The 56,788-nt window shown below is 42.8% G+C and overlaps 2 protein-coding genes across 7 annotated transcripts; both read left to right on the top strand.

Moving 5' to 3' along the window:
- Positions 1-21,191: 21,191 nt before the first annotated feature.
- ptbp1b (polypyrimidine tract binding protein 1b) lies at positions 21,192-45,623 on the top strand. 6 transcript variants are annotated; one of them, XM_039002165.1, is made up of 16 exons: positions 21,192-21,274; positions 22,008-22,061; positions 23,967-23,997; positions 28,563-28,626; positions 28,801-28,973; positions 29,210-29,356; positions 31,250-31,462; positions 31,546-31,656; positions 33,060-33,249; positions 33,446-33,526; positions 33,796-33,926; positions 35,529-35,562; positions 36,871-36,963; positions 37,171-37,387; positions 37,548-37,625; positions 43,095-45,623. In XM_039002165.1, the coding sequence occupies exons 1-16, from the start codon at positions 21,267-21,269 to the stop codon at positions 43,225-43,227; spliced, it is 1,758 nt and encodes a 585-aa protein (XP_038858093.1). In that variant the 5' UTR covers positions 21,192-21,266; the 3' UTR covers positions 43,228-45,623. The 6 variants fall into 6 exon arrangements, with proteins under 6 accessions (XP_038858093.1, XP_038858096.1, XP_038858094.1 ...); XM_039002168.1 differs by having other exon boundaries at positions 23,970-23,997; positions 33,060-33,237; positions 43,095-43,227; XM_039002166.1 differs by having other exon boundaries at positions 23,970-23,997; positions 43,095-43,227.
- Positions 45,624-47,838: 2,215 nt separating this feature from the next.
- fam174c (family with sequence similarity 174 member C) lies at positions 47,839-51,149 on the top strand. The gene is made up of 3 exons (XM_039002164.1): positions 47,839-48,245; positions 48,381-48,509; positions 49,058-51,149. Exons 1-3 carry the CDS (start codon positions 47,968-47,970, stop codon positions 49,059-49,061), a joined length of 411 nt encoding a protein of 136 aa, XP_038858092.1. The 5' UTR covers positions 47,839-47,967; the 3' UTR covers positions 49,062-51,149.
- The last annotated feature ends 5,639 nt before the right edge of the window (positions 51,150-56,788 follow it).

Genomic DNA, 56,788 nt, shown 5'->3' with positions numbered 1-56,788 from the left:
AATTATGTAAAAAGACAATCAATAATATCAATTGTTTAAGCACATGGAAATATTTTTGGGGTGAATTATTGCGTTATTTATTTCATGACTTAAAAGTGGTGGGTTATGAGTGACGGACTGTGAAACTCAATCTCCCATGATTCCGTAGTACCGGAACTGACCTTTTCATCATTTGTACCGGAACTGATAGTGTTGTGTTCGTTCTTATTACACCTCAGTGGTTGTGTTGAATACTTCACCCAACTTAAAATAAGAAATTACTCTGCATATAATACATACCATATAATAAACAGAATTAACTATTTTAATTAGATCTTTGATGGTGTACTGTAGCTAGTTTATTTATGGCCTGTATGTGTCCCATATAACTGATTCCATAGTTACACTGGTGTCTGCACATTTAAAACTGTAAACTAAGTCTCTTTTTGCTGCCTGTATATCAATTGTTCAAATGTGAATATACAAATATAGTTCATAAATAATAATACCAGGATTGCTCACACCTAAAATTTGAGTGAATTAAAGCAGATCAATAACAAAAACATTTTAGTGTTAACTGTGGAGGCTTTGCCTTTTGCTTTTGCACAATATAATGCAATCCCACAATAAGAAAATGCACCTATCCCCACAATAATGAAACCTTTCCCTTGTTGACTTATTGAACCAATAAGGGTTAAAACAAACATGTAAAATGTGGTTGGGAAACCCTGCCCTAAAGAAACTCCAAGGGAGATGCCAAGAGCGAGATCTCCCTTGGGGTATTTCTTAACAGACTTATCAAGGCTAGGATCGTTACACTAGTCCCTCGGTTCAGAAAACACAACCTGTGCTTCTCTATAACAAATTCTTCAAGCTTTAACAGGACATGCTTTTGACCCTCATGCACTATCCTACTCTGCGCATCAGATTAGCAAATGGTAGGAGGGGCTATTGACATGAGGTAGGCGTAAAGCCAGGTTGCTTGACCTTGAGGAAATCACACTACACACAACAACCCCTAAAGAGTAAGGGCCTCATCAAGGCCAGCGTCGTTCATCTTGTCAGGCAGCAGTTAGGACATTTCTAACTACTACTAAATGCTGTTGCAAAATACAATATTTTTTTGCTGGCTCACTGGCTTTTATTTTAATGTGGTATTAAATACAAAGTAGTGATATAAAACGTTCAAATGCTCAGACCGATTGACTGTAACCTAAGCCTCTGTCTTGCAGGCATGAACTCTTAGGTATGTATTAAAAATAGATTAAAAATATTATATTACTCCCAAAATAAGAGGAACCACAGCTAATGTACATTAAAACCACATTGTGATGCACTTGTAATTGAATGACATATGTATCTAATATAATGACCTACAGTTCATATCATAATTTGATGACATATATCTGTCATAGTGGATTCCTATCTCTTCACCCATAAAACACCGTTATACTAATGCCTTTAAGTTACATTATATAAATAACACAAATTTTATTTAATAGTTTTCAGTATCAGTACCCATCCTCCTGCAGTACCCATGCTCTTGCACCTATCCCCACAAGATACAGGTACAGTATGCTAGAATGCCAAACATATGCCATGCCAAACTTTTAAAAAGTTCATACAGCCAAGCTATTCTTTTCATCAATTCTGTCATTACATTTTGGGCAGAGAGGCAGACCCTGTGTGCACAAACGTGAGGGGAAAAGAGAGAGACAATGGTCGACAGCATGCTCTCTGCTGAAGGTACTTTATTGGGCCAGTGTCAGTTTGAAGGGTTTTATTGCCCCTTGTCCCCAACCAACATTAATTCATCAGGATGATGAGGGGTCCCTTACCTTCCAGGAGCAAGGTGTGTGTTTATTTTTTAAGTGTTTCAAATTAAATCTGATAGCACCTTCGATACCCACTTTTTAGTCATGCTGCACAATTTTCAAATCATCAGTATCTACAGTCCAAATATAATTAACAATTTATTTGTGATTCTTTTGTGTTACATTTTGGTTTCTAGTTTGTCTTTTGCCCATAGCTATGCCACAGCAGTGTCTTTTCCCCCGCTTCCTAGCGCCCTGACAGTGACGAGTTGCAAGCAGTCATCCTGATTGGAATAAATGGTAGTATGTGGTTTTTAAGGACTTTACTTCTATTCACATGTTTTTAAAGAATGTAATTAATTACTTCCTAATAATTACTCCTGACCCAGGGCGCTACAAACTGTCCCTTCCTGATATGAACTGCTCCGGGTGTCTGAGACATTGGAGAGTGGGGCTGGACGAACTTGTAAAGAGTGGCTACTTGCCAGCCACCGTGACTCACCAGACCATCTTCACAGTGGACCTCTTCAAGTCCTTTGAAGGTGTTGGTCCCACATGCCTTTGTGGGAATGCTTGACGGAAGAACAAAGCACTTTGGCAGGGTAAGTGTGTGTATATACTAATCAAATTATACTTTTAATTAATTTGTGGTTAATATTTGTTCCTAATATAAAAATTGGCCCTTATACCTCTGTATGTTGTGCATGCGATTAGAGTGGAAAGATATGTGGCGGCACATTCCAGAAGGCATTCCTCGAGTGGACGTAGGGCGTTTGGAAATAACCAAGCTTTGTGGAAGCGACCTCCTCCATTGTCCTGCCTGCTCACAGGAGATGCATGCTATATCAGTGGATGGGAATTGTAAGCAATACCGCTTCCAGAACACCTCAGGGTTTGTACTACCTACTTATGTGTTGATGTTTTGTTCAGGGTATAATTATGCCTTCTTAAAGTGCATGCTGGTCGTCTTTTTGGTATGAAGTATATGTTTGGGATGTTATATTGCAGTTGGTCTTCTTTTTAGAAGAAGATTAATTGTCAAGTAGAAGGTAATTTTCCATGAAGAAAAATTGTGGAACGGTGACGTTTTGTTCTTTATCCCAACTCCTCACACACGCACGCACACACACACACACACACACACACACACACAGAGAGGTTGGAGCAACACTGTCAGATGTCTGGGATTTGAACCAGCAACCCCTCTCTAACTTCTAGGCTACCTGCCACCCCTTGGTGGTTTGGTTTGATGTATAATTTTGTGATGTAATCGTGCAGCCTGACTCTATTTGGTGCTGAGAAGGACTTCTGGCGAAAGACATGTCCATAAAAAGACCACGCATGTCATTTTTCTATTACACAGTTTCTATAATATAGCTTTCATGTCACCCAGTTTAGAACTTGTTTATTTTAAGTTCATCTCTGCACTACACTGTGATTTCTTATGTTGTAGATGCCAGTCAAAGGAGTGTGTGGCACATCAGAGTGGACAGCGGCCAAAGAGACGTCAGGAAAATCATCTGCCAAAGTAGATGAGGAGGGCCTTGAGATAGTAGTTTGCCGACACGGCGTTTTCCTCAAGGCCCCCAACATGTACAGAGGCGAGGTATATGCCTACTTAGTGTACTTGCAGATAGTGTACTTGCAGGTGGTGATTGACTCCGCTGACCTGGCGTCGTGAGGGAGTTTGTTCCACCATTGGGGTGCCAGAGCAGCGAACAGTTTTGACTGGGCTGAGCGGGAACTGTACTTCCTCAGAGGTAGGGAGGCGAGCAGGCCAGAGGTGGATGAACGCAGTGCCCTTGTTTAGGTGTAGGGCCTGATCAGAGCCTGAAGGTACGGAGGTGCCGTTCCCCTCACAGCTCCGTAGGCAAGCACCATGGTCTTGTAGCGGATGCGAGCTTCAACTGGAAGCCAGTGGAGAGAGCGGAGGAGCGGGGTGACGTGAGAGAACTTGGGAAGGTTGAACACCAGACGGGCTGCGGCGTTCTGGATGAGTTGTAGGGGTTTAATGGCACAGGCAGGGAGCCCAGCCAACAGCGAGTTGCAGTAATCCAGACGGGAGATGACAAGTGCCTGGATTAGGACCTGCGCCGCTTCCTGTGTGAGGCAGGGTCGTACTCTGCGAATGTTGTAGAGCATGAACCTACAGGAACGGGTCACCGCCTTGATGTTAGTTGAGAACGACAGGGTGTTGTCCAGGATCACGCCAAGGTTCTTAGCGCTCTGGGAGGAGGACACAGTGGAGTTGTCAACCGTGATGACGAGATCATGGAACGGGCAGTCCTTCCCCGGGAGGAAGAGCAGCTCCGTCTTGCCGAGGTTCAGCTTGAGGTGGTGATCCGTCATCCACACTGATATGTCTGCCAGACATGCAGAGATGCGATTCGCCACCTGGTTATCAGAAGGAGGAAAGGAGAAGATTAATTGTGTGTCGTCTGCATAGCAATGATAGGAGAGACCATGTGAGGATATGACAGAGCCAAGTGACTTGGTGTATAGCGAGAATAGGAGAGGGCCTAGAACAGAGCCCTGGGGGACACCAGTGGTGAGAGCACGTGGTGCGGAGACAGATTCTCGCCACGCCACCTGGTAGGAGCGACCTGTCAGGTAGGACGCAATCCAAGCGTGGGCCGCGCCGGAGATGCCCAACTCGGAGAGGGTGGAGAGGAGGATCTGATGGTTCACAGTATCAAAGGCAGCCGATAGGTCTAGAAGGATGAGAGCAGATGAGCGAGAGTTAGCTTTAGCAGTGCGGAGCGCCTCCGTGACACAGAGAAGAGCAGTCTCAGTTGAATGACTAGTCTTGAAACCTGACTGATTTGGATCAAGAAGGTCATTCTGAGAGAGATAGCAGGAGAGCTGGCCAAGGACGGCACGTTCAAGAGTTTTGGAGAGAAAAGAAAGAAGGGATACTGGTCTGTAGTTGTTGACATCGGAGGGATCGAGTGTAGGTTTTTTCAGAAGGGGTGCAACTCTCGCTCTCTTGAAGACGGAAGGGACGTAGCCAGCGGTCAAGGATGAGTTGATGAGTGAGGTGAGGTAAGGGAGAAGGTCTCCGGAAATGGTCTGGAGAAGAGAGGAGGGGATAGGGTCAAGCGGGCAGGTTGTTGGGCGGCCGGCCGTCACAAGACGCAAGATTTCATCTGGAGAGAGAGGGGAGAAAGAGGTCAAAGCACAGGGTAGGGCAGTGTGAGCAGAACCAGCGGTGTCGTTTGACTTAGCAAACGAGGATCGGATGTCGTCGACCTTCTTTTCAAAATGGTTGACGAAGTCATCCGCAGAGAGGGAGGAGGGGGGGGGGGAGGGGGGGGAGGATTCAGGAGGGAGGAGAAGGTGGCAAAGAGCTTCCTAGGGTTAGAGGCAGATGCTTGGAATTTAGAGTGGTAGAAAGTGGCTTTAGCAGCAGAGACAGAAGAGGAAAATGTAGAGAGGAGGGAGTGAAAGGATGCCAGGTCCGCAGGGAGGCGAGTTTTCTTCCATTTCCGCTCGGCTGCCCGGAGCCCTGTTCTGTGAGCTCGCAATGAGTCGTCGAGCCACGGAGCAGGAGGGGAGGACCGAGCCGGCCTGGAGGATAGGGGACATAGAGAGTCAAAGGATGCAGAAAGGGAGGAGAGGAGGGTTGAGGAGGCAGAATCAGGAGATAGGTTGGAGAAGGTTTGAGCAGAGGGAAGAGATGATAGGATGTGTGGGGTTTTATAAGGTTTTTTGACATGCTTAACTAACTATAAGCTAGTAGGACTTCTTATGCATTAAAGTTTGAATTGCTGACTCATGTGAACCTGTATTTTCCATTAGTCTCTACTCTTACCAGTGCTCAGGGCCTAACCATGAGGCCACAGCCTGAAATGTGTGTGTGTTAAAAAGAGAGCTGTACTGTGTGAAATATGTGTGTATGCAACAAATGTATCAGTAGTGTGAAGCTGTACTGTGTGACCGAGACTGTGCTAATCTTAGAGAGACACAGGAGGGGGTGAATCATGAGACTGCTGACTGTGGTGTACAATAGACTATAACCCAATACTATAACACACGTGATTGAATATTAGCAACTGTATTATATGTGATTGAATACTATAACAAACGTGATTGAATATTAGCTAACTGTTGGTCTGGGCGCCTGGATGTCTGTGTGTGTGCTGGAAGTAACAGTTAGCGCCAGATAAGAGTGCTGGGAAGCTGTAGTTAGCCTTGAGCGAGAACAGTGGACATTGTATACAGGTGCGAATATCTCAGACAATGTTATAAAACTGTCTGACCCCAGTCTCTGGGGTGAGGGAGCTTAATCTACACAGCAACGGCGAAAGGACACCAGAGAGCGCAAAGGGGCTGGGACCAGCTTATGTGCCAACACCAACGATAGGCTGGGTGAGTCTAAACCACGCCCAGTCTCTACTCTGACAGGCCGGCTCGGAAGTGGGAACTAACCTCTGTCACGAGTATAATATACTATCTTTGTCAGGAACAAGTGTCGTCTCTGTTCCACCCTGCGGGGTGGTGCAGTGAACCCGTATATACGAAAAATGTATTTGCCATTTATTAACTTTTGAATTAAACAATTATTTTAACCAAGTTCAGGTGTGCTACTGTTCCTATCTCAGTTGAACTTTCGCAATCCTAACAGATGGAAGAGGAGAGAGTAGCGGGGGAGAGAGAGCGAAGGTTGGGACGGCGCGATACCATCCGAGTAGGGGCAGTGTGGGAAGTGTTGGATGAGAGCGAGAGGGAACAGGATACAAGGTAGTGGTCGGAGACTTGGAGGGGAGTTGCAATGAGATTAGTGGAAGAACAGCATCTAGTAAAGATGAGGTCAAGCGTATTGTCTGCCTTGTGAGTAGGGGGGGAAGGTGAGAGGGTGAGGTCAAAAGAGGAGAGGAGTGGAAAGAAGAAGGCAGAGAGGAATGAGTCAAAGGTAGACGTGGGGAGGTTAAAGTCACCCAGAACTGTGAGAGGTGAGCCATCCTCAGGAAAGGAACTTATCAAGGCGTCAAGCTCATTGATGAACTCTCCAAGGGAACCTGGAGGGCGATAAATGATAAGGATGTTAAGCTTGAAAGGGCTGGTAACTGTGACAGCATGGAATTCAAAGGAGGCGATAGACAGATGGGTCAGGGGAGAAAGAGAGAATGTCCACTTGGGAGAGATGAGGATCCCAGTGCCACCACCCCGCTGACCAGAAGCTCTCGGGGTGTGCGAGAACACGTGGGCAGACGAGGAGAGAGCAGTAGGAGTAGCAGTGTTATCTGTGGTAATCCATGTTTCCGTCAGTGCCAAGAAGTCGAGGGACTGGAGGGAAGCATAGGCTGAGATGAACTCTGCCTTGTTGGCCGCAGATCGGCAGTTCCAGAGGCTGCCGGAGACCTGGAACTCCACGTGGGTCGTGCGCGCTGGGACCACCAGGTTAGAGTGGCGGCGGCCACGCGGTGTGAAGCGTTTGAATGGTCTGTGCAGAGAGGAGAGAACAGGGATAGACAGACACATAGTTGACAGGCTACAGAAGAGGCTGCGCTAATGCAAAGGAGATTGGAATGACAAGTGGACTACACGTCTCGAATGTTCAGAAAGTTAAGCTTACGTTGCAAAGATCTTATTGACTAAAATGATTAAAATGATACAGTACTGCTGGCTGGTGAAGTAGGCTAGCTAGCAGTGGCTGCGTTGTTGACTTTGTTTGAAAGTGTAGCTGGCTAGGTAACCTCGATAACTGGCTAGGTAACCTCGATAATTACTCTAAACTACACAATTATCTTAGATACAAAGACAGCAAAGACAACTATGTAGCTAGCTAACACTACACTAATCAAATCGTTCCGTTGTAATGTATTAGTTTCTACAGTGCTGCTAGTCGGTAGAAGTTGACTAGCTAGCTAGCAGTTGTTGACTTAGGAGAACGGTGGCGCGGCGCGGCGGACGAAAATAGCTGGCTAGCTAACCTCGATAATTACTCTAAACTACACAATTATCTTAGATACAAAGACAGCAAAGACAACTATGTAGCTAGCTAACACTACACTAATCAAGTCGTTCCGTTGTAATGTAATAGTTTCTACAGTGCTGCTATTCGGTAGAAGTTGGCTAGCTGGCTAGCTAGCAGTGTTGACTACGTTAGAAGGACGAAAATAGCTGGCTAGCTAACCTCGATAATTACTCTAAACTACACAATTATCTTTGATACAAAGACGGCTGTGTAGCTAGCTAAGAAAAAATTGCTAAGATCAAACAAATCAAACCGTTGTACTGTAATGAAATGAAATGAAATGTAATACTACCTGTGGAGCGAAGCGAAATGAGACTTGGCAACATTAAGTGTATGATTGCAGAAGGTTTCTATCTACCTTCAGCGTAGACTGCAATCATTGCTGTTGTACTGTTATATACCTCTGTGAGTTTACATCTCAAAGGCAACAGAAATCTTGCCATCAAATGTTGGTGAACAGACTGCAGGAGGAAGAGAGGATCCTGGTGCAGGAGATGAAGAGCCACTGGGGAAGCCTACAAAGAGCCACAGGAACTCTGGAGGCACTGTCCCTACAGCTGCAAGGTCAGAGTAAGTTGAGGTTTATACTATTTTTGGCCCAATTTTTTTTTTCTTGCTATACAAATATCCTCCGCACTATTTTGTGTATTGGAATTGTAAATAATTTACGGCTTTACATGTGACTGTTAGGCAATGCAGTGGAGTTGTCAGAGGGATGGCCGTATCTGCCTCCTGAAGAGAAGATTGAGTAAACTGCCACAAGACCAAGTCAACACCAGGAACACTTACCACAAGCTAATTCTGGGAGAAGGGACTATTATTGATGACTCTGATGAAGATGAAAGCTCAGATGAAGATAGTTCTATTGTTGAGAGCTCAGATGATGACTTTTCTTTCTGAAATCCTAAACCACCCCTGCATCTTTCTCTCTGTTGTTCTCTCTCCCACAGGAGAGGGAGAAGGCCGCCACCACCTCCCTCAGGATCAGCCTGGTCTCCCGACGTTGACCCCTGACATAGTACGAATAAATTATTTCCATGTAATAAAAAATTTGAACCAAATCAAATTGTATTTGTCACATGCACCGAATACAACATGTGTAGTAGACCTTACAGTGAAATGCTTACTTACAAGTCCTTAACCAACAATGCTTTTAAGAAGTTGAGAAAAAAAGAGTGTTAAGTAATAATAGATAAGTAGAAAATAGAAAATAAAAGTAACAAATAATTAAGCAGCAGCAGTAAAATAACAAGCGAGGCTATATACAGTGGGGCAAAAAAGTATTTAGTCAGCCACCAATTGTGCAAGTTCTCCCACTTAAAAAGATGAGAGAGGCCTGTAATTTTCATCATAGGTACACTTCAACTATGACAGACAAAATGAGAAAAAAAAATCCAGAAAATCACATTGTAGGATTTTTAATGAATTTATTTGCAAATTATGGTGGAAAATAAGTATTTGGTCACATACAAACAAGCAAGATTTCTGGCTCTCACAGACCTGTAACTTCTTCTTTAAGAGGCTCCTCTGTCATCCACTCGTTACCTGTATTAATGGCACCTGTTTGAACTTGTTATCAGTATAAAATACACCTGTCCACCTGTTTTTCTGTTTGACTTTAAATCAGTTAACGGTGTGTCAATTAAAATCTTATATTGAGTAAAATGTAATGTAGGCCAATGTAGCAGAATTAGATCGGGCTCCTGTTACTTTCCCCAGATGAAATTGCATGCTTATGTCAGACAGTCAAGATACGGTATATAGCCTAAAAGCAAGGTGAAAAAATGGGTTGGGTTCTGTGGGCTACTTAACAGAGGGATGTATTTTCTGAAAGCCAAATCATGGCAAAAGTGCTCTGTTTGAATAGGCGGTGAGAATTCAGTGCATAATTGTCTTGCTTATCAGAAATATGCCGTGAAGAAGACCATGGGAATATAAAGGGTGTAGAATGTTTAAATAGTATATTTTCAAGGTTCTCAAGGCTCCAATATTGATATAACACCGTTTTCTATAAGCATTTACATACACACTTGTTTTCTGCCATGAAGCTCTATACACCACTAGGAAACGTTATATTTTAACAAGCCATGTCTGGTCATGGAATCCCCTCAAATGTTGTTTTGTTTTTTGTAGCTCAGACTTGTGGCTTGGCACAAAATATATTTGGGATGAATCAAACATATTTGTGCAATCTCATACCCCTGCTGGCTATGGGGTGCTTTGTAGCGCCCCCCAAAGGTGCAATTTATCCAAACTTTAATGATTTGTAAGTCAAGAACAGATGAACATATCCGAACATTATTTGACATGAAGGTTTACTAAGGGACCCTAATTAAATTATGAGGTTCCAACATTTCAAGCTTAAATATTAATGACTGAAAAACACATTTTAAAAAGTGCCCCACTTCAAACATTGAGTTGGTATGTGCTGAAACAGCATTATGTAGGTTTTAATAGAGGTACATATGAATTTGCACGCATATTAGAATGATATTGACAAAGATATTAATAAGCATCCGGTTAGGGTTAGAAAAAAAACCTACAAAATGGCGGCATATTTCTAGTTCAGAAGTTATCTGGTTTAGGGAAGAAAATGTGTCATTATTTTCCCATAAATTATTTAATAAAAAACAGATATCGCATAAGAAAAAGTCAACGTGATTCAAATTAAAGACAGACGCAGCTACAATAATTTATGAGTACTATCAAAAAGTAATAATACAAATGTGACAGGATCACGATACCCTTCGTACAAAGGAAGTATCAACGTCACCGAGCCGGAAGAACAAAGCAGTGACCCAAACCATAAATACAACCCAGGCTGCGGTCCAAACACTTAAAAGACACACCCTATCCCCTCAGCCCTCAAATTAAGTGGACACTTCTGATGATGTATCATAACGTCTGACGAGTATACACTTGTAGGGCTGGGGGCGAAGGAGGAAGGAATGATTTTTAAATGGACCACCCTTGGCCGGAAATTCATCACTCGTTCATCCCGTGATGATTGTGGCTGCGGTCTAAACACTTAAAAGACACACCCTCGTCCACTTACCCTCACCTTATGCCCTTGGGGGAATCCCTGCCTCCATCTTGGAGGGTGGTCCAAATGATTTGCCAAGCAAGGGAAGTTTGCAACATAAGCCCCTCAGCCCTCGTTTTCAGTCGGCTTTGCTATGCACAATTATGTTCACTGAAACTCCCCATAATTCAATTTGCGACGATTGTACATCTGCTAAGAAAAGTCTGCAAAAAATTAAAAACAACATCAATGGAGAAGTCAACATACAGGTGTAAGTAAAAATGAATGGGGGACACACCCCCAAAAATATTTTGAAGTGTCTGTCCAATATCTAGGAGATATAAGAAAGCTCAAGAAATAATTATTTTTTGGACACATTTAATCCCTTATTTTTGTTGGCACAAAATTGCCTCCATACTTCCATTTTATATATATTTTTGTTGTAATTTTTTTTTTACCCCTTTTTCTCCTCAATTGGTAGTTACTGTCCTGTCCCATCACTGCAACTCCCATATGGACTCAGGAGAGACGAAGGTCGAGAGCTGTGCATCCTCTGAAACACAACCGAGCCAAGCCGCACTGTTTCTTGACACAACGGCCACTTAAAATCAAATCAAATCAAATTTATTTATATAGCCCTTCTTACATCAGCTGATATCTCAAAGTGCTGTACAGATACCCAGCCTAAAACCCCAAACAGCAAGCAATGCAGGTGTAGAAGCACGGTGGCTAGGAAAAACTCCCTAGAAAGGCCAGAACCTAGGAAGAAACCTAGAGAGGAACCAGGCTATGAGGGGTGGCCAGTCCTCTTCTGGCTGTGCCGGGTGGAGATTATAACAGAACATGGCCAAGATGTTCAAATGTTCATAAATTACCAGCATGGTCAAATAATAATAATCATAGTAGTTGTCGAGGGTGCAGCAAGTCAGCACCTCAGGAGTAAATGTCAGTTGGCTTTTCATAGCCCATCATTAAGAGTATCTCTACCGCTCCTGCAGTCTCTAGAGAGTTGAAAACAGCAGGTCTGGGACAGGTAGCACGTCCGGTGAACAGGTCGGGGTTCCATAGCCGCAGGCAGAACAGTTGAAACTGGAGCAGCAGCACGGCCAGGTGGACTGGGGACAGCAAGGAGTCATCATGCCAGGTAGTCCTGAGGCATGGTTCTAGGGCTCAGGTCCTCCGAGAGAAAGAAAGAAAGAGAAAAAGGGAGAATTAGAGAGAGCATACTTAAATTCACACAGGACACCGGATAAGACAGGAGAAGTACTCCAGATATAACAAACTGACCCTAGCCCCCCGACACATAAACTACTGTAGCATAAATACTGGAGGCTGAGACAGGAGGGGTCAGGAGACACTGTGGCCCCATCCGATGATACCCCCAGACAGGGCCAAACAGGAAGGATATAACCCCACCCACTTTGCCAAAGCACAGCCCCCACACCACTAGAGGGATATCTTCAACCACCAACTTACCATCCTGAGACAAGGCCGAGTATAGCCCACAAAGATCTCCGCCACGGCACAACCCAAGGGGGGGCGCCAACCCAGACAGGAAGATCACGTCAGTGACTCAACCCACTCAAGTGACGCACCCCTCCTAGGGACGGCATGAAAGAGCACCAGTAAGCCAGTGACTCAGCTCCTGTAATAGGGTTAGAGGCAGAGAATCCCAGTGGAGAGAGGGGAACCGGCCAGGCAGAGACAGCAAAGGCGGTTCGTTGCTCCAGAGCCTTTCCGTTCACCTTCACACTCCTGGGCCAGACTACACTCAATCACATGACCCACTGAAGAGGTGAGTCTTCAGTAAAGACTTAAAGGTTGAGACCGAGTCTGCGTCTCTCACATGGGTAGGCAGACCATTCCATAAAAATGGAGCTCTATAGGAGAAAGCCCTGCCTCCAGCTGTTTGCTTAGAAATTCTAGGGACAATTAGGAGGCCTAGCTTACGTGTAGGTATGTACGGCAGGACCAAATCGGAAAGATAGGTAGGAGCAAGCCCGTGTAATGCTTTGTAGGTTAGCAGTAAAACCTTGAAATCAGCCCTTGCCTTAACAGGAAGCCAGTGTAGGGAGGCTAGCACTGGAGTAATATGATCAAATTTTGGGGTTCTAGTCAGGATTCTAGCAGCCGTATTTAGCACTAACTGAAGTTTATTTAGTGCTTTATCCGGGTAGCCGGAAAGTAGAGCATTGCAGTAGTCTAACCTAGAAGTAACAAAAGCAGGGATACATTTTTCTGCAACATTTTTGGACAGAAATTTTCTGATTTTTGCAATGTTACGTAGATGGAAAAAAGCTGTCCTTGAAACAGTCTTGATATGTTCGTCAAAAGAGAGATCAGGGTCCAGAGTAACGCCGAGGTCCTTCACAGTTTTATTTGAGACGACTTAATTGTCAGATTCAACAGAAGAGCTCTTTGTTTCTTGGGACCTAGAACAAGCATCTCTGTTTTGTCCGAGTTTAAAAGTAGAAAGTTTGCAGCCATCCACTTCCTTATGTCAGAAACACAGGCTTCTAGCGAGGTCAATTTTGGGGCTTCACCATGTTTCATTGAAATGTACAGCTCTGTGTCATCTGCATAGCAGTGAAAGTTAATATTGTGTTTTCGAATGACATCCCCAAGAGGTAAAATATATAGTGAAAAAAATAGTGGTCCCAAAACGGAACCTTGAGGAACACCGAAATGTACAGTTGATTTGTCAGAGGACAAACCATTCACAGAAACAAACTGATATCTTTCCGACAGATAAGCTCTAAACCAGGCCAGAACTTGTCCGTGTACACCAATTAGGGTTTCCAATCTCTCCAAAAGAATGTGGTGATCGATGGTATCAAAGGCAGCACTAAGGTCTAGGAGCACGAGGACAGATGCAGAGCCTCGGTCTGACGCCATTAAAAGGTCATTTACCACCTTCACAAGTGCAGTCTCAGTGCTATGATGGGGTCTAAAACCAGACTGAAGCATTTCGTATACATTGTTTGTCTTCAGGAAGGCAGTGAGTTGCTGTGCAACAGCTTTTTCAAAAGAAATTGAGAGGAATGGAAGATTCGATATAGGCCGATAGTTTTTTAAATATTTTCTGGGTCAAGGTTTGGCTTTTTCAAGAGAGGCTTTATTACTGCCACTTTTAGTGAGTTTGGTACACATCCGGTGGATAGAGAGCCGTTTATTATGTTCAACATAGGAGGGCCAAGCACAGGAAGCAGCTCTCTCAGTAGTTTAGTTGGAATAGGGTCCAGTATGCAGCTTGAAGGTGTAGAGGCCATGGTTATTTTCATCATTGTGTCAAGAGATATAGTACTAAAACACTTAAGTGTCTCTCTTAATCCTAGGTCCTGGCAGAGTTGTGCAGACTCAGGACAGCTGAGCTTTGGAGGAATACGCAGATTAAAGAGGAGACCGTAATTTGCTTTCTAATGATCATGATATTTTCCTCATAGAAGTTCATGAATTTATTACTGCTGAAGTGAAAGCCATCCTCACTTGGGGAATGCTGCTTTTTAGTTAGCTTTGCGACAGTATCAAAAATCAATTTCGGATTGTTCTTATTTTCCTCAATTAAGTTGGAAAAATAGGATGATCGAGCAGCAGTGAGGGCTCTTCGATACTGCACGGTACTGTCTTTCCAAGCTAGTCGGAAGACTTCCAATTTGGTGTGGCGCCATTTCCGTTCCAATTTTCTGGAAGCTTGCTTCAGAGCTCGGGTATTTTCTGTATACCAGGGAGCTAGTTTCTTATGACAAATGTTTTTAGTTTTTAGGGGTGCAACTGCATCTAGGGTATTGTGCAAGGTTAAATTGAGTTCCTCAGTTAACTGATTTTTGTCCTCTGACGTCCTTGGGTAGGCAGAGGGAGTCTGGAAGGGCATAGACATAGACAAATAACAATCACACATTACATACCTTGCCCACATACCATTTATATTGAAAGTAATATTCATTGTGAGTAACTATAACATACACAATTATAAACTCGGCAAAAAAAGGAATGTCCCTTTTTCAGGACCCTGTCTTGCAAAGATAATTCGTAAAAATCCAAATAACTTCACAGATCTTCATTGTAAAGGGTTTAAGCACTGTTTCCCATGCTTGTTCAATGAACCATAAACAATTGATGAACATGCACCTGTGGAACGGTCAGCTTACAGACGGTAGGCAATTAAGGTCACAGTTATGAAAACTTAGCACACTAAAGAGGCCTTTCTTCTGACTCTGAAAAACACCAAAAGAAAGATGCCCAGGGTCCCTGCTCATCTGCGTGAACGTGCCTTAGGCATGCTGCAAGGAGGCATGAGGACTGCAGATGTGGCCATGGCAATAAATTGCAATGTCCGTACTGTGAGACGCCTAAGACAGCGCTACAGGGAGACAAGATGGACAGCTGATCGTCCTTGCAGTGGCAGACCACGTGTAACAACACCTGCACAGGATCGGTACTTCCGAACATCACACCTGCGGGACAGGTACAGGATGGCAACAACAACTGCCCGAGTTACACCAGGAACACACAACCCCTCTAACAGTGCTCAGACTGTCCGCAATAGGCTGAGAGAGGCTGGACTGAGGGCTTGTAGGCCTGTTGTAGTAAGGCAGGTCCTCACCAGACATCACCGGCAACAACGTCGCCTATGGGCACAAACACACCGTCGCTGGATCAGACAGGACTGGCAAAAAGTGCTCTTCACTGACGAGTCGCGGTTTTGTCTCACCAGGGGTGATGGTCAGATTCGCGTTTATCGTCGAAGGAATGAGCGTTACACCGAGGCCTGTACTCTGGAGCGGGATCGATTTGGAGGTGGAGGGTCCATCATGGTCTGGGGTGGTGTGTCACAACATCATCGGACTGAGCTTGTTATCATTGCAGGCAATCTCAACGCCGTGCGTTACAGGGAAGACATTCTCCTCCCTCATGTGGTACCCTTCCCGCAGGCTCATTCTGACATGACCCTCTAGCATGACAATGCCACCAGCCATACTACTCGTTCTGTGTGTGATTTCCTGCAAGACAGGAATGTCAGTGTTCTGCCATGGTCAGTGAAGAGCCCGGATCTCAATCCCACTGAGCACGTCTGGGACCTTTTGGATGGAAGGGTGAGGGCTAGGGCCATTCCTCCCAGAAATATCCGGGAACTTGCAGGTGCCTTGGTGGAAGAGTGGGGTAACATCTCACAGCAAGAACTGGCAAATCTGGTGCAGTTCATGAGGAGGAGATGCACTGCAGTACTTAATGCAGCTGGTGGCCACACCAGATACTGACTGTTACTTTTGATTTTGACCCCCCCTTTGTTCAGGGACACATTATTCCATTTCTGTTAGTCACATGTCTGTGGAACTTGTTCAGTTTATGTCTCAGTTGTTGAATCTTGTTATGTTCATACAAATATTTACACATGTTAAGTTTGCTGAAAATAAACGCAGTTGACAGTGAGAGGATGTTTCTTTTTTTGCGGAGTTTACTATTACCATGTTATTTATAACCAATTTATTCTGTGCTGCACTGTGAAGTGCTACACACATACAAATATAATTGCTGTAACCTCTGGACAAAACAGGTGCAAAAGTAATTCTGGCCAATAATAATGTAGAAATAATTTCTGCAGCAGATATAGTATGCTCACTTTTCTCTGCTAGTTTCTTGGTTATTGCCTTCACTTTGCATTTATCAGAAGCAGAGTGCACTGCGGCCGTACCAGACCTCTGGTATGTAGGAGGGAAGAGGACAGCACTACAGGAGCCCTGCCTGTAGGGTTCACCCTGGCCCCGGAAAAGGGGCTTGGGTTTAGAAGGGGACGGGGCACCCTATCCACCTTTAGAGGTCGACCACTTCTTATCTTCTGGGGCGCGCTCAATGTCTGAAAGGCAGTTCAGGAGATGGGTGATGTAAAGAATAGTCCGTTAGGACTGCCCTCTTCTCAATGGTTTGACTCCTTGTTCTTATGCTCCTGCTCCACCCACCTTCCATGTGGATATTGCCTTTGGGGTCCTCTTGAACAATCCTCCTAGAAAACAAAGGTTGTTTCACTGCCCTCTGCTGCTTGGGCTTCCTGCCTTTGTTTCCAGTCAGGGCCTCTTCTGGCTTTCTCACTGGGGCATCTCCTCCTTCTCTTGACACATGGGTCACAAGGCTGCAGTGGCTAACGTCAGATTCATCCCCAGTTTCATTCATGATATTCCCCATGAATGGTGCATAATCAATCTCCCCTTCCTCCTCCTCATCTGAGGATAGGCGTTGTATAATTTTCCTCTGGCTCCTATGAACCACATCCTCCTCTCTTCCTCCTCAACTTTCACCTCTGTGGCAAGTGTGAATTCCCAATCGTAGCCATGGCCATCCTCATATCTCCAATTAATTTTGCACTGATGCCCAACTCCTGGGTTAGGTTTCCCCTTGTGCCAGAGCTTGTGGGGACAGTGGGAGCCATGGCAGTGAGCCCGAGTGATTAATTTGCTCAGACGCTCAAGCATTGCACTTGCTTAGACATGGCAGATGGGCCCTTTTAAAAATATAGTTTAAAAAAAAATACAAATGTAAGCTTTGAGTGTCTGGAAACCAGTGACAGTTTTATAAACTATTTGTATTGGCCAAATAGTCCTCTCAGGATCTGTTGTTTTTCAAAGTGTCCTGAGATAACTGGGGAAAATACACAGATTATACAAAACATTAAGAACACCTGTTCTTTCCATGACATAGACTGACCAGGTGAATCCAGGTGAAAGCTATGATCCCTTATTGATGTCACTAATTAAATACACTTCAATCAGTGTAGATGAAGGGGAAACAACTGTGGGAAGCATTGGAGCCAACAAGGGTCAGCATCCCTGTAGAACCCTTTCGACACCTTATAGAGTCCATGCCCCGACCTTTTGAGCCTGTTCTGAAGGCAAAGGGCACAACTCAATATTAGGAAGGTGTTCCTAATGTTTGGTATACTCAGTGTACATTTATAGCCGACCAAAATTAACCTTAGTCTGAAAACTGAAACTAGTCTATAGTGTAGCTGTAAAATAGATCAGTGGAAAACAAACATTCCTTAACTCTTCCATTTCTCCTAATGCCCTTTACAATAGAGTGGTAATTAAAATCAATGACCAAATGTATTCTCGCATTAAAACACAATTCTAGCCTATGCAATGTTGAGCATGAGTCAGTGCACTTGCTTTTGAAACATCAACAAGCAATCATAGAACATTGTGACACACAATCATACACACAATCTGTCATTGGAATGAGAATGTTAGAACACTCAAATAAACAGAGAAAAGTATGGAACGTTTTCACTACGCAACAATGCATCAGTTAACCACATGGTGTCGCTCAAGCTTAGTGTATATAAAAAGAGCAGTCCACATGAACCTGACCGATGAACCTGTCTCAAAATTAAGTCAATCGACATGACAAAAATGCGTGCCACTGCCATAATAATACACTATATTACCAAAAGTATGTGGACACCTGCTCATCCAACATATAATTTCAAAATCATGAGCATTATAAGGGAGTTGGTCCCCCTTTGCTGCTATAACAGCCTCAACTCTTCTGAGAAGGCTTTCCACTAGATGTTGGAGCATTGCTGTGTGGACTTGCTTCCATTCAGCCACAAGAGCATTAGTGAGGTCGGGCACTGATGTTGGGCAATTAGGCCTGGCTCGCAGTCGACGTTCCAATTCATCCCAAAGGTGTTTGATAGGGTTGAGGTCAGGGCTCTGTGCAGGCCAGTCAAGTTCTGCAACACGATCTCAACAAAATATTTCTGTATTGACCTTGCTTTGGGCATGGGGGCATTGTCATGCTGAAACAGGAAAGGGCCTTCCCTAAACTGTTGCCACAAAGTTGGAGGCAAAGAATCGTCAAGAATGTAATTTTATGCTGTAGTGTTAAGATTTCCCTTCACTGGAACTAAGGGACCTAGCCCGAACCATGAAAAACAGCCCCAGACCATTATTCCTCAACCAAACCTTACAGTTGGCACTATCCATTGGGGCAGGTAGCATTCTTCTGGCATCCGCCAAACCCAGATTCATCAGTCGGATATGGTGAAATGTGATTCATCACTCCAGAGAACGGGTTTCCAGTGCTCCAGAGTCTAATGGCGGCGAGCTTTACACCACTCCAGCCGACACTTGGCATTGCGCATGGTGATCTTAGGCTTGCTCGGTCATGGAAACCCATTTCATGAAGCTCCTGGGCGAACTGTTCTTGTGCTGATGTTGTTTCCAGAGGCAGTTTAGAACTCGGTAATGAGTGTTGCAACTGAGGACAGAGGATTTTTATGCGCTACGCGCTTCAGCACTCGGCAGTCCCATTCTGTGAGCTTGTGTGGCCTACGTCTTCGTAGCTGAGCAGTTGTTGCTCCTAGATGTTTCCACTTCACAATAACAGCACTTACAGTTAACCGGGGCAGCTCTAGCAGGGCAGAAATTTGACAAACTGACTTGTTGGAAAGGTGGCATCCTATGACGGTGCCACGTTGAAAGTCACTGAGTTCTTCAGTAAGGCCATTCTACTGACAATGTTTGTGTATGGAGATTGCATGGCTTTGTGCTCGATATTATACACCTGTCAGCAACGGGTGTGGCTGAAATAGCCGAATCGACTAATTTGAAGGGGTGTCCACATACATTTGTATATATGGTGTATAATAACCTGCACATGTTAAACATTTCGGATGGAATCAGCCATGATTTGGATGCAATGTAATTTCTCAAATTTACTGCAGCATATTTCCATAAAAAAAGATAGAAGCCTAGGCTAGGCATACTGTATGTTATTTGAATGTGGACAGATTAAAATGTTATCAAGAGTAATTTAATATCACTAAACTAATATAAATGTGTTATTGAAATGTCATAAATATCCTTTATTTGTAGTACTCATCAGGTAGCCTAATAACAGCTGTCATGTAAGTCTATAGGCCTATGTTGAACTATGTTTGTATTGGTTGGCTATAAATGGAAGCTACTATGATGTCTTAGTGTATTCTTACTCGTATGTATTATTTCAAACTATTAGGTAAGGGTACATTACCTATATACAAAATATTATTTAGAGCTTTTAAGAATGAATACAGCCTAATTGTTCATATATTCCCCTTCAGAGCATGACGCCCTAGCCCAGAGAGACATACCTGTGGCCTAATGTATTTTGGCTGTGTAATGATGAGTGCTGTAGGCTAAGCCTAGAGAGACAATGGGCTTCAGTCTGGTCGATGTGGGCCCCATCAATTATTCATCTATGGGCAGGTGTGTCACCTGCACCCAAACAGAAAAGTAATTTCCTGAAAGGGAGCATGTGAGGTAATTATTTATGGTGTGTTACCTGATACAGAAAGATCCTTGTGATATACTGAGTCCAGGAGCTTCAACTGCATATTTGCTCCATTCAGATTACGTTTATTTCATTCTCGCAGTTTTTGTTCAATGTGAATATACATAGAGGCAAACCTGCTGTAGTGTAGCCTAGCCATTTTGCATCAAATTGCAGTCAACCCATCTCCATATGTTGTCTTATTGTTTTTTTATGAAGGGTAGAGGAATTTTGCTATTTTTTCAGGATGTTGCCATAGCAGTGAGGAGTCTTGGGACCAGGTGGTACAGGGGGCTCGATCTCCCTCTGTCGCACTCCAGAAGCTTTCCCACATCAAAGGAGTCCCATAACCTTTGATGCCAGACAAGGTTGAAATTCGAACGACAGCAATCCGACTAGATAAGGGTCTGATTAGGCAGCTGTTACGGAACAGAGGGTATGCCACTGACACGGCAAAGAGAAGTAAGGTTTTAAATGTATACAATCTATTCCATACTGTTTTTGTCTTCCCAGTACATCTCCTACATTTGTCAAGGCCATGCTCACGGATTTAGGCCATCTTGTGAAACAAGAATTTGTCTTACTGTGCCCATAGGCCCAAAGCTGAATCTGTTTCTTGGGAATCGTAGCAACGCATTTGAATAAATTGTCAAAAATGATCTGCATATTTGATAGCGTCTTTGCCCTTAATTTGTTCTTTAGGCATATGAAGAATAATGTATTGTCTATTTTCCTTACAGTCGTCCACGAACTTACACCAAAAGGTGTTGGAAGCACAGGTTCAGCCATGCAATACCAGGATATGCCATTTTTCAACACATATGTAGACAGTTGTATCACAAATTAATTCTGCATAAAAATTATGAAAATAACAATCTTTTTATCGTCATGCGGATTTAATTTGTGACTGACAATTGACCATTTACAATCAAAGTCCATGGACAACTTTTTTAAGACCGCCCTTCTCTAGCAACTATCGTCTTGTCCTATCAGCACCCACTTCTCGTCTCAGACGCCCACATTTTTTCTGTTCTCCCCAATCGTTGGGCTTTACTAGGCTAATCACATTTCGCTTCTCTGTTCTCCGCCATTTTGTAAGGGTATAAGAAAAGTCAGCCAGGCAACAGACTTGTTGGTCTAACTTGTGTAGCTAGTTCCGTGTTGTGCAATGGACGGGTAAGTTCAAGGAAGAAGTTATGCTCTCGAGAAAAGAGCAACAAACTAACATGCTATATTAAATATGTCCTGTAACGAAAATGAGCTAGTTAACCTAGTATTGTGTTATTGTCTTTTGGTTGCGATGGAAACATGGTAAAGCTTATTTTCTGTGCATCCGTGATAGATACTCCGAGATGCTTAACGTCGTTAGTTACCAACCAACATTGTTGTTTTGGCGTTGTAGTTAACACTAGCAGGCTATTTTCTTGCTGTTGTCTAGACTAAATTGCTCTTTAGTTAATAAAAAACAAGACAGTGACGCATATTGAGTGGACTAGCTAGCTTTTCTGTGGTATGGATGCTAGTTTGGCTAAGGCACTAGTTCTAGCCACTGAAAACTGGAACCACCTGTGGCAGTGGGGCGTTGGATTAGTGTGTGTTGCAAGAATGTTTGCCAAGATATTGTAATGTAGATGGGCCTATCTACCTACCGTATTGTCTAACTTTGCTGACGGTTAAACTATAGCTATTTACTTAGTTTTAGAAGTCTTGCCATGACGTTGCTAACGTGGTTATCCAACCATGCTTGTTGTACACAAGTAATATTTCTGCTGCAGACGTTGAGAGAAACAATACTTGAGAATTTTTAAATGTTGTTAATATTGCTATAGTGATCATTATGCTTGAAATTCAGAGCAAACAGTGAAAATATAATATTATAGGCTTGTTATTAACCCCACATTTCTTCCAGCCGTCTAGAGACTGATTTGTATCCTATGGGATCTACTTACGTCACTGAACTAGAGTAAGTTCTTATTTTCATATACATTTTTAAATGCAAGGTACCAGTTCATTAGTTGTGAATATCGGATAATAAACATGATTTTTAGGCTGATTTTCATATCACTTAGATTTTTTGTTGTATGTTGGAATCAATTTTTACGTCTAATTCATGTAGCACTGTGAGATCCCCGTTGTTGATGCTAAGAAACCTCCATAATGGTGGTGATCAGGTTTCTCAGCATGCAATGACTTGGTGTGAGAATTGAGGGAGTGATTTGAGCTGTTGCATTGTCTTGCTTATCCTCCCCCTTGCAGTCAATGTAGCCTTTATTTGTCTACTTTGAAAGCATATAATCCTAAAAGATGGAACAGTTTTCTTTTTCAGTAGATTCCAACGTGTAAAGAAAGCATTTAGCATTTTTTTTGTAAAATTGTCATGTGTGGGCTTTGAAACCACAAGGAATTTGTCATGGCTGCAGATATTTGGCTTATGGGAGTTTGAGGGGCATATTTGCCACAAGACGATTTTGCATATGTGTATTCCTTTTGTCCTAAAGAATGGCACATAATTATGTTACTGTGGTTTTCAGCCACTGGTCAAGTTATTTATATTGATCAGTGGTTGATCAATCTAATTATGATTGAGAAAGGGTGGTAGATGGGAGGAAGGCTTGAGAGAGCTTTTGGGCTGAGTTTCCTGGCTGTCTCGCATGAGAAACAGGATGTGGAGGTTAATCTTCAACTGAGTGTCCGCCAAATACCACTCATTTTTCATGGGCAAAGCTGTGGGAAAGGGAACGGTTTGCTTTTTGCTCTTTCCACCTTTAACATTAGAGGGTATCAAGGGAATGCTTTGCCTTAAATGAAATTTAGACAATTGGCTAACATTGTTTTTCTACTTGATCTTGGTAGAATTATAAAGTCAAACTTTTTACTTTCTAGCAATTCCTATTATGGACATTCAACATACATTTAGAAGTGGAGAGGCATTTGGCAACCTCCCTAGTCTTATTTGTGTCAAAAGAATAAACTATCATCTGTAACATCTAATCTAGCACCCGACCTTACTGGTGGCAGCACTGCTCCAGATGTCCAATGCTATTGCGAATTCGGTTTATGAAACTTGACAATTGTATGTTCTGCATGGTTCCTTTATGAGGGGCAGCAGGGTAGCCTAGTGGTTAGAGCGTTAGGTCACTAACCGAAAGGTTGCTAGATCGAATCCCCGAGCTGACACGGTAAACGTCTGTCGTTCTGCCCCTGAACAAGGCAGTTAACCCACTGTTCCTAGGCTGTCATTGTAAATAAGAATTTGTTCTTAGCTGATTTGCCTAGTTAAATAAAGCTTAAATAAAAATGAAGTCATTAGCTACTTTTCCATTAACTTGTCATGGGATTTTTTTTGTCAACATTTAGAAAGATCGCATAGAAAATAGACATTGCGACGTTGCTTTTGTCGTATAAAACTGGGTCCATGGAAACCTGCCTATTAACTTGAGTTCAGGCCTAAGTGCAGAGCACATTTATTTTGGTAGTGTTTTTGGAAGTGTTTGGTCTTAACGTAGCTTTTTCTGAGGTGACATCCTGCTCTTATTTTGACATAACTATTTTTTTTATTGTTGGCTAGGCAGCCTATATGGCAGTTTTGCTTCATATTAAGGTTAGACACGTGGACAATAAAATGCACTTTAAAAAAGTTGAGTAGCCTATTGGTACCAATGTTGACTGACTGTCCGCTTTTCAACTTTTCTGCATCTGATAAATAAATCTAGTTCGCTGTTTTTTTTTTAAGCTTTTCTCTACCTTTTGGGGTTTCTGGCTCTTAACTATACAATAGTGAACCTCTTAGTCTTTTAACCTTAATTTGGGCATTTTAATCTTTCATCCTTACTGCTTCTAACATTCCTGTCTTCTCTTTTCTTCACAGCAGTGTCCACGATATTACAGTTGGTACAAAGGTAGGCACCCTCTTTTCTCCTTTCGCTTTTCCCCTGCTTCAACATGTCAGAACAAGAGGTGTTTGACAAGGGCTTCAGATTAGAATGACCTATGGATGTAGCCGTGTGTGGATTTGACCAATTGTTGCTCGTGCTGCATTTTATCCCTAATTATATTCTTGTTATTACGGCAGCCATGCCAACTATTTGCTCCATGAGAAATGAAAGCTTTCAAAGAAGCTAGCATGTGAAAGCACACCTACAACCAGTTTGGATCTGGCAGTGGGAATATCCAGTTTGCTTAGGTCGCAAGTTTTTAATTGGCTTCAAGTCACCCAACAGGTTCCTTTTGTTAGCATTTTTTCATGGTAGTTGACTGATTAAACCGTGTTGTGGAACTGTAGAGGAGGCATGCACAAAGTAAAGGATACAATTAAGGGGAAATGCCTCCCTAATGTTGCTTGTTTTCTTTCATGACACTTTGCTACACTTTATGGGGGCAAGGAAAAGTAAAACTCTGCCTTGTCACTGGTAACCAGTTACCAAGTTTACATTTCTCAAACTGTTTTCATTCTGTGTGGCGAGAACGTTGCTGTGGAAAAAGTCGAGCCTAATTATTGGTTGGCTTTGGCATTGTGCCGGGAATGCTCTTGGTACATTCCAGTGTTCTGGCTCCTCCAAGCGCTTGTCTCTCTTAAGGACGTCTTAAGGACGCTTGTCTCTTCACTGATACACCAGCACATGTCCCAGTAAGTGTTAGCCAATCGTAATGCTGAACCACTCATAGGCTGGTCATTTCTCAAGAAAACGCCTACTTTTACCATCAAATGCCCCCTGCAGTCTATTGGCCAGGGCTAGCTAACTTGAGCAAAAGCAGATGTTTCTAGATGGTGGAAATTTATGAGGATTTTTATGCTCTACACAGCAGATATGCAGTTGAAAGTGCTGTCTCATTCCCCTGATGGATGTTGATGTTGAGTGACTCCAGGATATGTGGTTTTGGGATGGCGAGCAAACACACGGAGCCGGTGTTCCTGACTCGGTGCATGTTGCACGTCTATGCTCTACAGACTGTTACTGTCGCTTCCCAGCTTGGTCTTCAAAGGCCACCCCACAGCAACTGCATTCCTCGCATCTCTTTTTCGCAGAGATAATCGTCTGTGGTATGTACCTAGCCAAGGGGGGACTCTTAGCACACAGCACAAAGACTGATTCTTACAGGTACCACGTGCATATGAGAAGGCCATTTTGTTACACACAAGCCAGCGCACATCGGTAACCTTAAGGTGGTGGTAATACGTAGCCAGGTTATCTTCACAGGAAAAGGGAGCAGTTTGCTGGAATGCGGGTGTGTTTTTTTCACTCCATTTTGGTAATTGCTTCTTGTGTTTCCTGTTCTCCCCCTGGGGTGTGTCATTACAAACTGCTGACATCAAAGAATGGCCTGTTGACTGTTTCAAAATGGTTGAGAGGATCTTGGGTGGAACTGTGTAATTTGGATCAGTACAAATTGTTGCCCCTTAACATTTAGTTATGAAAATTGTAACCAGGCGAGTGCAATATTTTATTACTTTGATGTTATTGTGATATTATAGGCCTATATTTTCGTAAGTGATAGTTATCCTGGAGAAGACTGCAGCTATTTTAGGCCAACGTAATAGTTGATGTCAATGTTCTTGAAATGCCACTGGAGGTGTAGTGAACAGGTTCAATCATCAAATGTAATTTTGGGGTTTTTCATAGTTTTCTAATCCTATGTTATGCTCTACCTTTAAACATTTTTTTTATATAAAGATGAGGAATAGGTCATTAAATGTAAAGACTAGGCCTATTTACCTTGGCTGTGGAGATGGCCTCTCAATCTCATTCCTCAAAGATGGGAGAGGGTGGTGGGGTGAATGGAACCAATTCAGCACATGCAAATATGTTTCCCCCCATTTTCAACATGCATGTTGTTCCTCTGGCCTCTGTTTACCCCACACAAGCTGATTAGGGAAAGGATGGTATGGGAAAGGGCTGGGTGGCCTGTGTTTGATCATGTCAGTTGCCATTGGCAAAAGTTTCTAGGTAGCCAGCATATAGGCTACGAACTAGATTAAAACTCACGGCAGCCGCGATTTAGTGGCTTTAAGGGGTTCAGACACACCATTTGTGTTTGCTGGCCGAGAGTACATAACTCGCCGAGTGCGCACCGATTTTTACATGGCATGAAACATTTCGTCAGTCAGATGTATACAGCAGGTGGTCCCTAAAACACAGCGCTGTGAACGATAGGCAGACGAATGCTAGATCCACCTTCGGTGCATTGAGCTTTAAGAGGCAGAGGATTGAATTGCCGTTCAATAATTTACATGTTGATAAGTAACAAGATCTCACTTGGCCACCTCCAAGGATCCCCTATTTTAATCGGAACTGGCCTTTTAAACTAGTTTTGAACATTTGTGTGCGGCAGGGTAATTGCCAGGAGAATTTTAGACCTGGCTGTGGGTCTGAAGAGAATCAGCCTTGTGTATTTAGGCTAAGAGTCACGGGTGTGGCTTAGCAGCGCACCTCACCTGGAGCCACAGTCTATGGTTTCTATGGGGACGGAGTGACATTCAGTGCTGCCCTGGTAACGACCCCATTCTTGCGGTGCTTTGTCTCCTGCTTGCCTGCGCAGTCTTTTTCACCCCCCCTGCTTTTCCCTCTCCACACCTTTCTAATCTTGTAATTTAGCCCCTCAAAAGCTCCCTCTGAAAACTCCATTAGAAAACCACTCACTTCATTAACATTGCTAACCAACTGAAAGCCTTAGCACAGCTTTTTAAAGCATTGCAGCTTAACTGAGTTTTATAACAAGTCTTGTTCTATCGCATAGTTATTTTATAGGACATAATACTTAACGGGCTTAACTTTTGACAACTGAATACATATCAAGTGTTATGTCTTTAATCAATAAGTTCTATTTTTTTTACCGAACAGTCTGGCCAATTGAGTAGTAAGTTCTCCTTGCCCTTGTAAAAGCCATTTGAGTGTTTGTGGCAGACAAAGCCTGCTCTGTGACTTGGCCTGCCAGTCCTGCTAAGTGTTAATTTATTTTATTTTTAGTCTGTAGCAGGACCAGGAACATGCTTTTTGCTACCAAACCTCTTTTGCAGACCTTTACACACAATTTACACTCGACCCCTTACATATGGTTTTCATTGAGTCCCGCACCCGTGGAATTTGGAGGGGTTGGTGGTGAGAGGAGAGCACATTCTGTTGCCATCTCAGCACTGCGGAAGGCTGTTTAGTTGTGTACTCCTTGTGTTAACCAGAGCAAGCTTCCCGTCCACATTGTCGATTACATGAAAAGCGCTGGCTAGCTGGTGGTGAATCATTTCCTTGAGCGTTGTCTGTTTCCACCTATTGTTGGTGTTATAGACTAGAGGACAGATGGTGTGCAGCCTTGTTTTACACACGCTGTAAAACTACCTCTGTTTTATAGGGCATTGTATGTTTATGGCTCTGTATTTGTTTAAATCCGGTTTTACTGTGGTTTAGGCTTTTCTTTATCAGCATAGGCTTATAGTTCAAGGGAAATATAGTTGGGCTATGTAGGTGATGTAAGAACAACTTATACGTTTGTTTCAAGCAAAATTATGTTGAGGCTTTTAGCTAATTAGTTTTTTGGGGGATTGGTCCATCGACTATGGGGAGTGTGTGAGCAGATCACCATCTGAGACATCACCCCCTATCAGTACCCACCTGGGTTGTGCCAGACTGCGGAGTGATGTACCACCAGGCCCATGACTCGGGTTTCTGCTCCCCCGTCCCTCCCCGCCCTCTCATTCCTGCTGCTTGGCGACCCAGAAACCGAGTTGTTTTTTTTCCTCCCTTCCCACTGAATTCTCTGGTTCCCTCCCTTAAACCTATGCCAATACGGATGACCCCAACATGCATACAAGCACATGCATGCACATGAAATGCAAGGGCAGTGGGGGTTGGGATGGAGAGATTGGGTTGTGTCCATTTACACCCCCCCTTCCCCTACCGTAGGCCATAGAGGACTTAATGAGGTTAGCAAGTCCGGTCATTGGATCCCTGTCAGTCTGCGTATGGTCTTATCTATGCGCATTCCTCGTCTTTCTTTGTCTGCTTCTTCTACTTGTAGCTCAGGGGCTGTAGACTCAGGTTCACAACTTTTCATGTTAGCTAAGCAGCTGACCTTTTCCTGTTCCCTTTGTCACAAGGGAATGTGTCACCCGGTACCTTCATACAGGTCCACGGGAAAGGCTAGTAGAGGGACAGCCTAGTAGTCCATCTGTTTGTTTTGGCTGTGATGGGGAGAACCTGTGCCAAGATTTGTGATTGTCAATATTGGTCTTCCCATTATTTTGATAGGTCAAAGTGGGTGGGTTTACCTGTGGCTGTTACGAGTTTCTTTTTTGGTCCCAATGCATACGAGACAAGACGTTTCTCCCTTTTCCATTGTAAACCATAGGTCTTAACTAAAAATAAAATGGGAGAAATGTGCTATTCAGTCATTAGGCTGGTCATGTCTTTAAAATGACGCTGGTGGTGCAGTTCTGCATTGGTCTCAATTGCATATCCTTCTCCATTTGCAGAGAGGATCAGACGAGCTTTTCTCCTGCGTGGCAAACGGACCCTATATAATGACCAGCGCAGCAGGTCAGTGTTTAAACCTCCGTTTGTATTAATATCAACCAAGTAAACTTTTGAATCCACGATGAGCGAAGTTTGAGCACCACCTCTTCCAATTCTGATCTACTTCGGCTGAATTATCAAAAGGGTGTACATCCCAACAGTAGGCTCTCTCTCTTTCTTGCTCCCTCTCCTCCACAGCCAATGGCAATGACAGCAAGAAGTTCAAAGGTGACATAAGGGGCCCGGGCATCCCGTCGCGCGTCATCCACGTGCGCAAGCTCCCCAACGACATCAATGAGGCCGAGGTCATCTCCCTGGGCCTGCCCTTTGGCAAAGTCACCAACCTGCTCATGCTCAAAGGAAAAAACCAGGTAAGTGGTCTCCCATGCCAACCCTAGCTCATTTGCTTTACCAGGGTTCTCTTGCCCTCCGCTCAGAGGGGAGGGGCGTATTAGTTACCATTTCATAAGCTGGTAGTAACCAACTGTTAACCAGAGAGGAGCATACAACTGTTGTAGTAGTAGAGTGAATGATATGGCCCGCCTGCTATCTGTAGCTTTTTTTCTCTCCCAGAAATGGTGTTCTTATGACATTCTCCTGTGTCCAGGCCTTCATAGAGATGAACACCGAGGATGCGGCTCAGACCATGGTCAGCTACTACTCCTCGGTGACGCCGGTCATCCGCAACCACCCCATCTTCATGCAGTACTCCAACCACAAGGAGCTCAAGACGGACAACTCCCCCAACCAAGTGGTGAGTCACTCTGCTGCAGCTACTTCCTTCTCAACAGTTGCATAACCCTTTATCTGTGCAGGCTTACTACTTCTGGAAGGCCATAAGAGAAGGCTGAACTCGAGTACGCTTCATGTTTTCAACGTTGCTTGGACAAAGGAGCTTGTCTACAAAACACATCAGCAAGGGATTTCAGCTGCCACCCTGAACCTTCTTTCATAATTACTCTTCATTCATTTTGACTTTCATTTTCTAGGTTTCTCTGAGCAATTAGTGTTTGATGCTTAGAGCCAACATGAAGTGGGTTTCCTCCACAGCGGACTAGTTTGCTGTGTAGTGTTCCACATTTTTGGTTTTCTTTATTTTGAATTGGCCTCCTGCGCTCTCCGTTTCCTGTATTGCTGGGTCAAAATGACTCATTTGGAAACAATCTGTTCTTGCCAGGGCTTGTGTGGTTGCACAAACAAACCACCAGTCTACTTGTCAGCTGACTTTAGCCAATCAGAATGAACCTATATTCTGCCGTGTTGCTGAAAATGGAGCTGTCGGCATACGACTGCTAATTTGTTCAACTTCTACTTTATTCCGCAGAGTGTGTCTCAAGTTTACCTTTCCCTGAATATCTTGCAGGGTTGTACCCAGTTCAGGGAACACAACTGAAAACCAGAAAATATATATTTTTTCAAGGAACTGAAATGTATCCTGGAACAAAAGTGACCCATAATGTTCCAGAAAAGAAGCGTTATTTTAAAAGCACGGGAACTGATTAATACTTTGCGTTCCAGGCACACCAAAAACAATTGGCCCCCAACAAAGCGCATGTATGAGAAGTCCTCACTCAGACTTATTCCAGTGTCTACCTGCATGCTGAAAATCTTTGCCAGTGTGTGTTTAGGCTACCTGCCCCTCCCCTGTCTGACACATAGGCTAATGTACTGACCTTACAAGCTTGATTCAGAAGATGGGGATATAAACCAGTACTTTTTGGGGGGTTCGAACCGGTTCAGAACTTTTTTGCTGGTCGGAACAGTGGAATGGAAGGGGGGGAACATGATGGTTGTGTTCAGACCTGACGTGATTGGAAAATAATTGATATCTTATGGTCTAGTGTGTACCATGCACCCTCCCAACATGTTCCAACTGATATCTTATGGTCTAGTGTGTACCATGCACCCTCCCAACATGTTCCAACTGATATCTTATGGTCTAGTGTGTACCATGCACCCTCCCAACATGTTCCAACTGATATCTTATGGTCTAGTGTGTACCATGCACCCTCCCAACATGTTCCAACTGATATCTTATGGTCTAGTGTGTACCATGCACCCTCCCAACATGTTCCAACTGATATCTTATGGTCTAGTGTGTACCATGCACCCTCCCAACAAGGCCCTCCCTTTTTCTAAACACTGTTTCCTGGTAGACCGCATGCCAATGGCGACCAATGGAAGCCATTGCTGTCCACTCTACTCCCCCTTCAAATTACTCTACTCTTATCTGCTAATAGGTCAATGAAGGTAACATAAACACTGCTGCAGTGTAGATGAACATTCCCAGATGTTTGGGTTTTGCTGGTAGAAAATAAGTTTCCCTCCATGGTGTTCCTCAGTGTTTTTCTTCCCACCAGGTGTTTTACTCTCAAACAGGCCCCAGAGTTTCCACTGTGTATACAAACATGTCACGGACTGAGTGGTCAGCAGCACCCTGGAATGTAATCTTTTACTTCCCAAAATAGTTATTTTTACAGGAAATGTCTTGTAAATGTCCAGCAACTAACCTGAGGCTGTTCAATGAGAACATTCGGAACATTGAAACGTATTGACTGTCTGTGGGAGTCAGGTCAGCTCTACCTGAGCGTTTGTAGATTTTCTTGCTTCTTGCCACTTCCATTGAACCATCTTCCTCTCTTCACAGAGAGCCCAGGCGGCACTGCAGGCAGTGAACGCAGTCCAGGCAGGGGGCATGCCCATGGCAGGGGGCATGCCCATGGCAGGGGGCATGCCCATGGCAGGGGGCATGCCCATGGCAGGGGTGGATGCCTCGGGGGGCATGGGTGGGCACAGCCCTGTGCTGCGCGTTATAGTGGAGAACCTGTTCTACCCAGTCACCCTGGATGTGCTGCATCAGGTAAAACACACTTTTCAGTACATTTATGACTGTATATAGGTCTGAGCTTGTATTCCCCCTGACCATGCCCTCCTTGCATGCAGATCTTCTCTAAGCTCGGCACAGTGCTGAAGATCATCACCTTTACCAAAAACAACCAGTTCCAGGCCCTGCTGCAGTACTCGGACGGTCTGACCGCTCAGCACGCTAAACTGGTAAGTAGTGCCATCTACCTGTCACAATAATATACAGCAGTTCTTATTCCCCTCCCATTTTTCTTCATTGTGTTTTCAGAGCCTAACTTTAATGTGTTCTAAGTGTGGAGTGTGGGGAAAAGAATAGTCTGAAAGATGAATGATCAAATCCTTGGATGCAGTCTAATGCGAAGGTAACCTGCCAAAATGACTAATGCCCCATAGCACTCACATCAGTAGCCATTTTGTGCTTTGAAAGGCCGTTCATGACTCAAATCAACACCACCATCCCAGAAACCCTAGACCTACTCCAATTTGCATGACGCAATCTCAATCGCAATCCACACTGCCCTTTCCCACCTGGACAAAAGGAACACCTATGTGCGAATGCTGTTCATTGACTACAGCTCAGCATTCAACACCATAGTGCCCACGAAGCTCATCAATAAGCTAAGGACTCTGGGACTAAACACCTCCCTCTGCAACTGCATCCTGGACTTCCTGACACGCCGCCCCCAGGTGGTAAGAGTAGGCAACAACACGTCTTCCACGCTGATCCTTAACACTGGGGCCCCTCAGGGGTGTGTACTTAGTCCCCTCCTGTATTCCCTGTTCACCCACAACTGCGTGGCCAAACACGACTCCAACGCTATCATTAAGTTTGCTGATGACACGACAGTGGTAGGCCTGATCACTGACAACGATGAGACGGCCTATAGGGAGAGGTCAGAGAACTTGCAGTGTGGTGCCAGGACAACAACACCTCAATGGGAGCAAGACAAAGGAGCTGATCGTGGACTACAGGTAAAGGTGGGCCAAACAGGCCCCCATTGACGGGACTGTAGTGGAGTGGGTCGATAGTTTCAAGATCCTTGGTGTCCACATCACCAACGAACTATCATGGTCCAAACATACCAAGACTGTCGTGAAGAGGGCACAACAGAACCTTTTCCCCCTCAGGAGACTGAAAAGATTTGGCCCCAGATCCTCAAAGTTCAACAGCTGTACCATTACCCAGTACATCACTGGGGTCAAGCTTCCTGCCTTCCAGGACCTATATACTAGGCGGTGCCCCCCCCCCCCTTGGTTTTACACAGCTGCTACTCGCTGATTATTAATGCATAGTCACTTTACCCCTACCTACATGTACAAATTACCTCCACCAACCTGTACCTCTGCACATTGACTTGGTACCAGTACCCACTCTATATAGCCTCATTAATGGAGGGTTATGGAGTTTTATTGTTTATTTTTTTTTAAATTACGTTAGTTTATTTGGTAAATATTTTCTTAACTTCTTGAACTGCATCGTTGGATAAGGGTTTGTAAGTAAGCATTTCACGGTAAGGTTTACACCTGTTGTAGTCGGCGCATGTGATAAATCAAATTTGATTTAATGCTGAAACTGTTGCCCTGTGGTGAAGTCTTTAGATGGGCAGAACATCTACAATGCCTGCTGCACCCTCCGCATCAACTTCTCCAAGCTGACCAGCCTGAACGTGAAGTACAACAACGACAAAAGCCGCGACTACACGCGGCCTGACCTGCCCACGGGAGACAGCCAGCCCTCCATCGACCACCAGGCCATGGCTGCAGCCTTCGGTGAGTACTATGGTGAATACGTTTTAAATTTATCTCCCTCCTTCTTCCCTTCTCATTTAGACATGATTGGACAGGTGGAAGCTATGCGGCTGAACCCGTACCCTTCACCTGTCCAATCATTTTCAACATGTAATATTTGTATAATTTACAATAAACTGAAGGCAACTAATCAATTAACACTCCTCTGTATCCATGCGTGTTTCTCCAGGTGCTCCCGGGATCATCTCAGCCAACCCGTACGCAGGAGCTCATGCCTTCCCCCCGGCCTTTGCCATTCAGCAAGCTACAGGTGAGTCTGATCGTCCTTTCTGACACCTTCCTCGCTCCTAACCAACATTGATGGATTGTAGTTACACGGACCTTTTCACTAACACTTTACATTTCAAGGGGGAAGCTGGCCTCATTACCATTGAGTGGAAACACTACAACTTTGAAACTTTTGCGGACCTATGAGCAGATTAGCAGTCGTGCTCAGCGGCTTCCAGTCCAGCCTTTTCTCTATCAACCCATTCAGGAGTTTAAAAAAAAAGTATCCCTCCCTTTTGCTTCCCTCCGCAGGCCTGACGATGCATGGTGTCCCCGGAGGCCTGGCCCAACTGACCATGCCCGTGGCGGCTGCAGGCAGAATGGGCTTCCACCAACTCTCCGGTGGCCACTGTGTCATGCTGGTCAGCAACCTCAACCCAGAGGTTAGTCCTTCCTTGACTCCCTCTCAACCCATAGTGGCCCAGATGGACTGAGTCCAGCTGTGAAGCCTCTGTGGACGTGGGTTTTTATTCCTGTTCCCTACTCTGCGCCCCAAAGTGTGCACTTGCTCACTCACCCCTCGTGCATTTAGAAGTTGATTGTCATAAGCATGGGCTACTTTGTGAGTTTTCACCAAATTTCTCGCACCAGTACATTTCTTGTAAATTCATGCAGGGGAGTGAATGAGAGCACACTTTGGGGAGAGAATTGGACTGCAGCCCATATTCGGAGGTGGCTGTTTCAGTGGGCCCACATGACACACGCCAAGTAAATTGGGCTGTGTATTATATGCTGGCTCTCCGTGTAACATTGATGTTAATGTATCCACTTCTATTAAATGTTTTTCAGGCCTCTCCCTTTACCCACACACAAACAAACCATGCATTAAGTTATGCCTAGGTGATATAGAGCCCCCATTACTGTCAACTTCCTGCAAGAATGCAATGCGTACAGTGTAGCAGAGCTCTTGGCTTTTCCCTAGTGTTTTTCCTCACTCCTGTTCTCCTCTGAAAGTGTTGTACCATCCCCGTTACCGAAGTTTCGCTAGCAGTAGATGCAAACACTTAGGATACACAAACTTCATGAATATTTATTTGTTGACTCATTCAATCACTATTATAATTCCAAATATTTGCAAGTTTTCATTCAAATTGAAGATTAGCTTTAGGTTATTTGCGCCCTCATACATAGCTATATTTACCATACAGCCAGTTGGACCTATATATTGTACGTTAACTGTGTGGAATTTCTGAACATTATATTCATCAACATAATGGTACCAGTCCCTCTTAATCTACTGAGCATGATAAACTTTAAATTATTGGACAGCTCATTCCATAAATTCCATACAGGCAGTGCAATATTGCTTTTATACATTTAACATGGCCTTTAGCTTAAGCCCAACAAATATTTCTAGAATCATTCATTTAAAGAATGTATCTCTTCAAAAGTAATGGTGCACGTCAACACAGACAGAATTATAGAAGTATTGTCTCAGCCTCATGTGTATCATTCCTCCTAGTTTCATTGTTGGTTTGTAATCTTCACTCTGATTTAAAGCACATTCTATACTGGATGGAACACTTCATATTTCTTTGTATACTGACCTTGTTTTTACCTCCTTTTCTTGTTTCTCTCCCTCCCATTCCCCCTCCCCCTCTTTTTTGGTTTTAATACCTTCACCTGGAAACTTTTTTTTTGCCAAACTGACTGCACGCCCCATGAATTCCCTCTCCCACTTTCTTCTCTCAACCATTATACCACATCATCCATTGTGTACACATCACATTCATATAAACACATGTTAATATATCCACTTATCTTTCTCATATCATATTGTTACATATACCACCCCTCCACATCTCCTCCCACTTTGCTCCTGTCCAATTTATTAACCCTCATGATCCAACCACTGTTTTTTTTTGTTGCCATTCCCCGTGGAACTGCCTCCGCTGTGGATGATATGTTGAACCTCCACTCTCCTGCCTCCGATCTTTTTCCTGTCCCTTCCTCCCTCCGCTGCCTTCCTCTGCTGTCTTATAAAGAGAGTTACGCCCCAATGCCTCTTTATTCTTTTCGGTATGTTATCATTAGCACCTTTTTTATTATTACTACTTGTTTGTTCTGTTCTTTTTCTTAACTAATTTGTTTCAGTTTTTTGTTATTTTAGTTTTCAAATATTTTGCGTGTTGATTTGAGACACTTGGCAAAAAGTTGCAGCATTTTCATGGTTTCTGTCCACAGCTGTCTTTAAAGGGATACTGATTTGACAATTTATCAAACTATTTTCTTTCTCTGAAAATGGTCTATAGTTATGGTTTTGAGTCTGATCATCAACTTAAGCCAAATTGGTCAAGAATACGTGGACCTTAAATGCAATTTTGGGCCGATGTCTCAATGCTGCAATTTTCGGTCCCACGCTATATGGATATTGCAGACTAGTCTTTTTAATACTATGGACCAATTTCATGTCAAGAAAACCTATGAATAATTTCCAGATCAGAGTTGAATATTCCTTTAAACATAGTGCAAATGACAAAACTGCACGTTGTGCATTTTAATTTATAAGAATATCTTGTGGAAAGTTCGGTGAGATGCTGTAACTTTGCCACTGTACATTTAGATTTTATCATCTGTCTATTGTCATAGTTTGCATGCTTGATTTTTGTCATCTTGCATGCCCTTTATGAACGCTGTATCAATTGCTTTTGGTTAATGGTCAAGACTCCCATTTGTGCAGAGTACATATGGCCAATTTTGCATTCCTTCTGATCCTTATTCTAAATTTCTGACTTGCAGTCTGTTTTTTTTAACCATTAAGTGCCTTCATTTTCCTAAATGTTTTTTTACCAATTTAGCAGGGAGGCGTCCTTTTGTAGACGCAAATGTAATATCCTCCTTGATAAACTACATAAATCCCTTATTTTACCTTTTCTGTCCAAGTATAGTGACATTAAGTTCCACAGCCTGTCTCAGACTATTTCAAATCTTTGAATGTATTAAAACCAATGTACAAACAGTAGCCTACACTTTATTTTAAATGGGCTTTTATGGTGTAAAGTCACAAGTACCTCCTGAGATGGTAAATGACCAATTCCCACTAGTGGCCATGATGCAATATTGCAATGATCAGTCGCTTCAGTCACTCTTGCTAGAATGTATTTTGCCCCCCTTATCATTTAGATAAATGGAGGAGCATCTTGATTATGAACTGAAGCTATTCATATACCCAGCTTCCCTGTGGTGCTTAGATGGGTGTTAACCAAATCTTAAGTGCCCAAAGACATGGTTTTGATTGGATGGCTTGGTCTGGTTTAGAGTGAAATTGATTTTCAAATGGTTGTCCCCCCCCCCCCCCCCCCCCCTTTTAAATCTGTATGTATGAAGGTGTATATGGCGACGTGATGAGAGTGAAGATCCTGTTCAACAAGAAGGAGAACGCTCTGATCCAGATGTCTGATGGGACTCAGGCGCAGCTAGGTAAGGGCCAGCTAAACTTTCCTGGGAAGGAATACCTCCAACAAATCCAAGAACTAGTTCCAACTGAACAGCAATGTGTAGGGAGTGATGTGCATCTGACAATGATGCTAAAGGGATAAAAATAAATAACCTGAGGTTATTTAGCGATGGAAATATACCCAAACCTTGAATATAAGACTCACACTGTTTAACCTCTGCTTTTAACAGCAATGAGCCACCTGAATGGCCAGAGGCTCCATGGGAAAGCGCTGCGCGTCACCCTGTCCAAACACACCAATGTTCAGCTGCCCCGCGAGGGCCATGAGGACCAGGGCCTGACAAAGGACTACAGCAACTCACCCCTGCACCGCTTTAAGAAGCCCGGCTCCAAGAACTACTCTAACATATTCCCTCCCTCAGCCACCCTGCACCTCTCAAACATCCCGTAAGTAGACTGGAGGAGTTTCTCCTGCAATGAGTCCCCTGACCCTTTCGATAGCTGCTAATCCTGAGGTACTGCTTTCGTGGTTTGAAAAAAACCTCTACAAATGTATTGGTAAACTTTGCTAAAAGCGTATCAAGTTTTACAATGTCTTTCTTTTTAGTCCCTCTGTGGTTGAGGATGACCTCAAGATGCTGTTTGCGAGCTCCGGTGCAATGGTCAAGGCCTTCAAGTTCTTCCAGTAAGTTTTCTTTTTTCACTCTCAAACAGCCATAAATTTTAACTTTATGTTTTATCTGCTCACGTGTATGATGTCTTTAGGAAAGTCTGTATTTGGAAAGTATTTAGACCCCTCGACGTTTTCCACATTTTGTTACGTTACATCCACATTCTAAAATAGCGTCATTAATCTGCACACAATACCCCATAATGACACAGCATAAACATGTTTTTGAATTTTTTTGCAAGTTTGTGTATAACTTAAAAAAATTACGTAGGTATTCAGACCCTTTACTCAGTACTTTGAAGCACATTTGGCAGTGATTACAGCCTCGAGTCATCTTGGGTATGACGCTAAAAGTTTGGCACACCTGTATTTGGGGAGTTTCTCCCATTCTTCTCTGCAGATCAACTCAAGCTCTGTCAGGTTGGATGGGTAGCGACGCTGCACAGCTATTTTTAGGTATTTCCAGATATGTTCGATCGGGTTCAAGTCCGGGCTCTGGCTGGGCCACGCAAGGACATTCAGGGACTTGTCCAGAAGCCAGTCTTGCGTTATCTTAGGCTCGTTGTCCTGTTGGAAGGTGAACCTTTCCCCAGTCTGATGTCCTGAGTGCTCTGGAGCAGGTTTGCATCAAGGATCTCTGTACTTTGCTCTTCATCTTTCCCTTGATCCTGACTAGTCTCCCAGTCCCTGCCGCTGTAAAACATCCCCACAGCATGATGCTGCCGCCACCACGCTTCACTGTAGGGATGGTGCCAGGTTTCCTCCAGACATGACGCTTGGCATTCAGGCCAAAGTTTGGTTTCATCAGACCAGAGAATCTTGTTTCTCATGGTCAGAGTCCTTTAGGTGCCTTGTGACAAACTCCAAGAGGGCTGTCATGTGGTTTTTACTGAGGAGTGGCTTCCGTCCAGCCACTCTACCATAAAGACCTGATTGGTGCGGTGCTACAGAGATGGTTGTCCTTGTGGAAGGTTCTCTCATCTCCACAGAGGAGCTCTGTCAGTGACCATCAGGTTCTTGGTCACCTCCCTGACCAAGGCCCTTCTCCCCTGACTGCTCAGTTTGGCCAAGCAGCCAGCTCTAGGTAGAGTTTTGGTGGTTCCAAACTTCTTTCATTTAAGAATGATGGAGGCCACTGCGTTCTTGGACCTTCAATGCTGCAGAAATATTTTAGTACCCTTCCCCAGATCTGTGCATCAACACAATTTTGTCTCTGAGCTCTACGGACAATTCCTTCGACCTCCTGGCTTAGTTTCTGCTCTGACATGCACTGTCAACTGTACGACCTTATATAGACAGGTGTGCCTTTCCAAATCATGTCCAATCAATACAAATGACCACAGGTGGACTCCAAGTTGTAGGATCTCAAGGATCAATGGAAACAGGATGCACCTGAGCTCAATTTTGAGTCTCATAGCAAAGGGTGTGAATACTTATGTAAATAAGGCAATTGTTTCTATTTTGTTATAATTGTGGAAAAATGTCTAAACACTGTCATTATGGGGTGTGGAGATTGAGGACATAAAAAAAACATAATAATAAAAAAATAAGACTAACTTAACAATGTGGGAAAGGGTCTGATTCCTTGCTGAATGCACTGTATCTGACCGTGTGAGAAAGGAGTAGTTCACCCAAATAACAAAATGACATTGGTTTCCTTACCCTGTAAGCAGTCTATAAACAAGGTATGCTAGCAATCCATGCTTTGGTCTAGGTTCCCTGGCACTGTTTCCAATTTCAGAAATGTTAGAATATGTGTCATGAATCCCATTCAAATCATTCGGGCATCATGTCTAAATTATCTGAAAGTATCTAAAATTGATTGTGAAGCTCAAAAGTCAATTAGAGGGTTGGTAATCCAGCCAACTTCTGGAAAGTGGTCAAATCTTTGAAACAAAACTCCACCCCTTCGTTGCCCCAGCAGGTTATGACAGCCTCTGGTCCCATGCTAGACAAAATTGACACTTTGTGGTGCTTTTAATAACCATTTTGCTTCAGCTGGCCACCTATTTGAAAGGATAGCCTTTGAAAATTCCTCATTCCGGAGTCCTTTAGTTGACTCAGTGCATCATTCTGTACAATCTTTTCTAACAATCGCATACTTTATTTTCCTTTCTACCATTTGTCTGTTGTACTAAGTGCTTTTCTAAAGATTGATATTTTAAAATCCATAGGGTCTGATTCACTTAATCCTGTTTAATGCAGCTTTCTGCCCCACTTATTGCAGAACCTTTGCCCTATTTTTAATTTGACAATTGTTTCTTGTGTTATCCTGAAGATCTGGAAAGCGTCACGTCGTCCCCCAACATAAGATGAGATCCTTCTGACTTAGATAACTGCTGTCCAATTTCCTAATAAATAATCCCTAAACTCACAGCTTCTCACTCTATTCTTAATGTGCACCAGTCTGGTTTTAGACCTGAACATGGCATCGTGTTAGTGTTAATTGCTTAGATCATTTTTTTTCTGCCTTATTGATAGACCTTTTCCAAGGTCTTCAACATGGTTGACCATCACATTATCATTTTAAAAGTTGACTGATATAGGCCTGGATCAGGCTTCTTTCAAGTGGTTTGAAAATTCTGTCAGACGGAACACTTCGATTTCTGATGGTGTTAAGTCTAGTTTTCTGGCTATTACTTAATGTGTACCGCAGGGGTCGGTATTGGGACCTGTTCTCTTTACTATTTATATAAATATTTGTCTATCGGTTAAAGTGTTATATTCATCTGTATACATGACAGCATCGTCTGCATGCAATCGCCCCAACTGTAGACCAGTCGTTGTTAGTTGCAATCTGACTTTTTTGCCTTTATAAAACTTGTACTTAATGTGGGCAAGACTAAATGTTCTTGAATTCTGGCAAAAATGTTTGATGTGCTACATATTTATTGAATGGTTCTCCCATCGATTGGGTTCTTGACTATATATTTTTGATTCTAAGATTTAAAGTGGGATTATTTAGAAATATATTTTGCCTCTCCCTAAAAAGCAGATTGTACAGTCAATTTTCCTGCCAGTTCTTGACTAGGGTGACACCATTTACCAGAATGCAGCAGCTGCTACTCTGAAACCTTTTGAATGCTGTCTACCATAGCGCCCTTCACTTTATCGCAGGTGACTGTTTTAATACTCGGCACTGCATCCTGTATCAAAAGGTTTGCTGGTACTCATTAAAGTCCCGTTGGTCACCACAATTTTTTATTTAAAAAGCTCTACTACGCTTGCCTGGCTACCCAAACTCCTTGCTCCGGCCAAACGCAATGTGTCTGGGCCGTAGTACCTCCCTGATGATTTCTTGAATAGAAATCCATTCTAGATCGTCTGACTGTTTCCAAAAACCGATGGGTTGGCCAGAGCCAGAACACACATGGGTAATGCAGCGTTTGAAAATGTGGCTTTGGCACTCTGATTGGTTCGAGGTAATTCAAACGTTTTGTTTTGTACAACACCCCCAATTTTGACATCACCACAAACATCTTCAATGATGGCAGTCTGACAGTGTCTTCAGAAAGTATTCCTACCCTTTAACTTGTTCCACATTTTGTTACAACTTGAATTCAAAATGGACAGTGAAAACATGTTTAAAGAAATACAGAAATATCTTGTTTACATAAGTATGCACATGCCTGAGTCGATGCTTTCTAGAAGCACCTTTGGCAGCGATTACAGCTGTGAGTCTTTCTGGATATGTCGCAGAGCTTTCCACACTTGGATTGTGCAGCAACATCCCATTATTCTTGAAAAAATTCTTCAAGCTCTGTCAAATTAGTTGTTGACCATTGCTAGACAACCATTTTCAGGTCTTGCTGTAGATTTCAGTCAACTGTAACTTGACCACTCTTGGTAAGCAACTCCAGTGTAGATTTGGCATTGTTTTAGGTGATTGTCCTGCTGAAAGGTGAAATCTCGGTCTGGTGGAAAGCAAACCGAAGCAGGTTTTCCTCTAGGATTTTGCCTGTGGTTAGTTCTGCCTGTGGTTAGTTCTGTTTAATTTTTTTTATCCTGAAACACTCCCCAGTCCTTAACGATTACACATAACATGATGCAGCCACCACTATGCTTGAAAATATGGAGAGTGGTACTCGGTAATGTGTTGTATTGGATTTGCCCTGAACATAATTGGTATCCAGGACAAAAAGTTAATTGCTTTGCCACATTTTTTGCAATATTACTTTAGTGCCTTGTAAGCAGGATGCATGTTTTGGAATATTTTTTTATTCTGTACAGGAGTAACTACAATGTTGAGCCATCCCTCAGTTTAATGGCTGTGATAGGAAAAAGCTGTCGCTGTTTTAGTCTCCATTGGCTTAATGATATCCCTTAGCGGTTTCATTCCTCTCCGGCAACTGAGTTAGGAAGGATGCTTGTATCCTTGTGACTGGGTGTATTGATACGCCATCCAAAGTGTAATTAATAACTTAATGCTCAAAGACATATTCAATGTCTGCTTAAACATTATTTTTTTTTTTACCCATCTACCTGTAGGTGCCCTTTGCAAGGCATTGGAAAACGACCCTGGTCTTTGTGGTTGAAATATGTTTGAAATTCACTGTTCGACTGAGGGACCTTTTAGATGATTGTGTGTGGGGTACAGAGATGACGTAGTCATTCAAAATTCATGTTAACTATTATTGCACACAGTCCATGCATCTTATGTGACTTAAGCAAATTTTTACACCTGGACTTATTTAGGCTTGCTGTAAGTGGTTGTATACTTATTGACTAAAGACATTTTAGCTTTCAATTTATTAATTTGTAAAAATAAATCCACTTTGACATTATGGGGTATTGCGTGTAGGCCAGTGACACATCTCATGTTAATCCATTTTAAATGCAGGATTTAACACAACATAATTGTGGAAAAACATCCAAGGGTGTGAATACCTTAAGACACTGTATGTAGCGATCGATAGAGCAGCGTAATAAATAACACCAAACTGGTTAACTGAGGTTCCTCGGGTGTCCACCGAATTGAGTAAATCAGCTTTTAGTCTTAATGCATATAACAGCTGGAACAATTTACAAAGCTCATTACAAGTGAATGTTCTGGTGCTGCTCTGGCAATTTTAGTTTTGAGGACCTAGTAGATGAGGAATGTAACCATTTTTCAAATTGTGTTGCGTGTTTGTTTTTTACATTGTATTGAATGCCCTCTTTAAAATTGAATTGATTTGTTGTATTAGTGATCGGGGCACCCTTGAGAATGAGGCCCTGGTCAATGGGTTTCCCCTGAATTAATAAATAAATGCTAATATTGGTCCTATGACTTGAATGAGATTTGTGCCATAAATGCTAAAACATTAGCACTGTGAAACAGTGCCAGTGAAACATAACTTAAACGAAGGCATGGATTGTTGCCACACCTTGTCCATATACCGCAACAGGGTAAGGAAACCAAAATGTCATTTTGGATGAACTATCCCTTTGAATGTTTAAGGAAAGGCTGCATATCTGACCGTGTGCAATGTTTTTATTTTTTAGGAAAGACCGCAAGATGGCCTTGGTCCAGATGAGCTCAGTTGAGGAGGCCATAGAGTCCCTCATCGAGTTCCACAATCACGACCTGGGTGAGAACCACCACCTGAGGGTCTCCTTCTCCAAATCTACCATCTGAGGGGTGCAGCCCAAAACGCTACTGCTAATGGGCTGCCCCCATCCCTTCACGACCTCTACTATGTCAAGTTGTGGGGAAGCGACTCTTGTCGTGAAGTAGCATCCACCACAGCAATCACTTCCATCATTCCTAGTATATTTATATACGCATATCTATGTAAGTCGACCTATAAACCATATGGAAAAGAAACGTGCACACCCGATTTTACTGGGTAAAAAAGAAAAGTTTTATGTTTCTATCATCTTGCCTTTGCGAGGTAAATTAATTCCTTGCTCTCTGCACCGACAGAAGTAGTTTACACTTGCCTGTCTGAGTCTGATTTAAGAGATTGGCGTAGCCTGAACTTCAGTCTTTTGGTAAATTCCATTTGCCCTTGGGTTCCAACACCACTAAGTTCTGAGGTACTTCTGTGATGCCTCATGTCCTCTTTGCCTTCAGATGTTTTCTGTGCCTTACTCCAGAAGTCTTGTCCTTCAATTTGATACGTTGGCATTTTACAGCCAAAACAAAATTTAGCTTATCTTCCTCTCTCCAATTCTTGCTTGCGAAGACCAGGTTTACAGCTGATATGGGTTTACCGTTTGTATAAAATGTATTACAAGGTGGTTCATCCCCCCCATGTATTATGAAGGTTTTCTTTTTAGTCTTATTTTAAGTAAGATGAGCTAGTTAGTTGGGAAGATTAAATCCACAACTCATTATCTAGCTTTTTTATTTTTTAAATATGTAAACCCCTTGTACCAGGGTTTGTGATTATTAGTCTTGTTTACTGTATGTCTAGATGTAGGTTTGCATTTTTTATGAAATATATGCAATAAGTTTTGTACAAATCCAGTATTGTACACATTGTTATTCCTATATACTGTTGTATCTTATAGGTATTGGTCAGTGGTTGCCTTAACGACTGTGCCTTAGCAAAAGGTCTTACTAGAACTTTCCTGATAAGTATGGCTTACAATGTCTTATGATTTGTCTTAATGGCTTGCCTCCTGATGCAGTGGCTGTCAATTTAGTATATTTATACAATTTTGTGATACACTACAGCGCAAAACCAAATAAGGCCTTTTTGCAAGTTATTTTAGCGAACCTGTATACACAGCTTTATTCATAATGCACTGCCACAGAGTTGTGGTAGTCTGCCTGCCCATTATAGCACATTTTACAAGGCTCTTACGGGGATCAGACAAAAGCGGACTATTGTGACTCTGCTGCTGTGAATTATAAAATAAACTTAAGAATTGGAAGCGTCTGTCAGTTGAATGCCAAGATGAATGATGGTTATTTCACATATTTACATGTGCTCCTAAAACAAGAGTGAATACTTTCATATGTCTGTTACTCGGCATAGTGTTTTCAAAGGCCTTATCACAAGGGGTTAGTAGCCTTATTGTACAGGGCTGTGACTTTACCTTAATGCAGTCATTGCTAACGGCAATACGGCACCCTCTTTCATGGTAGTCTATGGACTGGACTTGTGGATCTGGACAACGTTCAACTTAAATTGAAATCCATTTTGCGTTTTTGGAGAAGTGCCTTTCAAACTAAGCCTTTTTTGGTCTGTTTAGAAACGTATGTTCCTGCCTTAAGTCCCCTCAGGCTCATAGGAAATGCACACATCTGGCATAAATGTAAAGGTCTGCAGTGATTCTGCTACAGTGAAGGTGGACACTGTTGTAGATCACATTTTAAAAGGTAATTATCAGTCTTAATACTTGGACATTCCACATGTGCATAATTTTATATTGGGAAATGTTGAGGTTCTTTCCTCAATTAATTGCATCAAGTTCCTTATTTTAAATTGGTGCAAAGCAATAGAATTTCAGGGTCATGTGAGGAACCACAGTGCTCAGACATTGTTCGATCACTAGTTTTCTTGAACACCAGTTTATTACATGCTAACCTATTCATAATTGGACTCCAGCAATGCAGAGGATTGACAATTTGTTTGTAGATTACTCAAGAATAAGCGACACTTGTCTCCATATCAATATGTAGCATGTACTGCTATTATAGGTATTTTACTTGCTTTGCATATCCCAGGCCAGGAGTGGATTTCCCAATTATGCAAAATTGCACAGCATTTAAAATCATTACAACCTCAATCACTTAACATTAAGATGGCAGGATTTCTTCAAGTGAGGTCATTGTCAGGGGGGTGAAAAGCTGTATATAGTTTCTTTTGTACCACAAAGTTGGTATTCAGAAACGATAGGTTTTATAGCTATGAAACATGTATATTTTGATTACAGCTTGGGACCTTTCTCTTGAGCCTCTTAGTAAAAAAAACATCACAATTAAATTGTTTTCTAACACAAAAAATGGGTCCCTTTTGGTCATTAGTGTTGTGTAGCTTAAACTTTTCTTGAAATTGTGCCTTCAATAAATATTTTCACTGCTTTCAATTTGTGATTTCCTTTCTTTGGGTTCTGCCATTTTTAGATTTGCCTCCTTGCTCATCAGTTGGTTTCCTTCGTTCTCCTGCAAACCATTGGATCTATAGAGGCAACTTATTGTTTCTGAGCCAAATACTTACTCTTGCAAAGCACTGTCGGTCGTGTGTCATACAGTTTTAGGGTTCACCGGTGGTCAAATTTGGTATTTTTGCATGTATTTTGATGAAATGTTGCATTGTATGCTAAGTACTGGCAAAATTTGGGGAGCAACTTCTAACTGCGTTTTGTAGTTGCTTGCAAGTTGTATTTAATGTAATGGGGGCCAGGCCCTGTGTTTTTCCCTGACCAGGAAAAGGTGTGGCTATAACTACGACCCAGAGTTTTTCCTGGTTAGACAGACCAAACAAAAATAAACTCACCATGCAAAAATGTCATAGTTACAGCAGTTAAGGGAAATTGGAAAAAATGTATTAGGCCCATATCTATGGATTTCACATGACTGGGAATACAGATATGCATCTGTTGCCCACAACAACAAGTAGGGGCATGGATCAGAAAACCAGTCCGTATCTGGTGACCACCATTTACCTCATGCAGCATGACTTGTCCTTCGCATAGTTGATCCGGCTGTTGATTGTGGACTGATGTCCCACTCCTTTTCCCTGCCTGTGCGAAGTTCCTGGATATTGGCAGGAACTGGAACACGCTGTCATACACGTCGATCCAGAGCATCCCAAACATGCTCAATGGGGGACATGTCTGGTGAGTATGCAGGCTATAGAAGAACTGGGACATTTTTCAGCTTCCAGGAATTCTGTATGGATCTGTGCATTATCATGCTGAAACATGAGGTGATGGCGGCGGATGAATGTCACAAATGGGCCTCAGGATCTCGTCACGGTATCTCTGTGCATTCAAACTGCCATTGATAAAACACAATTATGTTTGTTGTCCGTAGCTTATACCTGCCCATACCATAACCCCACCGCCACCATGGGGCACTCTGTTCACAATGTTGACATCGGCAAACCGCTCACCCACGACACCATACACGCTTTCTGCCATCTGCCCGGGACAATTGAAATGGATTCATCCACGAAGAGCACACTTCTCCAGCGTGCCAGTAGCCATGGAATGTGAGCACTTCGAACTGCAGTCAGGTCGAGACCCTGGTGAGCTTCCCTGAGATGGTTTCCGCCAGTTTGTGCAGATGTTCTTCAGTTGTACAAACCTACAGTTTCATCAGCTGTCCGGTGGCTGGTCTCGGCTGATCCCGCATGTGAAGACGCCGGATGTGGAGGTCCTGGGCTGGAGTGGTTAAACGTGGTCTGGGATTGTGAGAACGGTTGGACATACTGCCAAATTTTCTAATGTGACATTGGCTTATGATAGAGAAATGAACATTACATTCTCTGGCAACAGCTTTGTTGGACAATCCTGCAGTCGGCATGCCAATTGCACTCTTCCTCAAAACTTGAGACGTCTGTTGCATTGTGTTGAGACAAAACTGCACATTTTAGTGGCCTTTAATTACCCCCAGCACAAGGTGCACCTGTGTAATGATCATGCCGTTTAATCAGCTTATTGATATGCCACACCTGTTAGGTGGATGGATTATCTTGGCAAAGGAGAAATGCTCACTAACAGGGATGTAAACAAATTTAGCTAACACAATGTGGCATTGGAACACAGGAGTGATGGTTGCTGATAATGGGCCTCTGTACGCCTACTGTATGTAGATATTCCATTAAAAATCGTCTGTTTCCAGCTGCAATAGTCATTAACGTCTACAGTGTATTTCTGATCAATTTGCTTTTCTTTCTAAAACAAGTTAATTTCTAAGTGACCCCAAACTTTTGAATGGTAGTGTGTGTATATATATAAAGGCACTTTTTGGTGAGCCTACAAAACGTATTAGATCATCATGAAATTCTGTGCTGATTGGATTTTATATTTGAAATTATAAGCTATTTTATTACATTTTTATAATGTCCCCAAACATTGTAAATGAAGGTACCTCACAGTAAAATAGAGGTACAACCATAGAGGTATGTGTTCTATATCTATGCAAGAATATTTATGAGTAAGAATATGTATTAAGTATTTGTTCTTTCCGGACACGAACACCCGTGACCATAGAATTAGGAATTAATTTAATCGGATATCTATGCCCGTGACACTGTACACGTCACTAACAGGAACTTGGCATTTCCTGGTTTTACTTATCGAAACCACTTATGCTTACAACAAAATGCTCATGTGAAGTTGCTGTTATCTCCATTGAAACGACGAGACGGTTTAATTCTAGTGTGCTAGTCCGTTTTTATAGTGTAAGCCGACAACGAAAATGCCATTTCAAGGAGTCATGAGGATTCTTTTACCGATGTTGTGGGCTATTTCAACCTTCGCAGACGAAAAAACGAAGTCGCCAACAACAGGCATTACTGCTACTGGCATCACCAAGCATGTCACGAATTCGAGTGCCAGTAACACGACGTCCAAGAACAATCATAGCAACATTTTCAACTCTTTCGAGGTAGATAGTTCAATGATACAAAGGGCCTTGTACGTCCTTATTGGAGTCACCACCATTGGCGTGTTCTATTTCCTCGTGAGAGCTGTGCGGTGAGTAGAACAAGCTGATGATGTTGATGAAGACCGACCATTATCTATTGGTAGCAATCGTTGAGTACTTTTTTTTTTCTCCACTCGAGCTTTCAATGTCCGTGCGTGACTTTTAATTAATTATGTTATGTTTAGGCTGAAGAAAAGAACAACCTCTAAGAAGAAGTATGGGCTGTTGTCAAACTATGATGACAGTGTTGAGATGGCTGTGCTGGAGAGTGATGAGGAGGATGACACTGTATATGAGGCCAGGTCCCTGAGAAGGTGAGTGATCTAATGACAAGTACATGCATCATCCACTAGTGTTGCTCATCATATACAAATCCCATTCCTTTGCACGTTTACATTGTACGTTTGTACGACACTGAGACTAGAGATTGCGAAAGTGCAAACTTGAAATACCTCAAACACAAGAACAGTAAGCCTACCTCAAATAACCTTAAAGGACAGTTGTTATTATGTACCATCCATATTTAACATGTTATTGTGTGAAAATGTGCAGTGAATCAGTTTCACCTTTTAACCTTAGTGTCGTCATTGATCATTGGGCTCCTGAGTGGCGCAGCGGTTTAAGGCACTGCATCTCAGTGCTAGAGGCGTCACTACAGACCCTGGTTTGATTCCAGGCTGTATCACAACCAGCCGTGATTGGGAGGCCCATAGGGCGGCGCACAATTGGCCCAGCGTCGTCCGGGTTTGGCCGGGGGTAGGCCGTCATTGTAAATAAGAATTTGTTCTTAACTGACTTGCCTAGTTAAATAAAAAATTTATTTATTTAACTTCTCTGTTTGTCTTTGTCTTGTATTTATCAGATGAGTCTGGATCTTTTCAAATAACACACATTGGACTGGGGAAAGAATGGAGACATTCCTAAGATGCATTTTTCAACTGTTATTAAGGCATATTTTTCTTTTTCTTTTTCTCTTGGACCTGAAAAAAGGAAAACTGGCTTTCAAAATGACTGCTCTATCCTCCAGTGAACACTTATTTTGTCTAGCTGCCTGGGTATGAAAAAGACATGGTGGTTTTGGTGACCAAATAAACTTACCTTTTGATTCTAACTATGAAGAGGAGGAAATAGGATTTGTAACATAACAGGGGTCTAATGCCAAAGTTGCTTAAGTGAATGTGAGCAGGATAATTCTTCAAATCCCCCTGTGCCCACCTTGAACTGTGCATAACAAACAACGAAAGATCTCTTCTAATCATCAACACGGATCCTCAATTTCCCGGTCGATGTGGTGTTGCCAAGGTTTTGTTTCTTTGTCTCCTGACAATATTCTGTTGCCATGGCATCCTATATATTTTGATGACTACCTTGAATCATACCTGGACCATTAGTTAGGCTAGTAGCTAATAGCCTGATTAGTGAGTGCGCTTACAAACTACTGTAAACTAAGCTAGCCTACCAATATCCCCACCCCATTTTGTACTATGCACCCGCACATGAATGTTGTACCTGCTCTATTTGGTAAGCTAGACCTAATAAGTTTGTAATCCTTTAAGAAATTAGTTGCTGAAAAAGCAAGACTTAAGCCAAAAATGCTGACAATCTTAGACAGTATGGAATGTGTCTAATTATAGCCCCATATTTATGCAGGCTAATCAATATGCAATTCCACTGGCGATTGAAAAATCCATCCCTTCCCCTTTGTTTAAGCTACCTGTAACTCTATAGAAGAAGCACCTATAATCATTTGTTAGGCCTACTCATATCAGTTAAACTGTAATTTCAGGTTTTGGTTACCAGTAATTTCCCAATGCCAACCCATTGTTTTCAAATCCACCTAACAGTAAATTATCTCATGTGTTCTGAGAACCTTTGCTTTTTTTTCTTCAAAAACAACACATTTCAGAGCTGGTTCTTTCTCCTAAATACATGGTTGCTGTTGACTGTAAAATCTACTGTAATTTGTCCAGAGACAGTTTGCTGTTGCATTAACACAAGCTACTAAATGAACAAGAAAGGGTCCACACAATCAATTTTTTTTTTTTATATAGCCTTTTCTAACCTGGTTAGTCAAATTTAAGGTTTTGAATATATTGTGGTGTCTTAATTTTCCATACCATGCTCAAGTTGCAGAAAGAGGATCCCTGCATACGTATTTGTCACTACTGTGCTTGCTTCATAGCAATTCCCAGGGGACAATGAATACAATGTCACACATTGATTTATAAATTGAAACATCTTGGTTAATCGTGCCTCCATTTCCGGGAGATTACTGCATTATAGTTTACGTTCCTGATAATCAGAAGAAACACACAGGCAAGAGATTTATCTTAAATGAGCATCAACCCCACTGAAAATCCCCCCAGGTGTCCCTCTGGATTTAGCCTATTGGAAATTGATTGTAACCTTCAAACAATGTCAATGTCTGTACTAGAAATAGAGTCATATTTTCTAAGAATTTTAATGCCAGCTGGTCCTGAGCTCAAAACAACTGCCAAATCACTCCTTTCCCTCGTCATATGATTTGTTTCCTGAAGGTGGTTTTCTGTCTGCATTCCTTTGTCTGTGCAAATCTTGTATTTAACGGGAGCAAGGTCAGTCATATGATAAAGACCTCAGCGAACGAAGGCTTCAATAAAACTTCTATGCTTTGACTGGATCTAACAAATATCATGGTTAATTTCTTGCCTTCGTCTATGAACTGTATGTACGTTCTGATCAGCAATATCATTCCTTTGTCAATACTGTGGCCTGTGTGATAGAGAAGTCCCAGTCGTGTTTTGAATGAGGCCAAAGTGTATGTACTGTATCTTTGTGTGTATTGAGTCTTGTATTCTCTGTTGATTTAATGACTAGTAGTGCTGTGTTGATGCTGCAGGTCTGAGGCCTTCTGGTTGGTTGGTGGTGGGATCCTTAGGCTGTTACGGTTGGCTCTTTTCACATAATGTTGAAAATAAAAAATAAATCAACGTGAGAGTAGCTTGTTTTGCTCCACATTGTGAAGGTTCTAACTCTCTTTCCATTATCTTTGTAGAATGCCATTTGAGATAACAAACTGTATACACGACAGGATCTATTGAAACTGCTGCAATTTAGGAGATGTATTGAATGCAGTGTCAATTAGATTCATTCACATAATATGGTGAATTCAAATGGTGTGGTCCCCAATTCTCCTTCACATGACAATTATTTAGTGTGTTCATTACAAAGAATTGCCACCAGGTGGTATCCTAACTCCACTAGTTCCAGTTACAATACCCAAACTGCCAAGCTTCCGCTTAGCGCCATCTCTGCTCAGACAGGCCTAGAAGTTAAGAATGTTACCACGTTTGTGTGTTTCATTATATGTTCTCTAATGGGGTATATTTTCTCTACTCCCATTAGTCCTCTCTGACCCATCATCATTATAGCAGTTCATCCTACTGCTCAGTAAATTCTCATCTGAATATCCAAAGCATCATTTGGCTGTTTTTATACAAGGATGTAATGAATATTGCTTTCTTTCCAGATATATTTTAGGTAGGCACAAAATTGTTTTGGAAGGCAATCACACAAAATGTATTTTTAAACAATATTTGTTAAGTTTTATCCTTACATCAGAACTTATTGAGGAAATCAGAGTATTTTTTCACTTACTTTCCCTTTAACTGTTTGAAGAAAGTTGTATGGCTGGTTCACAGGACAACAGATAATGGTGTTGTAAAGAGGCCAGGTATTACAAGTAGCCTAAGTGTAGGAGGAAATGGCGCGTGTAACAGCCAATATACCCTATATTCACAAATAGTTAATCTCCCTCTCTCCTCCTTGTCAGTCCCTCTGTATATCAGTTGGAGAGGAGTCTAGCAATGCCAGGTGCACCCAGTGTGTGTCATCCTGGCCTGGGCTGCATATGCTTTTCCAATTACCTCTGTTAAACTCCACTGTGACATCCTCGCTCGATGCAAACATCCGAGACCCGGTCCCAGCCCAGAAGAGGATTTGCATTGGGTAATTCCGGTTGACTCGTGTCAACGGCAATTTGCTGCACTCCAAAAAATGTGGAGAAGCGAGCCAACAAGGGGAACGAATGCCATTGAGTGGCACAGCTGGAGCTGCGAGAAATTGTCTCCAAGAAATTTCACTGGAAATCCAATGACTGAAGCATGAAAATCTGATATTTAAAAGGGAGCGGAAGGGAAGAAAGAAGAGCAAAGACAGAAATGAATTTATTGCAAATCCAACTGTGGGACCGTATGGCCTGGGCTGGATCCTCTCTGCATTTCAATGAAGAAGAGAAACCGCCCAAGTGATGTTGATCATTCTTATTTTCTTTATCCTGCGTCATTCCGCACTCCATCTCCTTTCAGAATCTTCAGTGTCGGCTTTCTTCTTACTTTTCACAAGCCGTTTTCAACACAGCAGAAATAATTTAAAGCAACTTTTTGAGCCTGTAATACATGGGGGGGGGGGGGGGGGGGGATACATTGTGCTTTTGGATACACTCCATACTGTGAGTTACTTCTGTAAGGCCCACTTCAGTCCCTCAGCTTTTGGCTGTAGCACACTGGCTAAGAGGGAACACTGTTCCTATCAGATTATGCTGAATCTTATACAATGTCCTACAGTCTACACTCATTGATTGTCCTGTTTTCTGCACAAGAGAGGGGGTTGATAAGATAGAGAAAGCCTTTACCTAGAGCAGGGGTAGCCACGGGCTGATTTTTGTCGGAGCGGATGGTTGCGGGGCTGGAAACGTAATTATAATTGTACACTGCAAATTCACTACAACTAAGCCCAATAAGAGATTGTATTTTAAAATACCAATAATTTCATACCTTGATTACATTGAGACATTACCATAAATGTACATTTTCTTTATTCGAGTGAACACTTGGGAGCAGATTTCCCCCCCCAAAAAAAATTCTAACTTTTTAGGGTGCCCCAAAAAATCACTTGCGTGCCAGTTGTTGCCGACCCCTGTCCTAGAGTGATGGATGACATCCCTAGAACTAAAATATGTTACTGTATATCTCATTCTTCCTATGATTATAGTATACGTATGATTAGTCATTTCAATAATATTTCATCTGCTGTGAAAGGGAGTTTAGAAAACCTGTTTACAGAGTTAGGGATCGGGCCTACCTCTCGAGTCCTCTCAAACTGAAACCAGAAGCTTACTGTATCTATGGTACGTTTGGGGATTATGTCTGGCTGTATCTATTTATACAATATTGGCCCTGTTGAACTTGTGTGTGATATTCTGTCTTGCTACGGGAAACTGTAGCAGAAAAAGCTTCAGTGAATTTCACAAGCAGTGTCGCCCCCAGTATCTTGTGTGGCTCCTACTGTGTGGCCCAAGGCACAGCTCTACCAGCCGGCACTGTGTGTGATGAGACTAGACGTGAGATGATAGTCCTTTCTCCACTCACTCGGAGGTCATTCCCAGCCACAGGAAAGCCCCCTCAGAAGCAAGAGATGCAGAGGCAGAACTCGAGCACTCTCTCTTTCCTCTTCCTTTACTTTCTATTGAACCCTCCCTCTCTCCTTCTCCCCATCTCCCTCCGCTGTCTCCTGCCCACACACTCTCGCTTCCCATCTCGCTCCCCATCTTTCTCCCCTTTCCACCCACTTTTTCAAGTCAGAGGAGACGCTCGCTCCTGACCTTGCTCAATGCTTGAGTGGCTGGGCTGCTCCTGGCTGCTGGAGCGCTACTGGGAGACATAATAAACGGCGCCCTTTTCATCTCCGACACAAAGAACGAAGAGAAGAAGATTCCGGGGGCCTCAAAGGAAGTCTCCCGAACAAAGGAGACCTGAACTGAATAGATCTGCAAAGAGGAGAGTGGCAGGATGGGAGGTAGGGGAGGGGGAGCAAACTTTACTTCCATAAACACACACACAGACACACACACTCACAAAAGGGGGTAATGGTGATGATTGGTTATGTTAATTGTTTTGGTTGATGGTATTTCGGGGTTTGTTCTCGAGGCTTATTCACACTGGGGTTGGCCGATAGAAGCACAGAGGCTAAACTTCAAAGGGTACAGCCTGCATTTCAGGGGCATCATTTATCCACCCAGTACTCCCCCTATAATGTTCCACGTGCAGTAGGCCATATTTGGTTCTTGGTGTGAGGATAGGGAAATCAACCCTTATTAATTGGATTGATTCATTGTAAAGGTGTAATGCTCACTCCCGGACCTGGTGGATATTGTGCAGCATCCAGGATGCCACAGTGGAGTTGAACACACAATCTATCAGTGGTTCTTTATTCATGGCACAGAGCGATTGGTGTGGCACTTTAACTCCTGTTTTTTTTTGGACTGACATTTAGGGCCTGCTAGCGACTGCTTGGGAATAACTGGAACCGTGATGTGTGGAGGAGTAGAATTCGTTTGAATATCCACGGAGCCTGTATGGCTACCTGTATTTGCTCATGTCACTTTCTCTCCACAAAAGGAGAGTGGCAGGAGGGGAGAGGGGGATCCTGAGCAAACTTCACTTCCATAAACACACACAAAATGGGGGGTGATTTATCTTTTTACCATTTTTTACCATTTTGTTTTTCCACAGCACCCCACAAATAACACCACACACACACACACACACACACACACACACACACACACACACACACACACACACACACACACACACACACACACACACACACACACACACACACACACACAAAAGCCCACTATACAACACATTGCCCAAGGTGATTGCCTTCAGAAAGTATTCAAACCCCTTGACCTTTTCCACATTTTGTTACGTTACAGTCTTACTCTAAAATTGATACCCCATAATGACTAAGCAAAAACAGCTTTTTAGAAATTATTGCAAATGTATAAAAAAAACTATCACATTTTCATACCCTTTACTCAGTACTATGTTGAAGCACCTTTGACAGCGATTACAGCCTTGAGTCTTCTTGGGTATGATGCTTCAAGCTTGTCACACCTGTATTTAGGGAGTTTCTTCCATTCTCTGTAGATCCTCTCAAGCTCTGTCCGGTTGGATGGGGAGCGTCACAGCACAGCTATATTCAGGTCTCTCCAGAGATGTTAGATCGGGTTCAAGTCCGGGCTCTGGCTGGGCCACTCAAGGACATTCAGAGACTTGTCCCGAAGCCAATCCTGCGTGGTCTTGGCTGTGTGCTTAGGGTCATTGTCCTGTTGGAAGGTGAATTTTCGCCCAAGTCTAAGGTCCTGAGTGCTCTGGAGCAGGTTTTCATCAAGGATCTCTGTACTTTGCTCCATTCATCTTTCCCTCGATCCTGACTAGTCTCCCAGTCCCTGCTGCTGAAAAACATCTCCACAGCATGATGCTGCCACCACCATGCTTCACCGTAGGGATGGTCCCAGGTTTCCTCCAGACGTGACACTTGGCATTCAGGCCAAAGAGTTCAATCTTGGTTTCATCAGACCAGAGAATCTTGTTTCTCATGGTCTGAGAGTCCTTTAGGTGCCTTTTGGAAAACTCCAAGCGGCCTGCACTAGGAAGATTCTTGGTGGTTTCAAACTTCTTCCATTTAAGGATGATGGAGGCCACTGTGTTCTTGGACCTTCAATGCTGCAGAATTTTTTTGGTACCCTTCCCCAGATCTGTGCCTTCACAAAATCCTGTCTCTGAGCTCTACAGACAATTCCTTCAACCTCATTGTTGGGTTTTGCTCTGACATGCACTATCAACTGTGGGACTTTATACAGACAGGTGTGAGCCCTTCCAAATCATGTCCAATGAATTGAATTTACCACAGAATTTACCACTCCAAACAAATTGTAGAAACATCTCAATGATGATCAATGGAAACAGGATGCACCTGAGCTCATTTGATCTCTCATAGCAAATGGTCTGAATACTTATGTAAATAAGCTATTTCTGTTTTTCATTTGTAATACTATTGTGTGTAGATTGATGAGGGAAAAAAATGTAATTTAATCTGTTTTTGAACAAGGCAGTAATGTAACAAAATGTGGAAATAGTCAAGTGCACTGAATACTTTCCAAATGCACTGTATGGTTTCCAAATTCTGTCAAACATTTCTGGGTTTTTGTTTAACTTTATAATGTAAAAATTCCAACGGTATGTAGCTGGATAGTTCAGTCCTCCAGTTTGTTATAGAGGGTGAATATTTTTTAATCGATGGCTATAAAAATGTTTTTGCAACAATTAGAACTAGATTACAAAACTTTTTCTATTAATCACCAATATAAGAATTTCCCAACAGACACAATCGTGGAGATGGATGGATATAAATTCCTAGACAAAATGAAATGATAGCACATGCATTATCCCAAAATGGTGTCAGTTTATTACAGGACCACAGCATGTGTAATAAGGTTCCTTTGTGTATCTCCAACAGAGATGTGACATTTCTGTGTGTATTACATGCATTCTGGCAGGAGTGTAGTAAGTCCAATGAATTATCTTCAATTGCAGTATTTTGTCTTAGGTTGTAGGAGCAGGTATGAACATTTTCACATCTGTGACCAAATGGTTCTCCTCAATCTCTTCCTTTTAGATCTGTTGTCAATTTTTTCCTTGTAGGTTCTGAACCATCAGGTAAAGTTTCAATCAACCCTTGATCTAACTTGGCAATTCACTTCTTC

This window comes from Salvelinus namaycush, chromosome 10 (assembly GCF_016432855.1).
Source record: "Salvelinus namaycush isolate Seneca chromosome 10, SaNama_1.0, whole genome shotgun sequence".
NCBI lineage: Eukaryota > Metazoa > Chordata > Actinopteri > Salmoniformes > Salmonidae > Salvelinus > Salvelinus namaycush.
Note: the sequence above shows the minus strand (reverse complement) of the source record. Positions and strands in the feature narration are given on the sequence as shown.

Coding starts and splice junctions, on each gene's coding strand:
- ptbp1b (XM_039002165.1), top strand. Junction 22,062..23,966: donor ACTTACGTCACTGAACTAGA/GTAAGTTCTTAT, acceptor TTTTCTTCACAG/CAGTGTCCACGATATTACAG. Junction 37,626..43,094: donor AAGGCCTTCAAGTTCTTCCA/GTAAGTTTTCTT, acceptor TTTATTTTTTAG/GAAAGACCGCAAGATGGCCT.
- fam174c (XM_039002164.1), top strand. CDS start 47,968: ATGCCATTTCAAGGAGTCATGAGGATTCTTTTACCGATGTTGTGGGCT. Junction 48,246..48,380: donor TTCCTCGTGAGAGCTGTGCG/GTGAGTAGAACA, acceptor TGTTATGTTTAG/GCTGAAGAAAAGAACAACCT.